General features: G+C 39.7%; 1 protein-coding gene across 6 annotated transcripts; it reads left to right on the top strand.

Annotated features, from left to right (window-relative positions):
* Positions 1 to 24,574: 24,574 nt before the first annotated feature.
* On the top strand, positions 24,575 to 57,178 carry UAP1 (UDP-N-acetylglucosamine pyrophosphorylase 1). 6 transcript variants are annotated; one of them, XM_069547280.1, is made up of 11 exons: positions 24,575 to 25,191; positions 29,946 to 30,282; positions 38,883 to 39,087; positions 41,291 to 41,466; positions 42,764 to 42,936; positions 48,317 to 48,510; positions 49,627 to 49,767; positions 50,425 to 50,613; positions 51,962 to 52,012; positions 55,505 to 55,571; positions 56,601 to 57,178. In XM_069547280.1, exons 2-11 carry the CDS (start codon positions 30,003 to 30,005, stop codon positions 56,691 to 56,693), a joined length of 1,569 nt encoding a protein of 522 aa, XP_069403381.1. In that variant the 5' UTR covers positions 24,575 to 25,191; positions 29,946 to 30,002; the 3' UTR covers positions 56,694 to 57,178. The 6 variants fall into 6 exon arrangements, with proteins under 6 accessions (XP_069403381.1, XP_069403410.1, XP_069403421.1 ...); XM_069547309.1 differs by having other exon boundaries at positions 51,965 to 52,012; XM_069547299.1 differs by lacking the exon at positions 24,575 to 25,191 and adding an exon at positions 29,031 to 29,146.
* Positions 57,179 to 60,948: the final 3,770 nt, after the last annotated feature.

A 60,948-nucleotide genomic window follows, 5' to 3' on the forward strand; every position in this document is an offset into this window, starting at 1 on the left:
GCAAACCGCTCCTGGGGCTGATGAATGCATGCATTTCCTTTGTTAGTTTTCCATATGGTGATAAGTAACTATTTATGACCCTCTTCCTTTTTGTGAACCATACGGTAAAAGTGATTATTTACAACCCTCTGTCTTTGATATGGATTGCCTTATGATAATTTGTTAGTCTGGACTTTTGATTTTTATCTTTGCTGAAAATAGCTACCTTGTAAGACAGTATATATACCCATACTATGTTGAATAAAACACCTTTCCTCCATCAGAGCTTGGGTCCCCGTGTCTGTCTGTCTTTCTCTTTCTCTCTCTCTCCCGGCTAATTCTTTGTAGCACAGAAGCCCACTGAGCTCACTTTCTTGCCCGGGCTTCTAAGACCCTCTTGAGAAGGCACGCTGTGCCTTCACTCCCTCGAGAGGGTGCCTGGTGCCTACGTGAAGCAGCACAAGCTCTGTGCCAAGAGTTTTATTGGTTTTCTGTGTAAACCAAGGAATATCAGCCTCTTTCTTTTACTTTCTTATCATCGACTCCAGACCACCAGGTTCTGGTCCATTAAAGGACCTCAACAAAGAAGGAACTTTTTCTTCTCTGACTCTTCCTCAGCATTTCAGGGAAATGCTCCCAGCTTTGGTTAAATGGTGATGATGACTCCTTCCCACTCAGACTGTGTCAGCTCCTCGGATAAGAGGAACCAGCTGTTCTTTCTGGACTGAGCATGAAGAGGATGCTCCAAATCCAATTGTTTCCCCATCAACGAGAGTAACCAATGATTTCCTATTGACTTCACCTGAAGAATGAGTAAGACTCAAACTAACCAAGACATTTATTTTTTCCCTTTAAGAAACATGATGAAACATTAAAGATGACTATTGATTTGGCTACTCCTTTCAACCAACATTGATCGCTGGGTCGGGAAGATCCCCTGGGGAAGGAAATGGCAACCCACTCCAGTACTCTTGCCTGGAGAATCCCATGGAGGGAGGAGCCTGGTAGGCTACAGTCCATGGGGTCGCAAAGAGTCGGACACGACTGAGCGACTTCACTCACTCACTTCAACCAACATCCCCTTAGTTATTGAAGATTTGCTTTTTCGTAGGCCTGGCTGTAAATACTTTTTTTTTCCCTATAAAAAGAGAGGGTGGCGCTGACTCAAGATTCTTTTCTTTCCTAGTCCAAGTTTTATCCTGATGGTAGTCCATCCTACTGGCAATGATAGTTTTTAAGAGCAAATAGGTCTCAGTCCATGTTATATTTTACAAGTTCTTAAAGGATAAAATATGCACCCACAAGGAAGAAAAGTTTTGCATATCAAGAGCAACATAATTTTTTTTTTTTTTTTTTGGAGCTAAACATCTGGTTTCTTCTTAAAGAACAGAATCTTTGTTGATCTTTGTATAACCAAAATGTATGTCTTAGGCACTCTTCAAGTTCAGAGGGCTATAGCTTTCTCTTCTACCCCAGTAGTTGGTATGAGAAAAAATTTTTTTTACAAATCTTAGAACCTTGGAAGAGGGCTATGATCTTCAGACCAATAGGAGATTTATTTCCACCTCCTGAAGCTAATGTTAATACACACACACACACACACACACACACACACACACACACACACACACACACAGTTTGAAAGGAGAGAAGGGGAGAGAGGATGATATTAAATATGTCTTTCTCTAAGTGGTATCATTATAAAATATTTCTGGAGAGAGGACTCTCTTCTGTATTGTTCAATTTTTCAAAAACAAGTGTATGTTGCATTTGCAATTACAAAAAGCCCACAATCATTATTTTGAAAAGAACTAGAGCATTAGAGACTGTATCACGCCAGTGGCCTGGTATATATGCTCAGTGAATGTGAGTCTCATCTCTGATGAAAAGGAACATACTGTACTTCTAGCAGAAAAAAGTTATAATGTGATATGCTAAAGCAATAAATTTCTATGATAGTATAGAAAATCGCCTCTACTGCCCTGAGCAGCCAAAATTATAAAGTGTTCTTAAGTCAGTGGCTGTTCTATGAGTTAATTCTATGAGAATATCTAATCTATATAAAACCAGAGAGCAGTATTTCTAGCAGAAAATGTTTTTAAGAAACAAGTGTAAAACTAGACAAATTTTTCAAAAAACAATTGTTTCAGGAGTCTGGGAAAAGACCAAAGACAACAAATAAGGAAGTATATACTTGTGAGAAACTGCTGAACTTCTGAACAAGCAGTGGGAGTCTGCGGTATTCTTGCTTGGGAATGTTTCCTCTTCCCCAAGCCCAAGCTTGATAGTACTACCAAGGTGGGGCTGGCTGTAAAAACCAGCAGCTTCACTGCTAGAAGGGGCTGGGTTGATTTGGATAGAAAGTGAGAAATCCATATTCACTGGCATTGTCAGTAAAAATAGCAAATTTTATGAGAAACAAATGAGTGAATTTCATGTTCTAGAAAACTATCCTTCAAAATGAGGGCAAGGGAAAATGAAGGCAAATTACAAATATTCCCAGATTTTAAAAAATGTTAGGAAATTTATTCCTAGTAGGTTTGCCTCTAAAAATGCTAAAGGATATACTGCAGGCTGAAAGGATATTGTGATGCCAGAAGGCAATTTGCATCCATGCAAAGAAATGAAGAGTATGAGAAATGGTAAATATATGTGTAAATATGATTTTAAAATAGACTGTAATATTTTCCTCTCTTAACTTTTTTAGAAAAGACCCAAGATTGTATTTGTTGTTCAGGCACTCAGTTGTGTCCAACTCTTTATGACCTCATGGGCTGCAGCACACCAATCTTCCCTGTCCATCACCATCTCCTGGAGTTTGCTCAAACTCTTGTCCATTGAGTTGGTGATGCCATCCAACCATCTCATCCTCTGTTGCCCTCTTCTCTTGCCCTCAATCTTTCCCAGCATTAGGGTCTTTTCCAATGAGTCAGATCTTCACATCAGGTGGCCAAATTGTTGGAGCTTCAGCTTCACATCAGTCCCTCCAATGAATATTCAGGACTGATTTCCTTTTGGATTGACTGGTTTGATCTCCATGCAGTCCAAGAGACTCTCAAGAGTCTCCTCCAATACCACAGTTCAAAAGCATCAATCTTCGGTGCTCAGCTTTCTTTATAGTCCAACTCACATCCATCCATGACTACTGGAAAAACCAGAGCTTTGGCTAAACAGACCTTTTCGGCAAAGTGATGTCTCTACTTTTTAATACACTGTCTAGGTATATCATAGCTTTTCTAAGGACCGAGCATTGCTTAATTTCAAGGCTGCAGTCACCATCTGCATATTGGAGCCCAAGAAAATGAAGTGTTATCACTGTTTCCATTTTTTCCCCATCATTTGACAAGGAGTGATGGGACCAGATGCCATGATCTTAGTTTTCTGAATGTTGAGTTTTAAGAGCTTTTTCACTCTCTTCTCTCACCTTCATCAAGAGCTCTTTAGTTCACTTTGTCATTAAAGAGGTATCATCTGCATATCTGAGGTTATTGATATTTCTTCCGGCAATTTTGATTCAAGCTTGTACTTCATCCAGATGGCATTTCACATGATGTTCAGTTCAGTTCAGTTCTGTCGCTCAGTTGTGTCCAAGTCTGTGATCCCATGGACTACAGCACTCCAGGCCTCCCTGTCCATCATCAACTGGAGCGTGCTCAGACTCATGTCCATCGAGTTGGTGATGCCATCCAACCATGTCATCCTCTGTTGTCCCCTTCTCCTCCTGCCTTCAATCTTTCCTATCCTAGCATCAGGGTCTTCTCAAATGAGTCAGTTCTTTGCATCAGGTAGCCTAAGTATTGGAGCTTCAGCTTTAACATCAGTCCTTCCAATGAATATTCAGGACTGATTTCCTTTAGGATTGACTGGTTGGATTTCCTTGCAGTCCAAGGGACTCTGAAGAGTCTTCTCCAACACCAGAGTTCAAAAGCATCAATTCTTCAGTGCTCAGCTTTCTTTATAGTCCAACTTTCAGATCCATACATAACTACTGGAAAAACCATAGCTTTGACTAGATGGACCTTTGTTGGCAAAGTAATGTCTCTGCTTTTTAATATGCTGTCTAGGTTTGTCATCGGAGAAGGCAATGGCACCCCACTCCATACTGGAAACTCTTGCCTGGAAAATCCCATGGACGGAGAAGCCTGGAAGGCTGCAGTCCATGGGGTCGCTGAGGGTCGGACACAACTGAGCAACTTCACTTTCATGCATTGGAGAAGGAAATGGCAACCCACTCCAGTGTTCTTGCCTGGAGAATCCCAGGGATGGGGGAGTCTAGTGGGCTGCCGTCTATGGGGTCATACAGAGTTGGACATGACTGAAGTAGTTTAGCAGCAGGTTTGTCATAGCTTTCCTTCCAAGGACCAAGCAGCTTTTAACTTCATGGCTGCAGTCACCATCTGCAGTGATTTTGGAGCCCAAGAAAATGAAGTCTGTTACTGTTTACATTGTCACTGGATAGATGGATTATTGTCACTGATTGATGGATGGATAATTTTCACTGTTCCATCCATCACATGGTATACTCTGTGTATAAATTAAATAAGCAGGTTGATAATACACAGCCTTGATGTACTCCTTTCCCAAATTTGAGCCACTCTGTCACTCCATGTCCAATTCTATTTACTGCTTCTTGATCTGTATACAGGTTTCTCAGGAGACAGGTAAGGTGTTCTAGTATTCCCATCTCTTTAAGAATTTCCCACAGTTTGTTGTGATCCACATAGTCAAAGGGTTTAGTGTAGTCAATGAAGCAGAAGGAGATGATTTTTGGAAGTCTCTTGCGTTTTCTATGATCCAACAGATGTTGCCAATTTGATCTCTGGTTTCTCTGCCTTTTCTAAATCCAGCTTTTACATCTGAAAGTTCTTGGTTCACATACTGTTCCAGCCTAGCTTGAAAGATTTTAAGCATTACCTTGCTAGCATGTAAAATGAGCTCGATTGTGTGGTAGTTTGAACTTTTTTTTTGCATTGCCCTTCTTTCGGATTGGAATGAAAACTGACCTTTTCCAGTTCTGTGGCCACTGCTGAGTTTTCCAAATTTGCTGACATATTGAGTGCAGCACTTTAACAGCATCATTTTTTAGAATTTGAAATATCTCAGCTGGAATTCCATCACCTCCACTATCTTTGTTCATAGTAACATTTCCTAAGGCCCACTTGACTTCACAGTCCAGGATGTCTGGTTCTAGGTGAGTGATCACACCATTGTGGTTATCCAAGTCATTAAGATCTGTTTTGTACAGTTCTTCTCTATATTCTCGCCATCTCTTCTTAGTATCTTCTGGTTCTGTTAGGTCCATACCACTTCTGTCCTTTATTGTGCCCATCTTTGCATGAAATGGTCCTTGGTATCTCTAATTTTCTTGAAGAGGTCTCTAGTCTTTCCCATTCTATTGTTTTCCTCTATTTCTTTGTATTTTTCACTTAAGTAGGCTTTCTTACTCTCTTTGCTATTTCTTGGAATTCTGCATTCAGATGGATATATCTTTCCTTTTCTTCCTTGCCTTTTACTTCTTTTCTCAGCTATTTGTAAGGCCTCCTCAGGCAACCATTTTGCCTGTTGCATTTCTTTTTCTTGGGGATGGTTTTTGTCACCACCTCCTGTACAAAAGAATAATTTTAACACTTTACTTTTGGATTTATAACATATCAATATGTAATATATATGAGAAAACGAGGCTATATTGGAGCAAAATTGCTTAACTTTGCCAGGATTGTTACTGTTAACCAGAAGTAGCTTGTAAAAACTTAGAAAGCATACTGTATTTCTTAAAGTAACCATAGGAATATAGCAGCAAACAATTATAGTCAAACCAGCAGAGGAATTAAAATGCTGCACAAAAAGTATTTAACATAGGGAGAGCAAGAAAGGAAGAACAGAAGTCAAAAAGACATGAGACATAAAACAAATAGCAAAATGCCAAGTATAAATCCAACCATATTAATAATTCCATTAAATGTAAATGGGCTAAACACTGATTAAGTGGCAGAGGTTGTCAGACTGGACAAAAGTCAAGACACAATTATATGTTGTCTATGAGAGATAAATTTCAGAATTAATGATACAGCTGGCTGAAAATAAAAAGATAAAAGAATAATATGCCAACTCAGTTCTTAAAAAATGCCCCAGACCTTATCACCTCACCAAAGAAGATATATAGATGGTTGGTGAATAAACATGAAAAAATGCTCCCCATTATATGTCATCAGAGAAATGCAAATTAAAACCATAAGATATCACTACACTACTGACTAGAGGTATACAGATACTTAATTAGTCACCATTGTCTTTTTTAGACAACACCATGCAATATTTGGGCTTCCCTGGTGGCTCAACTGGTAAAGAATCCACCTGCAATGCGGGAGACCTGAGTTTGGCCCCTGGGTTGGGAAGATCCCCAGAGAAGGGAAAGGCTACCCACTCCAGTATTCTGGCCTGGAGAATTCCATGAACTATATAGACCATGGGGTCACAAAGAATTGGACACAATTGAGTGACTTTCACCTCACTTCATGCAATATTTATCTAAATGGATGGTGAATGGTGAAAAGATTACTTACTATTTTGGAAATTAAAAGGTTGGAGATATATGGATTTATTGAAATGGTGATTAAGAACATGAAATTTTTAGTCAGACAAATATGTGTTCAAATTAAAAATCTCCCACTGGTATGAAACCTTGCAAAAGCCGCTGAACATTTCTAGTGAAAGTGAAATTGAAATTCCCTCAGTCATGTCCAATTCTTTGCATAGTTCATGGATACTTTTATTGGATCAATTGTGAAGAGAATAGGCAATTAAAAAATGACCAAAATAATTATTAGAAAATGTTCTTACATTTTTGTACATGTTTGGAAAGATTTCATGTTGTTTGTTAATTAAGTGTGTACTTTCCTTATTCTAAAAATAATCCAAGCTGACTATATAATCAGATGCTATAATCAATGAGTCACCAACTGCCATTTGGAAAGTTTCATTTATATTTTTAAACTTCTAAGTTACTTTTTATAAAATTATTATTTCTGTGTACTAAATTGTGACATAAAGCTGCATCTTTTATGGCTAACAATAAATATCAGTCTTTAAACAGTTATTTAAATGAAAATGATGATCTTTGAACAAAATATAATTTTTTAAATAGTTACGATAGAACCTAATAAAACCTAATACTAATAGGATAGTATGAAAAAGTGATAGTCAGTCAGTTTTGTCTGACTCTTTGTGACCATATGGACACTGCGAGGCTCCTCTGTGCATGGGATTTTCCAAGCAAGAATACTGGGATGGGTAGCCATGTCCTCCTCCAGGGGATCTTCCTGACCCATGGATTGAACTCTCGACTCTTATGTCTCCTGTATTTGTAGGCAGGTTCTTTAACATGAGTGCCACCTGGGAAGCCCATAGGATGGTATAGTACATATAGGATAGTATAGCCCATATAGGATAGTACAGTGACAAATAAATAAAAGGAAAAAATCAACTTTCAAAAAACACAGAGACCAGTAGAATTCTACCCTGATGTAATTTAATAGTATTTTGGTGAGAAGATGAGAGTTTGTATGTTCATTTCAATCAAGGGTATTCTGTTCTTGGGTGGCCCATTTATATTTTAATCATTCATTCATTATAACTGCTGAAAATATAGTACAACTAAATTTATCCTTTTTCTGTCAAGAGAAAAAACCCAGAATCTTTTTAAAAATCATCCTTATGGCCAAGACAAAACCTAGTCAGAAGTTACTTGAGTGAAATGTCAGAAAGGTCATGGACTCTTTTTTTCTTTTAAAAAAATTAATTAATTTATTTTAATTGTAGGCTAATTATTTTACAATAGTGTGATGGTTTTGCCATACATTGACATGAATCAGCCATGGGTGTACATGTGTCCCCATCCTGAACCTCCCTCCTGCTTCCCTCCCCATCCCATCCCTCTGGGTTGTCTCTGTTTCTTTGCATCGAACTTGGACTGATCATCTGTTTCACATATGATAATATACATGTTTCAGTGCTATTCTCTCAAGTCATCCTACCCTTGCCTTCTCCTACAGAGTCCAAAAATCCATTCTTTATATCTGTGTTTCTTTTGCTGTCTTGCATATAGGGTCATCGTTACCATCTTTCTAAATTTCATATATATGCATTAATATACTGTACTGGTGTTTTTTTTCCTGACTTACTTCACTCTGGATAATAGACTCCAGTCTCATCCACCTCATTAGAACTGATTCAGATGTGTTCTTTTCAATAGCTGAGTAATATTCTATTGTGTATATGTACCACAGCTTTCTTATCCATTCATCTGCTGATGGACATCTAGGTTGCTTCCATGTCCTGGCTATTGTAAACAGTGCTCTGATGAAGATGGGGGTACACGTGTCTCTTTCTATTCTGGTTTCCTTGGCATGTATGCCCAGCAGTTGGATTGCTGGGTCATATGGCAGTTCTATTTCCAGTTTTTTAAGGAATCTCCATACTGTTCTCCATAGTGGCTGTACTAGTTTGCATTCCTACCAACAGTGTAAGAGGGTTGCCTTTTCCCCACACCTTCTCCAGCATTTATTGTTTGTAGACTTTTTGATAGCCATTCTGACTGGTGTGAGATGGTACCTCATTGTGGTTTTGATTTGCATTTTCTGATAATGAGTGATGTTGGGCATCTTTTCATGTGTTTATTAGCCATCTATATGTCTTCTTTGGAGAAATGTCTGTTTAGTTCTTTAGCCCATTTTTTGATTGGGTCATTTATTTTTCTGGTATTGAACTGCATGAGCTGCTTTTATATTTTTGAGATTGATTCTTTGTCAGTTGCTTCATTTGCTATTATTTTCTCCCTTTCTGAAGGCTTTTTCACCTTACTTATAGTTTCCTTTGTTGTGCAAAAGCTTTTAAGTTTAATTAGGTCCCGTTTGTTTATTTTTGCTTTTATTTCCATTACTCTGGGAGGTGGGTCATAAAAGTTCTTGCTGTGATTTATGTCAGAGAGTGTTCTGCCTGTTTTCCTCTAGGAGTTTTATAGTTTCTGATTTTACATTTAGACCTTTAATCCATTTTGAGTTTATTTTTGTGTATGGTGTTAGAAAGTGTTCTACTTTCATTCTTTTACAGGTGGTTGACCAGTTATCCCAGCACTACTTGTTAAAGAGATTGTCTTTTCTCCATTGTATATTCTTGCCTCCTTTGTCAAAGATAAGGTGTCCAGAGGTGTGTAGATTTGTCTCTGGGCTTTCTATTTTGTTCCATTGATCTATATTTCTGTCTTTGTGCCAGTACCATACTGTCTTGATGACAGTAGCTTTGTAGTATAGTCTGAAGTCAGGTAGGTTGATTCCTCCAGTTCCACTCTTCTTTCTCAAGATTGCTTTGGCTATTTGAGGTTTTTTGTATTTCCATACAAACTGTGAAATTATTTGTTCTAGTTCTCTGAAAAATACCTTGGTAGCTCGATAGGAATTGCATGGAATCTATAGATTGCTTTGGATAGTATACTCATTTTCACTATGATTTTTCCAATTCATGAACATGGTATATTTCTCCATCTGTTTGTGTCATCTTTGATTTCTTTCATCAGTGTTTTATAGTTTCCTATATATAGGTCTTTTGTTTCTTTAGGTAGAGTTATTCTTATTTCATTGTTTTCATCACAATGGTGAGTGGGATTGTTTCTTTAATTTCTCTTTCTGTTTTCTCATTGTTAGTGTATAGGAATGCAAGGGATTTCTCTATTTCTGTATTAATTTTATATCCTGCAACTTTACTATATTCATTGATTAGCCCTAGTAATTTTCTAGTGGTGTCTTTAAGGTTTTCTATGTAGAGGATCATGTCATCTGCAAATAGTGAGAGTTTTACTTCTTTTCCAATCCGGATTCCTTTTATTTCTTTTTCTTCTCTGATTGCTGTGGCTGAAACTTCCAAAACTATGTTGAATAGTAGTGGTAAGAGTGGGCACCCTTGTCTTGTTCCTGACTTTAGGGGAAATGCTTTTGATTTTTCACCATTGAGGATGTTTACTGTGGATTTATCATATATGGCTTTTCTTATGTTGAGGTATGTTCCTTCTATGCCTGTTTTCTAGAGAGTTTTTATCATAAATGGTTGTTGAATTTTGTCAAAAGTTTTCTCTGCATCTATTGAGATAATCATATCAGATAAAACAGACTTTGAAATAAAGACTGCAAAAAGAGACAAATAAGGACACTACATAATAATGAAAGGGTCGATCCAAGAAGAAGATATAACAATTATAAATATATATGCACCCAACATAGGAGCACCTCAATACATACAGGAAATGCTAACAAGTATGAAAGGGGAAATTAACAGTAACACAATAATAGTGGGAGACTTTACTACCCCACTCACACCTATGGTTAGATCAACCAAATAGAGAATTAACAAGGAAGCACAAGCTTTACTTGATACAATAGACCAGTTAGACCTAACTGTTGTCTACATCTTTTCTGATCACAATGCAGGAAGATTAGATATCAACTACAGGGGAAAAAAAAACTATTAAAAATACAAACATTTGGGGGCTAAACAACACGTTTTTGAATAGCCAACAAATCATGGAAAAAAATCAAAATATGCATAGAAGCAAATGAAAAAGATCATACATCATGACCAAGTGGGCTTTATCCCAGGGATGCATAGATCCTTCAATATTCACAAATCAATCAGTGTGATACACTACGTTAACAAATTGAAAGATAAAAAGGTCATGGACTCTTAAACCCCAGTCAGTCTTTTCCAAAACTTGCGCATGAGAAGTGAGCTCAACTAGGGCAGGGTGTGGCATCCTAAATGAAGTCAGGACTTTAGAGGAGAAGGCACTGTCCCTCTCACTTTCCTGGGGAGAATAACCTGGGTGGTGGCTTAAAAAATACTTTAACATAATTACTAATAGGACTTGTTCTGCGTGGCAGGCTCTTAGGATGATTTTCTTTCCCTTTCCTCTTTCTATCTCTGTCTTTTCTTTCCCTTCCTCCCTCCCTCCCTTCATTTCTTGCTTTTCTTCCTTTCTATCACTTTTTCTTTTCCCCCTTTTCTCCTCCTTCCCTCTCTCCTTGCTTCCTTTCTCCCTCCTTCCTTCCATATCTCTTTTGTATGTTCCAAATTTTAATATTTATGATACTCATATAATACAAAAAAATTAAGAAAAAACTTTTAAAAACACCGAAAATTTCAGTCTTTAAATTTTCTGCTTTTAATCTTTGTTTCGGACAAAAAGGAAAATTAAAAAATGAATCTCAAGCCCCACAAAGGGATCCTTTTATTTCCTTGCTGGGAGCAATAAGGCCCATTACAACAACTTCATAATAGTGCAGTCTGTGATATTAATGTCTATCATTTGCCCTATGTTATAGGCAGAGAAGATAGAAAAATGGGCTTATAAAACATGTCAGGGGCTTCCCAATGCCCTCAGGACAAATTCTAAGCTGCAGTGTGGCTGGAGTCCGGTGAACTAGGGCAGAGTATGGAGAACATAAATGGGGGAAGGGAGGAAGTTAGAGAAGGATTGTATGCAGGGGCCAAGGTTGGGTAGCTGAGACCTTGTATAACTTTGTGGGTCTTTTGATGATTTTGCCTTTTATTCCCAGTGAGATAAAAAGCTGTTAGAGGGTTTCATGCAGAAGAGTGATGTAATTCCAGAGATCATTCTGGCTGCTATAATTAAGAGTAGCCTGTATAGGGGCAAGGGTGGTAGCAAGGAGATCTATTGGGGGCTATGGCTCTATATAATTCAAGTAAGAGATGATACTGAGTTAGACAAGGATGGAAACAAGTGATAGTGAAAACTAGTAGGATTCTGGATACATTTTGATAAGGAGCCCATGGGATTTACTGTAGATTGGATTTAGGACTAGAGAAAGTGACAAGTATGCTGGTTCTGAGATATCTATGAGGAATTCATGATATCTTTAAGAAGGTACAAGGGGATGGGCCCAGCTCATGGGTGGAGGGATTGGATCATGATAGTTTATTTATGCACTTTGAAATAAGATAAAAAATATGGGTACAGATATGCTAGATGGGAGCTTGTGGAGCTCTTTTCTGATTGTTTCTGTTTTCTCAGTGAAGAGAGAAGCAGGATTATGTGCTGAAAGCATGGAGGAGGTTATACAGACTTTTTTTGCTCTGAGAGAGAAAAAAAAAAAGATGTGAAATAGTTCAGTCAGTGTCTGACTCTTTGCAACACAATGGACTGCAGCAGACCAGGCTTCCCTGTCGGTCACCAACGCCCAGAGCTTGCTCAAGCTCATGTCCATCAAGTCAGTGATGCCATCCAACCATCTCATCCTCTGTCACCTCCTTCTCCTCCTGCCTTCAGTCTTTCCCAGCATCAGGGTCTTTTCCAATGAGTCAGATCTTCACATTAGGTGGCCAAAGAATTGGAGCTTCAGCTTCAGCATCAGTCCTTCCCATAAATATTCAGGACTGATTTCCTGTAGGATTGACTGATTTGATCTCCTTGAGAGTCCAAGGGACTCTCAAGAGCCTTCTTCAACACCACAGTTTAAAAGCATCAATTCTTCAGCACTCAGGTTTCTTTATAGTCCAACTCTCACATCCATACATGACTACTGGGAAAACTATAGGTTTGACTAGATGGACCTTTGTTGGCAAAGTAATGCCTCTGCTTTTTAATGCACTGTATAGATTGGTCATAGCTTTTCTTCTAAGGACCAAGCATTTTTTTAATTTCATGGCTGCAGTCACCAATAAAGTGATTTTGGTGCCAAAGGAAATAAACTCTGTCACTGTTTCCATTGTTTCCCCATCTATTTGCCATGAAGTGATGGGACCAGATGCCATGATCTTTGTTTTCTGAATGTTGAGCTTTAAGCCAACTTTGTCACTGTCCTCTTTCATTTTCATCAAGAGGTTCTTTAGTTCATCTTTGCTTTCTGCCATAAGGATGGTGTCATCTACATATCTGAAGTTATTGGTATTTCTCCCAGCAATCTTGATTTCAGCTTCTGCTTCATCCAGCCCAGCATTTTGCATGATGTACTTGGCATATTAGTTAAATAGAGAGGCTGACAATATACAGCCTTACCATACTCCTTTCCCAATTTTGAACCAGTCTGTTGTTCCATGTTCGGTTCTAACTGTTGATTTTTGACCTGAATACAGATTTCTCAGGAGGCAGGTAAGGTGGTCTGGTATTCCCATCTCTTTCAGAATTTTCCACATTTTGTTGTGATCCACAGAGTCAAAGGCTTTGGTGTAGTCAATAAAGCAGAAGTAGATGTTTTTCTTTGCTGTTTCTATGATGCAGTGGATGTTGGCAATTTGATCTCTGGTTCCTCTGCCTTTTCTGAATCCAGCTTTTACATCTGAAAGTTCTTGGTTCATGTACTGTTGAAGCCTCGTTTGGAGAATTTTGAGCATTACTTTGCTAATGTGTGAGATGAGTGCAGTTGGTGGTAGTTTGAACATTCTTTGGCCTTGCCTTTCTTTGGGATTGGGATGAAAACTGACCTTTTTTCTAGTCCTGTGGCCAGCGCTGAGTTTTCCAAATTTGCTGGAATATTGAGTGCAGCACTTTCACAGCATCATCTTTTAGGATTTGGAATAGTTCAGCTGGAATTCCATCATCTTCCCTAGCTTTGTTCATAGTGATTAAGGCCTACTTTACTTTGCACTCCAGGATGTCTGGCTCTAGGTGAATGATCACACTATCGTAATTATCTGCATCATGAAGATCTTTTTTGTATAGTTCTTCTGTATGTTCTTGCCACCTCTTCTTAATATGGGCTCCCCTGGTGGCTCAGACAGTAAAAAATCTGCCTGTGATGCAGGACACCTGGGTTCGATACCAGGGTCAGGATGCTCCCCTGAAGAATGGAATAGCAAACCACTCCAGTATTCTTACCTGGAAAATTACATGGACAGAGCAGCCTGGTGGGCTACAATCCATGGTATTGCGAAGAGTCAGACATGACTTTCACTCACTTCTTTATTTCATCTGCTTCTCTTAGGTCCATACCATTTCTGTCCTTTATTGTGCCCATCTTTGCATGAAATGTTCCCTTAGTATCTCTAATTTTCTTGAAGAGATCTCTAGTCTTTCCCATTCTATTATTTTTCTCTATATTTTTGCATTGACCACTGAGGAAGGCTTTCTTATCTCTCCTTGCTATTCTTTGGAACTCTGCATTCAGATGGGTATATCTTTCCTTTTCTCCTTTGCCTTTAGCTTCTCTTCTTTTCTCCGATATTTGTGAGGGCTCCTCAGACAACCATTTTTCCTTTTTCATTTCTTTTTCTTGGTAATGGTCTTGGTCACTGCCTCCTGTACCATGTCATGAACCTCTGCCCATAGTTCTTTAGGCACTCTGTTTCTCAGGTCTAATACCTTGAATCTATTTGTCACTTCCACTGTGTAATCGTAAGGGATTTGATTTAGGTCATACCTGAATGGTCTAGTGATTTTCCCTATATTCTTCAATTTACATCCAAATTTTGAAACAAGGAGTTCACGATCTGAGCCATAGTCTGTTCCCAGTCTTGTTTTTGCTGACTGTAGAGAGCTTCTCCATCTTTGGCTGCAAAGAATATAATCAATCTGATTTTGATATTGACCATCTGGTGATGTCCATGTGTAGAGCTGTCTCTTGTGTTGGAAGAGGGTGTTTGCTATGACCAATGCATTGCTTCATTTTGTACTCCAAGACCAAATTTGCCTGTTACTCTAGGTATCTCTTGACTTTCTACTTTTGCATTCCAATCCCTATGAAGAAATTTTTGGTGTTAGTTTTAGAAGTTGTTGTAGGTCTTCAAAGAACCATTCAACTTCAGCTTCTTTGGAATTAATGGTTATCAAGAAGAACTGCAAAGTGAAACAGTTATCTGGAAGAATTGCAAAGACTAAAGAAGTATAGTGTATGGTGTTTGCATGGTTGGGCTTCCCCGGTGGCTTAGTGGTAAAGAATCTGCTGCAGTATAGGACACGTAGGCTTGATCCCTGGGTCACGAAGATCCCCTGGATTAGGAAAGAATATGCTGCAGTATAGGACATGTAGGCTTGATCCCTGGGTCATGAAGATCCCCTGGATTAGGAAATGGCCACCAGCTCCAGTATTCTTGCCTGGAGAATTCCATGAACAGGGAAGCCTGGCAGTCTATGGTCTATGGGGTCGCAGAGAGTCGGACATTACTAAGTGACTTTCACTATGAATTTAAAGTGACTCCAGTCAGAATGGTTGTGTGTTTTTCTCCAACTTGTTCAGCTCCTTGGGGCATCTGGTTCAGGGTCTCTCAAAAGGCTGTGATGTTGGCCAAGGGTTATCTTTATGCTTCAGGGTTTCACTGGACTGCAATCAAGGTGTCAGATGGGCTGCATTCTGGATGCTCAATTGGAGTAGAGTCCACTTCCAAGCTGTCAATTTTTAGCAGAATTTATTTCCTTATGGCTGTAGGACTGCACATTTCTGGATTTTTGTTTGTATCTTTGCTGGCTGGAGGCCGCTCCCAGGTCCAAGAACATGTGTGACGCTTCCTGCCATGTAGGCAGCTGTCAACATAGTTTGTTTCTTCAAGGCCAGTAGGAAAGTGAAAGTACGTCTGCTAGCAAAACACCTTAAATAGTACAGCCTCATAATTGGTGTGACATCCGAACACTTTGGTCATATTGCATAGTGTATTCATGGGAATGATCATCTCATCACCTTTTCCATATTCTGTTAGAAGTGAGTCACAGGTTCCGCCCACCCTGAAGGGGAGGGGATTACACATCCCAGAGGCAGGGGTCACAGAGTCACTTTAGAGTCTGCCCGCTGCAGCATTCTTGTCCTAATACTCAGTACGCAGTAAGCCACCCTGAGTAAATATTTTTTAAACAAAACTTACCGAGCTCTTATTCTGAGTCAGAAACTGCTCTAAGCACTTAAAAAATATTAATCCCCATAGCAACCCTAGTAGGTAGGTGTTAACATTATCCCCATTTTACAGATTGGGGGGTAAGGGACAGAGACATCAACTAACTCAGTTCAAGGTCATTTAATTAACTAAACAGGACTCAAACTCATGCTCATTGGCTTCAGAGTCCGTATTCTTACCTATTATGCTAAGTGACCAAAAACAAAGTGAATGAATAAATGAATGCTATTGAGAAATACAAGAAATAGTTACCCAGCAGCTCTGAGAACCAAATAAGTTTTGACACTGCATTTTGTAGTTTAATTTTGATGCCGTGCCAGTTGATACTATCAGAGAGTTTTATGATTTTAGGTCTTTTTTTCTATTAAGGAACACAAGTAGAGATGTGAAACCTGGAACAAAAAAAATGTGAGGAACTTCTACTGTGCCTGAGATTTCCTGGAGGTGACATGCCATTTTTATCTTTTCCTTAAAGAAATTACCTGGAAGATATAAGGTAAATTTCAGCTATAGTAGGTTCATAAGGAAAGAACAGGTGACTAGGAGATACCTCCTACAAGAATAATACTGTCCCTTGTGTTTGTCATTTACATTGAGTTGAGACACATAAGAAAACAATGACCAGATAGGTGGTGGGACAGGTTTAGAACAAAATATGTTACAGTTCTGGTTTTGGTGCTGGCCAGATGCCATTCTAGGCTAAGTTTCTGTGGAATTTCCCCTGGGGACAGCCCCGCTGTGCATTAGAAATATCAGTCAAGTGGCCTTCCAAGAGTGGGCATTAAATTGACCACTCAGAATGGTAGGGAGCCATTTGGCTTGAAGAGATACTCCAAACATTTATTAGGGTGATTGATGTTTTTAGTGACTGGATTATTTTTCCATTCATTAAATCCAGAAAACCCCTGTTATACAGTGATAGGATTCCGGTTCTTAACTCTAGGGGGGATTTATTCATTCATTCATTCATTTTTTTGGCTGTGCTGCATGGCACGCAGTGTCTTAGTTCCCTGACCAGGGATTGAAACTGTGCCCCTTGTAGTGGAAGCATGGAGTCTTCCACTGGACTGCCAGGGAGGTCTCATTTTTTCCTTTTCTATGAATTAAGGGAGATAGACCAGACAATCTCTGGCTAACAGCACTGAAAGGGAATTTAAACTCCGTTCTCCCACACCATAACAGCCTAGTCAATTTGGAGTCCTGAGGCTGTGTATCTCTGTAAGTATTACACACCAACACTCTCATCTACTCTCTCCAGGTTCATTTCTTTCTATTATTTATTCCTAGATTATAGTCAGTTTAGAGGGGCTATACTTTGAGTAAAAAAAACCAACAACCAAAAACGTTTAACAGGGTGTATTTGTTATTTCACAATATTTCAAAACACACCCTGAACTACAGAAAATTTAGAGAGTGGGAGGAGTGATGAGCTAAGTCAGGATGATTCCAAGTGAGAATGAAGTGTTCAAGTGCTAGGAAACTGTCAACAGGAAAGTTAGAGTCCTAACTCCTCCACTGATCATTTGTTTGTCTCTTGGAAATAGTGATCTAATGATATGCTCAGGCTTGTCTTCAAACTGAGCCTTGAGCTAAGCGAGAGGCTCCTAGTGCTGATAAACTGCTGGGAAATAACCTTGGTCCTTTTAGTTGTTCAGCAGCCTTGCTGAGGCCATCACGTTCAGGACAGTGAAGGGAGGATTCTGGTGTTTGCTCACTAATACCAGCCTACTGTCTGAAAAGTCTGTGTGGGTCCTCACTCACTGTACAACAATAGGAAGTATGGACAGGCTGGCACATATCTGACGCGACTGCAGGGAAAGACAAGCAAGCAAATAGCCTCTTTAGTTATTAAGTAACATATCTGCTTTTCTAAAATTAAAAATATATATTCTCTTAAATGTCAAACAATTTTCACTTTAGTAAATTGAGAAAAAAACACCCCATAGTCACCAAAATCCCATTGTCCCTGAAAGGCAAAACATAAGACCTTTTGACTTCTGAATTTTTGAATGTGAGTGATAATAGCCCTCTTGCAACACCTACCATCTTACTTGGGTTTCTCTTACCTTGGACGTGGGGTATCTCTTCATGGCTTCTCCCGCAAAGCGCAGCCGCTGCTCCTTACCTTGGACGAGGGGTATCTCCTCAATGCTGCCCCTCCCGACCTTGAAAGTGGCATAGCTCCTCCAGGCCCTCCAGCACCCACGCAGCCACCGCTTCTTGGGCGTAGGGTCACTCCTCCTGGCCGCTGCCCCTGACCTCGGACGCGGCGTAGGTCCTCTAGACTGCCTCCCCTGACCTCAGATGCAGAGTTGCTCCTCTCGGCTGCCGCCCCTGACCTCGGACGCAGGGTGGCTCCTCTAGGTTGCCTCCCCTGACCTCGGACGTGGGATAACTCCTTTCGGCTGCCACCCCTGACCCTGGACTTGGGGTAGCTCCTCTCGTCACAGGCATACCCTGTGGGGCCAAGATGGGCAGGCATGGCGGAGAGGTCTGACACAATGTGGTCCATTGGAGAAGGGAATGGCAAACCACTTCAGTATTCTTGCCTTGAGAACCCCATGAACAGTATGAAAAGGCAAAATGATAGGATACTAAAAGAGGAACTCCCCAGGTCAGTAGGTGCCCAATATGCTCCTGGAGATCAGTGGAGAAATAACTCCAGAAAGAATGTAGGGATGGAGCCAAAGCAAAAACAATACGCAGTTATGGATGTGACTGGTGATAGATGCAAGATCCAATTCTGTAAAGAGCAATATTGCATAGGAACCTGGAATGTCAGGTCCATGAATCAAGGCAAACTGGAAGTGGTCAGACAGGAGATGGCAAGAGTGAACATCCACATTCTAGGAATCAGCAAACTAAAATGGACTGGAATGGGTGAATTTAACTTGGATGACCATTGTATCTACTACTGTGGGCAGGAATCCCTTAGAAGAAATGGAGTAGCCATCATGGTCAACAAAAGAGTCCGAAATGCAGTACTTGGATGCAATCTCAAAAACGACAGAATGATCTCTGTTTGTCTCCAAGGCAAACCATTCAATATCACGGTAATCCAAGTCTATGCCCCAACCAGTAACGCTGAAGAAGCTGAAGTTGAACGGTTCTATGAAGACCTACAAGACGTTTTAGAACTAACACCCAAAAAAAGATGTCCTTTCCATTATAGGGGACTGGAATGCAAAAGTAGGAAGTCAAGAAACACCTGGAGTAACAGACAAATTTGGCCTTGGAATATGGAATGAAGCAGGGCAAAGACTAATAGAGTTTTGCCAAGAAAATGCACTGGTCATAGCAAACACCCTCTTCCAACAACACAAGAGAAGACTCTACACATGGACATCACCAGATGGTCAACACCGAAATCAGATTGATTATATTCTTTGCAGCCAAAGATGGAGAAGCTTTATACAGTCAACTGACCAGGAGCTGACTGTGGCTCAGTCAGCTGAACTCCTTATTGCCAAATTCAGACTTAAATTGAAGAAAGTAGGGAAAACCACTAGACCATTCAGGTATGACCTAAATCAAATCCCTTATGATTATACAATGGAAGTGAGAAATAGATTTAAGGGACTAGATCTCATAAATAGAGTGCTTGATGAACTATGGAATGAGTTTCGTGACATTGTACAGGAGACAGGAATCAAGACTATCGCCAAGGAAAAGAAATGCAAAAAAGTAAAATGGCTGTCTGAGGAAGCCTTACAAATAGCTGTAAAAGAAGAGAAGTGAAAAGGAGAAAAGGAAAGATACAAGCATCTCAATGCAGAGTTCCAAAGAATAGCAAGAAGAGATAAGAAAGCCTTCTTCAGCAATCAATGCAAAGAAATAGAGGAAAACAACAGGATGGGAAAGACTAGGATCTCTTCAAGAAAATTAGAGATACCAAGGGAACATTTCATGCAAAGATGGGCTCGATAAAGGACAGAAATGGTATGGACCTAAAAGAAGCAGAGGATATTAAGAAGAGGTGGCAAGAATACACAGAAGAACTATACAAAAAAGATCTTCACGACCAAGATAATCATGATAGTGTGATCACTCACCTAGAGCCGGACATCCTGGAATGTGAAGTCAAGTGGGCCTTAGAAAACATCACTATGAACAAAGCTAGTGGAGGTGATGGAACTCCAGTTGAGTCCAATTTCAAATCCTGAAAGATGATGTTGTGAAAGTGCTGCACTCAATATGCCAGCAAATTTGGACAACTCATCAGTGGCCACAGGACTGGGAAATGTCAGTTTTCATTCCAATTCCAAAGAAAGGCAATGCCAAAGAATGCTCAAACTCCTGCTCAGTTGCACTCATCTCACATGCTAGTAAAGTAATGCTCAAAATTCTCCAAGCCAGGCTTCAGCAATATGTGAACCGTGAACTTCCTGATGTTCAAGCTGGTTTTAGAAAAGGCAGAGGAACCAGAGATCAAATTGCCAACATCTGCTGGATCATGGAAAAAGCAAGAGAGTTCCAGAAAACCATCTATTTCTGCTTTATTGCCTATGCCAAAGCCTTTGACTGTGTGGATCATAAGAAACTGTGGAGAATTCTGAAAGAAATGGGAATACCAGACCACCTAACCTGCCTCTTGAGAAATCTGTATGCAGGTCAGGAAGCAACAGTTAGAACTGGACATAGAACAACAGACTTGTTTCAAATAGGAAAAGGAATACGTCAAGGCTGTATATTGTCACCCTGCTTATTTAATTTATATGCAGAATACATCATGAGAAATGCTGGACTGGAAGAAGCACAAGCTGGAATCAAGATTGCTGGGAGAAATATCAATAACCTCAGATATGCAGATGACACTACCCTTATGGCAGAAAGTGAAGAGGAACTAAAAAGCCTCTTGATGAAAGTGAAAGTGGAGAGTGACAAAGTTGGCTTAAAGCTCAACATTCAGAAAACGAAGATCATGACATCTGGTCCCATCACTTCATGGGAAATAGATGGGGAAACCGTAGAAACAGTGTCAGACTTTATTTTGGGGGGCTCCAAAATCACTGCAGATGGTGACTTCAGCCAGGAGATTAAAAGACACTTACTCCTTGGAAGAAAAGTTATGACCAACCTAGATAGCATATTCAAAAGCAGAGACATTACTTTGCCAACAAAGGTCCATCTCGTCAAGCTATGGTTTTTCCTGTGGTCATGTATGGATGTGAGAGTTGGACTGTGAAGAAAGCTGAGCGCCAAAGAATTGATGCTTTTGAACTATGGTGTTGTAGAAGAATCTTGAGAGTCCCTTGGACTGCAAGGAGATCCAACCAGTCCATTCTGAGGGAGATCAGCCCTGGGATTTCTTTGGAGGAAATGATGCTAAAGCTGAAACTCCAGTACTTTGGCCACCTCATGCAAAGAGTTGACTCATTGGAAAAGACTCTGATGCTGGGAGGGATTGGGGGCAGGAGGAGAAGAGCGCAACCGAGGATGAGATGGCTGGATGGCATCACTGACTCAATGGACGTGAGTCTGAGTGAACTCCGAGAGTTGGTGATAGACAGGGAGGCCTGGCGTGCTGCGATTTATGGGGTCGCAAAGAGTTGGACACGACTGAGTGACTGAACTGAACTGATAATAGCCCATATAAAACACCTCTCTTCTGATTTCACGGTTTATTTAGTACCATTTTCTATGTAGATCTCTTGCCTGCTAAGTTCTCTGAGTACAAATTCCTTGGTTTCTTCTGCTGAGGGGGCATCAGGTGTTGCCAGTATGAACACAAATAACCATCTCATCTTCAGCCCAGGCTGAAAACCTAGGGGTAGCCTTTGTGGAGAGTGAGGCTTCTCACCTCCTGCTGCTGCTGCTGCTGCTAAGTTGCTTCAGTCGTGTCCAACTCTGTGCTACCCCATAGACGGCAGCCCACCAGGCTCTGCTATCCCTGGGATTCTCCAGGAAAGAACACTGGAGTGGGTTGCCATTTCCTTCTCCAATGCATGAAAGTGAAAAGTGAAAGTGAAGTCACTCAGTTGTGTCCAACTCTTCGAGACCCCATGGACTGCAGCCTATCAGGCTCCTCCGTCCATGGGATTTTCCAAGCAAGAATATTGGAGTGGGTTGCCATTGCCTTCTCTGTCTCACCTCCTAGCTCTCTCTCAAACTCTACTGAATGCATGTCCTTTTAAGAAATGTCTTTGTTTCTTTATTCTCTCCCTCCTCTGAGCTCTGAAATCCTTCACGTTTGCATTCACCATGGCACTTACAGCCTCTGGCCTGGAAAGGCACCTCTCCCCCACATTTACTTTTGCAGTATATATTCCCTGGAGACCCAGACACCCTAGCTTTTGATTCCCCATGGTTTCCATCACAAGGACCGCACAGAACTACTTAATAAACATATTCTGAATAAGCACCTGTTCGTTCTTGATTGAATGCTGAAAAAAATGTGTCAGTTTGTTCTTAAGAGAATAGTTCAACCTCAGGTTCAGGCATATAAATATCCAGAGGTTCCAGGCCATTCCCCACTCTGCACAACAGGTTCCCACACCCCTCATCTAAGCCTCACTGTTTTCAACTGGAAGGTTGAGTGTTAGAGAAAAACACTTTCCTAGCATTATTCCTGTCCCAGGGGAGCACAACTGCCAACCAAAACAGCACTGGGTGGTATTTACAGCTTCCCAAGTGATGTGGCTTTCTAACCTGGTGGAGGAGGGCTTGTGATAGAGTCTTTCATCCTCGGTCCTTTCTTCCTGGGTTGAGTGCTCCACGGGATAAAGATTTTCTTTTGGACTGACAATGACGACCCAGCATTAGTTGTATTTCAATTTTTTGAACTTTAAAATTTGTATGTAATTTCAGCCTTATGGAGAAATTGTTGAGCAGTATAAAGTTTCATATACCTGTTACCCAAATTCATTAACTGATAGTTCACCCCCCACCCCAAATATTCAGTACTACGACATATGCACATGTATCTATGCCAATTCTGTATTTGGATGAATAATCATGAATTCATGCTAACTTCAATTCCAATCTTAAGAGGTTATTCTAGTCTCACTCCCTTTCCATATTTGTAATTAGCTCACATGATTATGGTAAAAATGAAAAGATAAAGACTTTATAGGGCTATTTGGTGATTCAGTGGTTAAGGATCCACCTTCCAATGCAGGGGATGTGGGTTTGATACCTGGTTGGGGAACTCAGATCTTACGTGCTGCGGGACAACTAGAGAGAAACCTGCATGCCTCAAGTAGTGAGCCCTCAAACTCTAGAGCCTCTGTTCTAAGAAGCCTGCATGAACCAATGAAGACGCCTCGCACCACAACGAAGACCCAGCAAAGCCAAAATTTTTCAAAAAGATGCCGTGTGCTGCAATGAAAGATTCTGCATGCCCAACCAGGACCGAGGGCAGCCAAACAAATAAATAAATAAAAATAAATAACTTTTTTAAAAGAAAAATATCTTTAAATAAGACTCTATAGTAGTGTCTGGAGTATTATAGGCATTCTATTAATTTTAGATGAATGAATGAATAAAGAGGAAAATCATTAGTAAAGAGTTCATTTATTTTTTTAAAAAAAAGGTAGAATTAGTCCCAACACAAGTGTTTCAAATGAACTGTTATAAACATTAATGGGAGCAATGTTGTTCTTAGTTATGAAAAGTTTAAGAGAAATGTTCTTTGTAGTATCAGGGACCAAACAATGGAAGGTTTTCCAAATGATGAGAAGTATATCAAGGTTTCCGGGACCTGACAGCATGCACACTCATATAAAAACAATTACAATTTATTTAGTGTTTACTCTGTTCTACATTCTGTTTTTGTATTGACTTATTTCTCACAACAACCTTAAGGTGCATTTTTATTATTTTCTATATTTTATAGATAAGAAAACTGATGAGCAAGAGTTAATCAACTTGCCAAAGATTCCAAGCAATAAAGAAGTTGGAATTCTGTCTGTAGATGTCATGTTGGTAACCACTATACTATAAATCTTTCAAACAAATGGATGACATTCTGGGATGATGAAAGATAGAATATTCAACCTCCTGAATGTATTACTACCAGGAGTACTTACCTGGTGTAAATTTTTCTGTTACTTAATGCAGTGGATAATTTTGAAATTGATAAAGAAAATTAAAAGGCATTTTCACTCAAGAAAGCAGAAGGCACCTAAGTAGCTGAATTTCTGTCAGGTGTTTTGTTAAATCTAGATGTTTTGATATTTCAACATATTGAACTTCTTGCAAAAGCTGTGCTACAGGTAAACACAGCTTTTATATGTCAAGCATATAATCTGCAGGGCACATCCACACAAAGATACATGGTACACACCCAGTTATAAACAGTTACACTGCCTTGGAGGGCCTTGGAGGTCAGCCAGCCCAAAGACCATTTTCCTGTCATATATGGAGGCCCAGGGAGGTTAAGACCACAGTCACACAAAGCTGATGTGCGGGCTCAGTCTCAATGGCGCTCTTTTCATTTCCTCGGGCTAATACATTTGCTTGCATTTCCTATTTGTGTGTGTGTGTGTGTGTGTGTGTGTGCGTGTGCGTGTGTGTGTGTGTGCTTATTTATGCAAAAGTAAATGGGCCTGCTTCACGTGCTTGGGACGTAAACCACGATAAAACAGAAAAGACGGTCAGGGCCCTGCCTATCTGGCCAACTCAAGACGAAACAGCAGCCCCAGGTCAGAGGGCACGCCCTGGTGTTCCGCGCCAAGACGTTGGCCGACGCGCTTTCGCAATCCTCCGTGTGGGCGGTCGGAAATCCGCCACCCGATGACACAGCTCCCCGACTAACTCTGCGGTCCATTTCGGGAAAGGGGGGGAACGCCCCGAGCCGCGGGGCCACTGGGCTGACTAGGAGCCACGGGAGGGACCCTCGAGGGACAACGCGGTGAAATCAGGGCGCTTAGAACCTGGTCGCTATACCATCGCGGGCCTCGGGCCTCGCCCCCTCCATCGGACGCAAAAGACACCCCTCCTGGCCTCAGGGCCCTGGGGGGCGGGGCCGCTTGCTGACAGGACCCCCCGAGCCGTCCCCATTGGGCCGGAGGATGAGTGACGCGAGGCCCCGCCCCGCCCCGCCTCTCCCGGCGCTCCTCCCCGCGTCCGCCGAGTCGCTAGCGCTCAGGGAGCTGACGTGTCGGGGAGGCTGGTGGCGGCTCCTCCCCGCGCGGCAGCCACTCGTTGCAGAGACGGAGGGGCGGGGTGGCCGGGGCCGGCGCTCCCCCTGGCCCCAGCTCCCGGCCCGCCCCGCCGCCCCGGCCCCCCGGATGAAGGTATATATCAGGAGCTGGTGCTGGTCGCAGATGAGTGGCCGCGCCGAAGGAGTCGGAGCCGGGAGGAGCTGCGGTCGCGCCGAGAAAGGTGAGGGGCGCCCAACGCAGTCGCTGTCTCCTCCCGCCATCCTGGAGTAGACGGCGGGATTCGGGAGCTGGGGCGGTGGGGGGCCGGTGCCGCCACGCACACGCTTCCGAGGCCTCGCGCGCGACGTGGACACGCGGTGCACGTACGTGCACAGAGCCGGCGTCTGGGCACACGCGGAAGAGCCCGCCTCACACCCACACCGCCTCCTGTGCCCTGCGGCGCCTCTCAGCCTCGGCTACCTGGCCGGGAGCGCTGGCGTGAGGGGGCCCCAGAAGGGCAGGGTCTGCTTGTCGTGCGCTTGGGAGTGGAGCCTCACCTGGACCTGGACGGGGGCCTTGAGGTTCTCAGGCAGGGGACTTAGGCCAAGCTTGGGGTGGGATCCTACAGTGGGGAGAAGTCGTTGCAACTGTCCCATGGGAGCGAGTTGGGGTGTCTTGAATATATGAGAGAAAGACTCTGGAAGCGTTGACAGTACAGTAAGGATTCGAGTTACCTGTGGAGGACTTGAGTGAGAGTGGAACAAAACCTTGCTTGCCGCTTTTGTTTTAATACTGGTAATGGGAGAGGGTTGAAATGTCTGGCTTTCCCCTGGCTTGGCCAAGCAGAAAGATGAGATTGGAGGGTTTAGAGCACACATGTGCTGAACATATGGTTTCCTGAAGATTTTATTAAGTTTGGCCCGACCCTATGTTATATTTATTTGTACGTGGCTTATGATATCTGAAACCAGGTAATAGTGATTATGATACTATATGTATGTTATTACGTAGTGCCTTTAGTTTAAGGTCTTTGTGGTGAAATTAGGAAAATGAAGGCAGTTTCTATTCCTTCACTGTTGCTGAGCTGGCTCCCTTAGCTAAGGCTAAAAAAGATTTAATATACTATGCTGTGAAGTATTTATAGGATTCGATGGTTATGGCCCCTGTGTTTTTCTAAAGGTTTGAGAGGTTTACTTACCAATTTGGGAGGCATAAGGAAAGCAGAAAAGGAGCGTGAAGTACTAGATATCTTTTATTCCTGTCTGCATGTGTTCAGTCTGTCAGACTCTTTGGGACCCCAGGGACTGTAGCCCACCAGGCTCTTCTGTCCATGGAATTTTCCAGGCAAAAATACTGGAGTGGGTTGCCATTTCCTACTCCAGGGATTCTTCCCAACCCAGGGATTGAACCTGTGCCTCCTTTTTCACCCCTGAGCCACCTGGGAAGGCCAGATATCTTTTATGCTAGGGTTTAAATTCCAATAAAGGTATATTTACTTCCCTTATAACTCAGTTGGTAAATCATCTGCCTGCACTGCAGGAGACCCAGGTTCGATTCCTGGGTCGGGAAGATCCCCTGGAGAAGGAAGTGGCAACCTACTCCACTATGCTTGCCTGGAGAATCCCATGGACAGAGGAGCCTGGCGGGCTACAGTCCATGGGGTTGCAAGAATCTGACACAACTTGGTGACTAAACCCCCACCAAACCACCACCACCAAAGGTATATTTGATAATGGTGGACTACTACAAATATGTCATTGTTGTTGATGCAGGTGCATTGGGGTGGGCATATCAGAAATTTTGTCATAATTTATAGATCTCCAACTTTTTCAGACTTTGGCTGTCAAAATAAAAATCCTAACCTAGTCTCTTATTCACTACTGTTACCATTACACACACGCACACACCTCTTATCAGAATCAATGGAGGAAGTGCTGTTCTTTTTGTGGGATAGAGGTAGTTATATCTGGTTCATCCTGTGAAGTTCCTCTCCCGCTGTCCTGCACATTTCCTTCCTTTTCCATGATGGCATATGAAATCAGTTTTGCACAGTGAGTCAGGTATAAGAACATCAAATGTGTCTATATTTCTGAATAAAGAAAGTCCAAATTCTTTTTCTTGATGTCTCTCTGTTACACACACACACACACACACACACACGCATAGACATCTACATGAAGATAACAGAGTCACACACACACACACACACACACACGCACGCATAGACATCTACACGAAGATAACAGAGTCCTTTTTTCTCCTGAGAGGCAATACAGCATGATGGTTAAGAGCATGCAGTTAGGAGTCAGGCTGTCCGGATTTGAATCCTAACTCTATCACCCTCCTGGTTTTGGACTGTCGGCAAGTTATCTCTGTGGCTCAGTTTCTTCCTCTGTAAAGTAACCGCAATAACAGGACCTAAGGGTTGTTTTGAGGATTAAGTAACAGCTGTCTATAAAGCAGTTAGAACTGTGTTTCTGTATATCTTAGTGTTTGTTGTTATTGCCCCTTCAGGGGACACCCAGATGTAGGTTTTCTTAACCTGAGTTCGTAAATGGTGTTTGATGCTTAATAGTCTTCATCAGGTAGCGAGGATTATTAATCCCACTTTACCAGCAAAAGGAAACAGGGAAAATAAGCAATTTAACTGAGCTGCAGAATTTTGCTCTGAACTACCTTTTACTATTCTTAGAGAAGAGGTTGGGTTTTTCTTTGATAACTACTTTTCCTCCGTCTTTTATATCTCAGTTATGATTCTTTACAGTATGTCTCAAATTATCCTTCTCACTTTTATTTCCTCTGCAACTAATCTGGTTCCTCTTTGGTTTTTCATACCTGCAGATGTGTTTTAACTCGTTTTCCTGCTTCTAGTTGTCTCTCCGTACAGTCTCTTTTGTGCGATGCTCTTTTCTCTCATGTCTCTAAAGCATGGTGGCCCAGCCCTGTTAATAAGCCGTGTTGGCTTCCTGTTACATACTTGGTTAGATCTAAATTCCTTTGCTTAGTTTTCAGGGCTCGCTGTTCACACATTAGCCCTACCTTAAATCATTTCCCATCATTCTACATAAAACTTTAACTTTCTTGCCGCTCTCTGTCCTGTTCATGTGTACTTCTCGTGGACAACAGGCTCTGCTTATTTCTGTTGTTGTTTTTAGTCACTAAGTCTTGTCCAACTTTTTTGGACCCTGGGTACTGTAAGCCCGCCAGGCTTTTCTATCCATGGGATTTCCTACGTAGAATACTGGAGTGGGTTGCCATTTCCTTCTCTAGGGAATCTTCCCGGCCTAGGTTTTGAACCCATGTCTCCTGCTTGGCAGATGGATTTTTACCACTGAGCCACTTGAGAAGCCCACTTATTTCCTTAACTTATCTATATAATGTGCTCAACCCTTGAGGCACAGCTAGATCATGCTTCCTTTGTGAACCCTTTCTGGACAATGCCTGTCTTTTGCATTTTCTGTATTAGGTAAGTAGACTAAATATTTCCTCAGTCTCTTTTTATTGTATGCAACTTAACATTTTGCTGGATTATCATGGAATACGCTTAAAAAGCATTGTCTTATCCCTGGATTGTTTTGTGTAGATTGCTTATCCTTTAGGGTTTAATTCTTAGTAAAGATGGTGGACTTATTTTATTCCTTCTTTGCAGGAGTTGCCTTTGAGATAAAACCATATTTTTTATGACTGTAGGTGTTTCTGTCTCCTTGATATTGTTGTATTCTGAATTCTCTATTTCTATTCTTAGAGATAAAAGGAGAAAGGTTGAAAATATTAAGCAGTTAGTTATTCTTTCAGTAGTAGTTTAGTGGAGTGTAAAGAGGCAGCTAGAGCCTGGGAATCAGACTGCCTATATTCATACCCCAGCTGCATGAGTCAGCTGGGTTGCTTTGCTTCTCTGTGCCTTGGTCTTCTCACCTGTAAAGTAATGATAATAGTAGTATTTCTGTCATGTGTGTGTGCTCAGTTGCTCAGTCACGTCCGACTCTTTTGCTACCCCATGGACTGTTGCCTGCCACACTCCTCTGTCCATGCTGTTTTCCAGGCAAGAATACTGGAGTGGGTTGCCGTTTCCTATTCCAGTAAACAGGGTAAAACACTTCATTGCTGCTGCTGCTAAGTCGCTTCAGTCGTGTCCAACTCTGTGCGACCCCAGAGACGGCAGCCCACCAGGCTCCTCTGTCCATGGGATTTGCCAGGCAAGAGTACTGGAGTGGGTTGCCATTGCCTTCTCTGAAACACTTCATTAGGTTTGCATAAAATTTAAGTTATGTCTTTCTTTGGTTTATGTCTTGTTTTCTACCCCAGTAAATGTTTATGTTCAGTTTTCAAGTTGGCCAAGGCCCTAGGATAGCCAAGAATAAATTGCTATATAGCAGGCAAAGATAAAGGGCCATGTGTGCTGTGCTTAGTTGCTCAGTCATGTCTGACTTTTTGCAACCCCATGGACTGAAGCCCACCAGGCTCCTTTGTCCATGGGATTTTCCAGGCAAGAATCCTGGAGTGGGTTGCCATTTTCTTCTGCAGGGGATCTTCCTGACACAGGGATCGAACCTGTGTCTCTTGCATCTTCTGCATCACCAGGTGGATCCTTTAATACTGCACCACCTAGGAATAGAGTTGTTGAAAATAAAATGAGACCATGTAAGCAAAGTACCTGGTGCAGTACTGGTATATAAGAATAATTAACATTGTCTTACAAGTTTGGTCTGAGTATAATCATGATGGAAAAGCAATATTTCTTTAACATCAAGTGTTTAATTATTATTTATTTTAATTTTACTAAAAAAATATTTTTTGGCTGTGTTGTGCTGCTTGTGGGATCTTACTTCCCCAAGTAGGGATTGAACCTGAGCCCTAGCAGTGAAGCACTGAGTTGTAACCACCAGGGAACTCTGAAGGTGTTTTTCTTTTTAATGTACTCATTTTTAGCAGGAAAAATTTCTTTAGGTTTCAGTGTTGGACTTTGACCTGCTGTTGATTCCTTTTCTCTTTCAGGTGTACAGGTGCAGAGATTACACCTCCGTTATCACAAAACTTGGCTATTAGAGCATTATGAATGTTAATGACCTCAAACTCAGGTTGTCCAAAGCTGGGCAGGAACACCTGCTGGACTTCTGGAATGAGTTGGAGGAGGCCCAACAGGTAGAACTTTATGCGGAGCTCCAGGCCATGAACTTCCAGGAGCTGAACTTGTTTTTCCAAAAGGCCATTGAAGGATTTAACCATTCCTCCCAACCAGAGAAAGTAGATGCACGGATGGAACCTGTCCCTCGAGAGGTGCTGGGCAGTGCTACCAGGGATCAAGATCAGCTGCAGGCCTGGGAAAGTGAAGGTACTGAGCTTGGAAAGATTTGGTGTAAGGTTTTTTATGAGATATACCATTTAATGGATTTAAATCCACTGAAGTAACTTGAGTCACATCATTAATATTTTGACTTCCCTAAGACCTTAAACCAGGTGACTGATCCAGAAGTGACAGATTGTGTGGCCAGGACACTGTGGTAGCTCCTGTTGCCAGTCCCTCCATTCTCTTTTCGTTTCTGGTGCCTCAGTTCAGTCGCTCAGTCGTGTCCGACTCTTTGCGACCCTGTGAACCATAGCATGCCAGGCCTCCCTGTCCATCACCAACTCCTGGAGTTTACCCAGACTCATGTGCCTAGTTCATGGCTTTTCTCCTTCAAGTCCAAAATTAACTCCAGTCTCTTTCCTTTCTCATTATCTGTACTGCTATTAGATTTCCCTTCCTGGAGCACAAGCTAAATGTTTCAGTTCATGCTGGCTTACTCCAAAAACCTTCCCTAACCCAGCCCTAGCTTGCGTATCTAGTCTTGTCTTTTGTGTTTCTCTCCGATTCTACTGCCCCACACATCTCAGCTGGAACCCATAATTCATCTTTGTCTGAACATTCTGTTAACGCCTTTCCTGCCTTTGCTGGTGCTTGTCCTTAGCTGCGTCTGGCCTTTGCACCTTCTCTATGTGACTGGATCTCCTTGTGAGGCTGCCGTTTCCTGGAGCTGTGTAGTGCAGTGGTTCATTCTCCATGGTTCATCACCTCTTTTTCAGTGTCCCAGGCTGGAGTTATTTGTGCACGCTTTTCTTTCATTCTTTCTTATAATAAGGGTTGTTTATGTCTATCTTCATTGTCACAATGTAAACTTTTAAAGAGCAGCCCATGTCCTAGTTTCTATGTATATCCATAGTATTTAGAACAGTATTTTGCAGTTATAAGTTGATTGATAAATGTTTCCTGAATTACTCCAGTGCTTTCTCCTCTAAAGCATATCATAAAATCTAACTAACCCCATAATGAGTACTAATGAATGCTTTTGAAAATGGTAAAATAACTAAAATTTAGTTTTTCTTTTGGTGGGGTTAAGAACTGTGGTTTTTATAATCTACTCTTCTGTGGTTTTTATAATCTGCTATTCTGTAAGTACAAGTGACTAAATATTGCAGCTCAGGCCCTTGAGTATTTGTCCATGTTTCTTGGCAAATCTGGACCTTATTTCCTCAGCTGTAGAAAGAACAGGCTGGACTAATACTTTTCTTTCCTTTTTAAAAAAACATTACTTTATGGCAAAAGAATATTAATAATATCAAAGTAACAGAAATAACTGTAGAGAAGTTGCTGATAACCTTATCATATCTGTGTTTTCATTTGCCCACATTGCCACCTAGTAGTTGGTAATATACATATTTACTTTTATGGATATGATTTATAGCCTGTGTTCACACTACACTGTGGCTATTTTTATTTTGTCTTTTGCTCTTTGGCACTCTCTGCATCTTCCCAGAAAAGAAACGTAACTACCATTATCAACCTTCTTCTGTACCATTATCTTCATGTCTTTCTCTGGGCTTACAGATTTACTCTTTTTCAAACTGTATTCCAAAGACCTCTAGGGTTTTGACTGCTGGTGAGACTGTTTCATGTGGGAAGGGCAGGAACAGATGCTAAACAGTAGGTCTCCAACCCCTTCACGTCCCCACTCCAGGAGCAGTTCTACTTTGACTTATTTTGATACATGCATAAAGCTTGATACTGAAGTTTTTTTTAAAAGGGCATGGAAATTAAAAACATTGAAATAATTGGATGATCTTCAGGGAGGGCCCTTTCAGATTTTAAAATGTTTGTTAGTGTCTAATGTAACTTCTCACTTAGAACAGGGCGCTGGCACTAAGATGTGAGAGGGACTTGCAGGCAGATCCTTCTGAATGGAGGACTCTGGTGACACTCTGACCCTCACTAACTTTGGATTCATTAATCCTTCTCTCCCTCCCTGGGTTTCAGAAAGGCTTCTACTTCAGACCAAAAGCCACACAAGGCCTTTCTTATCCTCTGGTATGCCAACTGCCTATATTTATCCTTGTGGTTCTATGGGGATAAAGTCTTAGAATTAACTCTTTGGAAAGATAAAACTTTGACCTTGTATAATGGGGACCATGAGCAGCAATGAAGACTTCTTATACATGGAATCTATGTATAATTCAATTCTTCTTACGTTGGAATCTATGGAACTAGCCCAGTGACCTTTCATTTAAATTAAAATCCAGAACGGTTACAAGCAAGTCTAGTATAAGAAAGTACAAAGCAAACTTCCTTTTGGCTTACGGTCAAGGGAGCAATAGCCAATTGTGGCTTTAGCAGTAGGGGTGGAGAAGGAGACTTTGGAACAGACTTTACATCCTTTTCGCTTAGAAACTACCATATGTGTGCAAAGTTTGTAACAAAATGAAGTTTCTTCAGTAAGTTATCTAAGAAAAGAGAGTTCCATTGCAAAGATTAGGATGCGTTATTTCAGACAATAGGAGATTGCTGATAATTGTATCAAAGACAACCGGGCCCCAGCCCCCGCACCCTTGCTGCCCCTGCCCCATCCCAGTGCCCCAGGAGAGGGAAAGTGAAAGCATTCTACAGTAATTTTAGAGTGTCTGGTGACTATTGACACCAGACATTTTAATACCTAGGGTGGAAAATTATTGCTGAAGGGTGAATACGTAAGTGGCCACTGTGGTCCTTCCTGAAGAGAGTTCTTGTTTTAATCTAATTCTTGAAGCACAGCAGAAAAGGTAGAGGAGTCTGAAAAATCTCTATCTTATAAAACTCAGATCTTGAAAGAAGTAATTTAGAAGCTTCGATGAGAATCTTATTTTAGAAGGGATACTTACTCTGGAAAAATATATTTGCTTAAAAAATTCCATTCTTTATAAAAGCAACCCATGCTTGAACTGAACACAAAACAATCTTTTAACTTTATGTTATAATAAATTAGTAGTCAGTGTTAGCCTTTTTTTTTTTTTTTGCCTATGAGACATTGAAAAAATTAATTTATATAGCATTATGGTAGAAAAGTAAATGGATTGTTTAGAAAAAATGTATTAATAACATTATTTCCTCTACATTTTCTGAAATCTAGTGCTCTGATATTTCTAATAGATTTGTTTTATTTTAAAAGTCACACATATTTTGGAGAGGTTGGAAAATACTAAGAGTTACAAGAGAAAAAAGATAAATCTCTGCTGTCTCACAATCCAGAGATACTCACTAGTAATATTTTATAGTATTTTCTTATATATACACACATACATTAGGTTCATAGTTTATGTATAGTCATGTAGCCTGCCTAAGAATTGTTATTAGGAAGAAATTTCAAGCTTATTTCGAAACAGATATTTGGGACAAAAAATAGTATAATGAAATTCCACATATATATCACCTTAATTACATAATTTTCAAAATTGTGCTTCATATATCCCTCTTATTTTGCTCTGCTATAGTATTTTAAGGCAAATTGCAAACATTATGTTATTTTTATCCTCATAAAGTTAGTATGCATCTCTTAAGTACAAGGACATTTTCTTCCCCTAATTACAGTGCCATCATTATACTTAATGAAATTTATAATAATCTCCCAGTATCTGAAACCATTCCAAATAGAGATTTCCTTTATTAGTCTACTTTTCATTCTTAATATTTTGGGGAAGTAGTTAATCTATAAAATAATGGTTTAATCTGTGAAATGTGATTAAAAATTAAACTCTTAGAATACCTCTTCTTTCTTGTATAGTCTTCTTTGTTTGCACCGGTTGATTAGCCTATTTACCCCACTGCTTGTCCAGTAGTGCCGACAGTTTAGACAGAAAATTCTGACGATGCTGTATTTCAAAAGCACCTCTGCTAGCCTCTTTGTTTTAGGCACATGCCCAAATCAAAAGAGTATGTTTGAGAGGAACTAGTCTAAGCAGGAAGTTATCCAGGAAGCAGTTGACCTGGGAGAGGCTACTGTAAACTCCTCTCTGTTTTCTGTAAGTGTTACTAGGAAAACTGTTCAGACTCTGTTGGGCCCACATGCCTGACTCTGGGGAGAGAGCTCTACCTGTGTCCTGGAAATTGCTCACTCTGGCTTGATTTCTCTTCTCTCTTTTTTTTTTAAACCTGTGATTTGATGTGTGTTAGGTCCTGACCCCTGTGGGAAGGTAATTAACTCTCGTGTCATATAATGAAAAGATGGGAAGGATGATATAGTACTAAACTTTTCAAGTTTTTTTCCCCTTATTTTTGTGGAAGTTTTGAAATAAAAGTTCATAATTTCCTAAGTGTCACATAGGTTAAGTACGTTTTAAGCCTGTTTATAGAAACAGTCAACATTTTTTAGATAGGTGCAGTGCTGCCTGTGTAGAATTAAACAGTTTGAAATCATGTGTATTGCCATGTAACTATGAGGCTTACAGAATTTTATTGGCCTACTTAATTTCAAGAAATATTTGGTCTGTCATAAAGCAGATACTAATTTATGCATTACACACTTTCGATAAACAATGCAGTTTTATTGCGGTAACATGGATCAAGTAGATGAATACTTCAGCTCGGCAGGATTTGATATTGTTAACAACAGCTATAGCTGCACTTAGTTCTTGAATTGCAGCTGGCTTTAATACTCTAGGGACTGCTTTCTTTCCTTTTGTTTTTCTCTGTCTGCTCATGAGTCAGATGTATAAGCAGGAAGAAGTTAATGCAGACACCTTTTTATCACAAATATTTATGAATTGTGTTATAATTCATTATAGTAGTTGTGGCTAGCTGGAGATGAGTTGTAAATGTAGATCTGCCTGTAAATGTACACCTGGCAAGCATGGCATCAGTGCTATTTTTAAGACATAGTGATTATATGTGTTATCAGGTCCACAGGTGGAAAGAAGAATTGGAGAAAGTATGGAGAAAGAATTGGGAGATGTAAAGCAATTATCCTTCAATAAAAGATTACTTAATTAAAAAAAATAAATAGATGAAAAAATTAGGAAAAAAAAAAGAATTGGAGAAAGTGTGGCATTGGAGGGCTTAGGAAACAAGCACATGCCATTTATTTGAATGAAGGAAGAGGCCACTACCAGCTGTTGGTTTGCAAAGCTTTAAAGCAGAACCATTTGGAAACCATTTGGAATGAAGCAGTGGTTTAGGGAACTGATCCAAGGAAGAGAAAAGGTTATACAGTGATAATTCTGATAACTCGTTAGAACCTAGGGAAAGTGCCGATTGATGTTGGGTGGCCATGAGGCGAGCCAGAGCTGAGACATGGAAGTGACTCTGGAAGTGTGGGTCTTAAAGGGAGCTGAGAGAAATAATGTAACTTTGGACTGAAGGTAAAAGTGAAAAATCAGGAAGGATGACTAGAACCACATTAACGGTTCGTTGTTTAGTTGCTAAGTCATGTCCATTTCTTTTGTGACACCATGGACTGTAGCTCATATAGACAGGCTCCTCTGTCTATATGGATTCTCCAGGCAAGAATACTGGAGTGGGTTACCATTTCCTTCTCCAGGGGATCTTCCTGACCCAGGGATCAAACCTGTGTCTCCTACCTTGGCAAGCAGATTCTTTACCACTGAGCCACCAGGAAAGCCATATTAATAGTACAACAACTTAAAACACATGTGCTCTATAAAGAAAATAAATAGTACAAAAAGAACAAAGATCTTTGTGTCCAGAATATTTATCTGGGACTTTTGGGGAACACATTTAGAAATATTTTTGATTCCAGCACCTTTGGTGGTATATGAGGGTTGAGCAAGTAGTAGTAGCAGTAGTGTTAGTCACTGAGTTATGTCTGATTCTTTGCAGCCGCATGGACTGTAGCCCTCCAGGCTCCTCTGTCCACAGGATTCTCCAGGCAAGAATACTGGGGTGGGTAGCCATTTCCATCTCCAGGGGATCTTTCCGACCCTGGGATGAAACCCGGGTCTCCTGCATTGCAGGCAGATTCTTTATCTAATGAGCGACCAGGGAAGCCTGAGATAGTATTGAAAAGCTTTTTTTTTTGTCTCACTTAATGTGATTAGAAGGAACTGTCTCAGATCTGCTGGGTTAAAATATGAACATATTGTATATGTACTATATCTGTTTTCTAAATTTTGAAGAGTTCTGCATTCTGAAGTAAGCTTCTGAAATAAATCTAGTTTAGGTAAGGGTTTGTGGACCTGTAATTTTAAATAATGCTTTTTGGGTCAGCGATAGCAGAGTTAAATTTATTTCCTAGAAACCATGGTTTCTTTGGTAACTGAAGACATAACCAAATGGAAAATGGTTTTCAGAGCTGCTTTATATGGTTCCCTGTTCCCTTCAGATTGCTTCATCTCAGCCAGTCTTTGTTACATGGTGGTTGTAGGGCCTGTTTTAAGGACAACACAGAGCTTGAATGCTGTTAGAAATTCAGTCTTTGACAAATTTTGGAGAATGTGGGCTCTTGGCCACCTCAGCAGCTTTTCCATGTAGGGTGATGGGTAAGATTTAAGTTTCTTAAATCTTACCAGGCAGCACAACTTCTCATTAATTCAATGGAAAAGAGAAGAAGGGTCAAGAAGGCAATAGGAATGACTGTTATGCAGCACCTTAAAGTTATGGTGCTGTATAATACATCTGTTAAACGTTTGGAGACACTGCTGGAGTCAGTGCAGTGTTGGTGAATAGGCCTCGGAGTCAAGTTCTAATCCTGATTTGCACTGTTTAGCTGTATGACCTTGGGCAAGATCCTTAACTCATATGAGCCTATTATGTCTAAAAAGGGGAAAATTATACTTACCTCTTAGATTATAGTTACTGTAATAATTGCTGGAGTCTAGCATTACTCTTGGTATTTTATTTTCAAACTTTAATAAGGTACAGTGAAATGCTGTGGAGAAAACAAGGACAGTCCCATCATAAGCAAGGAAGAAAGAGAGAAGATTAGTTCTCAGGTAGCTAAGCTCTCTGCTTCATATCAAAGGGGAAAACTATGGAAATATCTAATGTGTTTTTAAACTTTTTGATTGAAAAAATTGCCAGAAAGTTCCTGCATAATATCCTTGGCTATGCTTAGTTACTAGTGAAGACAGGTTGTAGAATCAGGATAGTTTTGCTTTTATATTAGGTTTATTAAGAATATTTTTCTGAGTTCACAATGTACTAGTATATTAGCTGTAGGAAAGCCTAGGGCTTCCCTGGTGGCTCAGGATGGTAAAGAATCTGTCTGCAGTGCAGGAGACTGGGATTTGATCCCTCTGTTGGGAAGATCCCCTGAAAGAAGGGAATGGCTACCCACTCTAGCATTCTTGCCTGGAAGATTCCATGGACTGAGAAGCCTGGTGGGCTACAGTCTATGGAGTTGCAAAGTGTCAGACATGACTGAGCAACTGACACAGACACACAGTGTATCAAAAACATGTAAGACCAAAAAACCCCCCCCACACACACATAAAGCGTAAAGCTGGTAATTTAGACAAAAAAAATTGATACTGGCCACCACTGCTCCCTCTGGCTTGATCTACAGTTATGGATAGTGACCTGCTTCATTCATAGAATTTCTGAGAAGTTTAATAAAAGTGTGAAATTCAGAAAAAAGAATAAAACCTATCAAGCATAGCTTTATCACATTTGACCTTTTACAGCTTTTCTAGCTTCTGAGAGATCCGCTCTGTATTTTACCTCTTCCCGCAGGTTATTCTACCTTCTGGTGCTGAAACTGTCCACCTAGAGAGATGAGGTAGTTCCTAGAAATGGTATATGGCAAGATTTTATTTTTGTTTTTTTTTTTCAAATCTAAACTGAGAGCCTCTATCTTTTAATACCATTTTTAGTTTTATTGTTTCACTTGCAGTTTCACAAGAACTCTGTGTTTCATATCCTTCTGAGCTGCAGTAGATGGCCCATTAAAAAAAAAAGGCATTTTAAACAATTTTATTGAAGTATAATTACATGCAATAAAATGCACTAGTTTTATGAGTTTTTAAAAAATTTATACATCCATAAAACTACCGCCCCAATCAAAATATAGAATATTTCCATCATCCCACAGAGTGTCCTAATGCCCTTTGGCAGGCATGTTTCCTAAGCTCATTCAGTTGAGTTTGGTTTCATACCCGGGTGTCCTGACATCAGAGCCTAGCTTCTTAACCATTGTTCTACACTGCTTCCCCAACTCAGGATTTCTTGTCTTTCCATTTACTGGATGGCAGTTTGTCTAGTATATTTACATGCCAATTGATTAATCAGTTATTATTGATTGATTTGTAGGCTGGAGGTAACTTAATAGCATCATCATTCATCCTGAAGTCTGGGGATCTTCTTCTATCCTTTTTCTTTACCTGCTGCAACTACTAAGTTGTCAGGTGCTTATAAAACATTTGCAGCGTCTCTTGGTCTTTGCCTTCCAACCTTATCAGAATAACAATTATTGGTTCATTACAGTATATTATTAATTATCTGGTGTTTGTTTGGATTATATAAACTTCATTTTTTAATAATAAAATGTTTTTATTAACAATGTAGTCATCCATGATTACTTGTGAATTCCTTGTTCTTTATGGCTTATGCAGTTAGGGTGACTGTTTGCAGCTACCTTTCTATGTGTAACCCTAAAGTGTTGAATTATAGAATGATACAAGTGTTTTCTTTTTTAGGACTTTTCCAGATTTCTCAGAACAAAGTGGCAGTTCTTCTTCTAGCTGGTGGGCAGGGGACAAGACTTGGTGTTGCATATCCCAAGGGGATGTATGATGTTGGTTTGCCATCCCATAAGACACTTTTTCAGATTCAAGCAGAGCGTATCCTGAAGCTTCAGCAGTTAGCTGAAAAATATCATGGCAACAAATGCATCATTCCATGGTAAGATATCTCTCATTATGGGAGAGTGTCTGAACATATATTGGCTTATAATATTCAAAATGCATATATACTTTATTCATAAGCAGAGGTATTTCCTGTTACTACAGGTTTTCTTGGGAGCTGTATTTTATATGTTAAAATCAATATGTATTATAGCTAGGTAGATAATCACTATAGCCTTAATGAGCAGTATATATTTATTTCCAACTTTAACCCCTACCTGAGTACCTTTGGATCTCAGAGGGTTCTCTCAGTCTGTAAACTTCATACTGATTGGTAGTTTGTCTGTGTACAGAGTTTGATTGAAAATCAGTGTCCCTCTGAAATTTGGAGGCATTGGTCTGTTGTTCCAGCGTTGCTTTTGAGAGATCTGTTGCCATTCTGATTCTCAGTCTTTTTTTCTCCCTTTTTCCTCTGAAAGCATTTGGAGTCTCTTCTTATCTTTAGTAACTGAAATTTCATGATGATGTATGGATCTGTTCCAGTCACTGCTGTGGGTACTCAGTGGGTTCTCTCACTCTAGAAACTCATGTCCTTAAATATTGGGTTATCTTGTCCTCCTGAAACCCCACCCTTTTGCCTACCCCCCCCCTCCCCGCCCCCCCCCCCCCAAAACCAAACCAAACCAAACCTGAAAGCCTCACTGATTTCTCTGCTGTGGGCCAAACTTGGATTCTGTCTCTGCTTGTATGCCAGCTCCCCAGGGCCTATCTCAGCCATTGTTCATCTGAACACCAGGAGATTATGGGAATTCTGCTCTGTTTTTTAAAAGGGTTTGATTTAGCTCTTGAATCTGTTTCTCAGAGCAGCTTTGGAAGTTGTCCTGTTTTGAGGGGGAAACCAGCTGTGTGTTTGGAATCCCTGAAGTCACTAATCTTGTTATTTTAGCCCCAGGAGACTAACAAAAGCTCTGCTGGTTTTTCTGTCCTGCCTGGTCCAAGCTCAGATTCTTTACCACTGGCCTTTGCCCCAGATCAGCAAACACCCCCAGGAAAAGGCAGCTGCATATCTGAAGGTCTCCTTTGAAAGATTCTCACTATCTTAAATTTTAAGTTCTAATCCATGTTGCTTTTGTAGCTCTCTGATGCCTTTAAAAATAGGCTTTTTATAATTGCCTCAGCTTTTCTAGTTCTTAAGAAGGATATTGGCCAGTTGTGAACTTTTTTGTGTGTGTTTTTTTTTTCATCTTGGTTCCCCTGGGGACTTTTGAGGGACATCTGTGTTTTCAGTGGCCAAAATTCTACTTACAAGCCTTAGTCTCCCAACTTTCATGTTGGATTTTCTTCTGTTTCTTTCTCCTCACAACTCAGAGTTTATTTTTTTTATGTGAAACAGTTTAGTCCCTTTTCATTTGAATCATGATGCCCAAAGTTTTTGTGCCCAGGGTTCAAATATCCAGGATAATTTGTTAATCAGGCAGATACTGACTGTCCTTGGAAATTTTACAGTTTTCTTCATTTTTGCGTTTAACAGGTATTAAGTGAGTACCTGCCTCTAGGTGCTGGGAATATATCAGTAACCAAAACAGATAAAAATCCCTACTTAAACATAGTTTACATTTAGCTATTGTAGTCAGTAATTACAATTTTAGATAGAATTTTTTTCTCTTTTACTACATTGGCATGGGTTGGATTTTTGTGACAACAGAGTGTATACTTATACTTTTATGATTGTAAATAAAGGGTGTGCAGAGCCCAGATGTCATTTCAAAATTTTAGTAAAAAGAACCATAAGAGGTAATTAGAATGTATTGCATTTATGCCTTTATCCCTTTTATTAGAATAGGAGAGATTTTGACTTAGACTATACTTTTCACAGAGTTCTGAAATGTTTTCTTGAGCCTCTCTGTTGCAGGTTCTCTGTTACAGATGTGTTTTAATATTGTAAAATAACAGAGTTATTTTACAGCTCAAGCAGCAGAACTTTATTAAAACAGGCAGCAGATAGTATACTCCGGAGACATGGGAACGGGCCAGCCCCCAAGGAGAGGCCACAGACTTATTTTATGCATAAGGATTAATGAAATTGCTAGAAGAAATTCCCATTGTGTAGCAACTAATGCTGCCTTATTCAGGAAAGGGATGAAGGAAGTGAAAACAATAAACAGTGCTCTCAAAAATTTTCTTTTTCTTAGGAAATAAACTTTATTTTCCCCTAATTCACATAGCATTATTGCTTAGAAGATCTGCTTTTCTCTTGCAAGGTATATAATGACCAGTGGCAGAACAATGGAATCTACAAAGGAGTTCTTCACAAAGCACAAGTACTTTGGTTTAAAGAAAGAGAATGTAATCTTTTTCCAGCAGGGAATGCTGCCTGCTATGAGTTTTGATGGGAAAATTATTTTGGAAGAGAAGAATAAGGTTTCTATGGCTCCAGGTTTGTAACTGTGCTTACTTAATTGTGAATAGAAATAGACTTAACACAATTCATTAACTTTTTTTGTTTTTGAAGTATGGTTGATTTACACAGTGTAGCTCATTAAGTTTTGATTTTTTTCACTATGGTGATTTTGATGTCAAAAATTAATATTTTGCTTAATATAATTAAATTTGTCAGTGATTTAAAAAAACAGAAATGCCCATGGGTGAAGTGAATATGCATTTATACTTCCTGTGCTCTTGACAGCAATTTGAGCATCATTCAGAGTATTTATTCTCTTTACTCAGTGTTTTATATACAGTATTGGTCATAGCCTCATTGCTTATTGTAGTGAAAAATTGGAAAGCATCTGCTGTTTAAAAAATGAGGCTAGATTATAGTTTATCTGTAGCATTCATTCTTAAACAGTATTAAAATAATCCTTTGTAGATATCAAAAGACAAAGTGAAATAGTTTCAGTAGGTTCAGTAAGAGAATGGAAAATACAGAACTCACAGATTCTCATCTGTGTGACTCACTTCTTGGAGAAAAGGGTGAAAGGAAATAAAAAATAGTATTTACAGTGATGGTCTGCAGATGTAGACTTTTATTTCATCTCAACTGTTTTTTTTTTTTTACCCCTACTTAATTCTTTTTAATTAATGGAAGAGTTTACTATTTTTAGCTTAGTTTTGTGCAGTTGTCTAATTTTTTTTTTTGTCATCATTTAGGCTGTAACTGAGGCTGTTATGGAAGAAGTATATTAAAGCAGCACTAAAAGTAGATGGAGAAAGAAGAGGCTTTGACCTGTATTTAATTTAAATCACCATAGACCTTCATATTAATCTGCTTTCTTAACAAATCATTTGGTATAGATGGTCATATATTTTTATTATTGAAGTGGATGAAATTGGCAGTGTTGGGGCTGTAAATACAGAGCTAATTTGAATCATGCAAATAAAACTTGAAATGTTACAAAATAATCATTGCCTGGTAAAGAATTTTATGTTTCACTGTGTATTATGGGACAGATTGTTAAAAGGACTGAATTAGAAGTATGTTCTTAAGGATTGCCTAGTCTTATATTAATAATGTTATTCTCTGTATTCTTATGGTAAATTATCTCAAAATCACATAGTATAACTTTTGACCGCTGAATCCTTACTTATGGATACTCAGTTTTTGTTGGCCCTGTCATGTAAAACTGGTTTTTAGAGAGCTTCTGCCCTGTTTAGAAACATTGGGCTATCTTTGAGTTACCTTCATAGTGAGTTTTGGTTTGCTACTAACAGGCAATTTTTTTTTTTTTTCCCAGATGGGAATGGTGGTCTTTATCGGGCTCTTGCAGCCCAGAATATTGTGGAGGATATGGAACGAAGAGGCATTTGGAGCATTCATGTCTATTGTGTTGATAACATATTAGTAAAAGTGGCAGACCCACGGTTTATTGGATTTTGCATTCAGAAAGGAGCAGACTGTGGAGCAAAGGTAATGCCTTTCTCAACTGTAATGAGGCTTTTTATGGTCTTTCTCTTGTCAGTATATATGTTCCAGGAGTCAAGCTGGACTTTTTAGGGTGATGTGGATATTTTAGGACCATTCATCTTCTAAAGTAGCTGAAATGTCCCATACCTGCTTTTTCTTTAATTTGCAGCATTTGATTCTATAAATAATGGTGTATGCTTAGTTTATCACAAGTAAGAGTTTACAGTATGTGAGGATGATTTGTAAGTACCTGGGAAAGTGAATGGTCATCACTGGGTCTGGGATGGACTTAATAATATCAAGTTGTTGGATTCATTAATATCAAGTTTCTTCCTATGGCAAAGTTACTGGAGTAGTAAGTAAAAGAAATATGGTAGAAATAGCACCTGAAGACTTCAGCAAGGCATTTGACAAGGTAACTCATGATAGTCTTGCGCATAAAGATGGAAATATGCAGATTGGGGGGAAGGGAAGTTGCAGAGATTAAAGAACTGCTTGAGTGACCACAAACATACTGATACTGAAATAGAGGGAGGTTTGTAATGCCATATAACAAGACTGTCCTTGCCATAGTAATTTTTAGCATTTTTTTCTCAGTTGCATAGATGATAATATAAGAGACTTGACTTTGTGACATGAAAGGCCTTAATAATACTTTTGGAAGATTTTAAAATGCTAATGTAAATATTACTTTCCTGGAAATCTGTAAAGGTATCAGGTCTCACTGAATTAAAGTATAACACAATTCTGATCAAAGTCCCAATGAGACTATTCTGGGGACATTTGAAAAAATTGTTGTAAAGTTTAGAAGAAACATATAAAGACGACCAGGAAAATGTTGAAAAAATGATAATTAGGAAGGAAGAGTGTTAACAATCTATCAGCTATTAAAATGGGTTGTAAATAAAAAGTAACTACGAGTATAGTACTGAAACTAGAATAGAATGACAGAATAATGGAACAGATAATCAGAAACAAACTCACATATATAAGAATGTACTGTATACAAAGATGGCATTTCAAATCGTTGCAGGGAGATTAATGGGAAACTGGCTTAAAATAAACTAAGATGTCTCCCTGAGAGCTCATATCAAAATAGATTCCAAATGGGTTACAAAATGAAAAAACATAAAACAAAGTGAAAAAACATAGAAGAAAGTTAAAAATAATTTTATTTATTTATTTACTGCAGTTAGTTGATTTATAGTATTGTTGGAATAATTTTATAATCAACATGAAGGGGGAACCTTTCTGCCAAAAGCAAAAGCCATGTATAGGTTTCTGACAAAAGCAAGTTAAGTTACATATAAATTTTAAATATATGAATTGAAAAAGAAGTGCTGCCCTGTTGGTGGGAATATAAATTGATACAACCACTATGGAAGACGGTATGGAGATTTCTTAAAAAACTAGGAATAAAACCACCATATGACCCAGCAGTCCCATTCCTAGGCATATACCCTGATGAAACCAAAATTGAAAAAGACACATGTATCCCATTGTTTTTACAATAGCTAGAACATGGAAGCAACGTAGATGTCCATCAACAGATGAATGGATAAAGAAATTGTGGTACATATACACAGTGGAGTATTACTCAGCCATAAAAAGGAACACCTTTGAGTCAGTTTTAGTGAGATGGATGAACCTAGAACTCATTACACAGAGTGAAGTAGGTCAGAATGCGAAAGATAAATATCGTATTCTAACACATATATACGGAATTTAGAAAAATGGTGCTGAAGAATTTACTTACAGGGCAGCAGTGGAGAAACAGACATAGATGATAGACTTATGGACATGAGGAGAGGGGAGGAGAGGGTGAGATGTATGGAGAGAGTAACATGGAATCTTAAATTACCATATGTAAGATAGATAGCCAATGGGAATTTGCTGTATGGCTCAGGAAAGTCAGACAGGGGCTCTGTATCAACCTAGAGGGGTGGGATGGCGCAGGAGATGGGAGGGAGGTTCAAAAGGGAGGGGATATATGTATACCTATGGCTGATTCATGTTGAGGTTTGACAGAAAACAGCAAAATTCTGTAAAGCAATTATCCTTCAATAAAAAATAAATAAAAGAGAAAAAAAGAAGTGCTGCCATAAGAGATGTATCTTTGTTTGGAGATTTTCTGTTATAAAGATGCCATTTCAAAATTAATCTACAAATCAATGCAAAGTCATAGAAGCTAAAGTCTTAAATTTACCAGTATAAGTTTTGAGAGATTAAGCTGAGAGGCCTAATAAGACTCCTCCTGACTCTGAAAATAAAGGGCTTAGTTCACTGATTGAAGATCTCTGTCCCTTTCAGTACTCTATGAGTATCTGTGCCCTACTGTAAATAGCTATTCAACTATAATAGTGCATTGGATTGTACTCGCTGAGGTTTGCTCCACCTTGGAAGACTCTAGGTTTGGCTTTCAGTCCTCCTGCCTGGTCTGGGGTGGGGCTCAGATCTGAGTGGTTTCAGGGAGCCCTCCACTTTGGAGAGGAGAATGGGGAAGATCAGAAACTGTACTCAGCTGTGCCCTGGCAGGGGCGCCCGCTGGTGACCAACAGCAGCCCACAGTTCCTTCAGAACCGCCCTCCCCTCCCCTAACAGGAATAGTAGATTAACTTTTTAAAGCTACTCAGCTTTGAAAAGCAAAACAAAACTGTATTTCTGACTTTGTTCCACTTGGTGTCACTCTTCTTTCTAAGATAGAAGCTTAAAATTTTACTGCGCTGAGCTTCGGCATGTGCGTGCTCAGTCGCTCAGGCGTGTCTGACTCTTTGTGACCCCATGGTCTGTAGCCTGCCAGTCTCCTCTGTCCATGGAATTTTCCGGGCAAGAGTACTGGAGTGGGTTGCCATTTCCTTCTCCAACTCAGCTTCAGAATCAATTTAAATTCTAAATGATTAGAGAATGCTGAACCTGGGAGGGACCTCAGAGATCATCTGGTCAACCCCTTTGATCTAGAAATGAGTTCCAGTACTAAATAAGTTCCAGGCTCTAGGTCCATCATCACATTAGCAGAGGCAGAATTAGAAATGTTTCCCAACTCTTAGTTTTAGTATTATATCACTTTAATAAAGCAGTTCTTTAATTATGTTTTTGCTGGCAGCTCAAAAACCTTTGAATTGGTCTGCTAACTTTTTTGAGTATTCTAATCATACAGGGATGTAAATATAACCATTCTCTCTTTACTGCCAGTGGGTCCTCTAGGACAAATCCGTTCTCAGTCTTCCTGCTTGTTCTGTGTCTAGTATATAATCTAGTGGTCTCTCAATGAATGAATAAATAAATATTCGGATGCAACTGAAATATTAAGAGATTGGTATATGTTAAAAAAATTTAGAGATGTTAGAAACCATTTATTTAATCTGTCTTCCCACCCTTTTAATTTAAAAATCATAGATGTTAAAATATACTTTAAAAAACACCTAAATTAGGGAGTGATTCATAGAGGGTAGTAGAATTCTTTGCAGAGAATTCTTTTTAGTTCTTATTTAACAGTCTCCTGCCTTGGGGAATGAAGTATTTTTAATGAAGTGAGAGCCTTGAGAAAAGACTTAGTGGAGTGGTTTACAAAAGTCCACAGCTGAGAGAGTAGGAATGATTGTTAATTAAAGATAATTTTGTAAAACACTTATAGTAACTTTGAGGTTACAGTTATTTTGAGCTCAGCTTTTCAGGATTTAACTTGTAGGAAATCAAGAGACCTCTTAATTCGATGCTGCATATCTTTTCTGTAGAATATAAACTGACTTCCAACTTCATGTATTTTACAAATGCTTTCTTTTGTAATCTAGACTTTTACAGTATTTGGAGGTTCATGTTGTTATAAAAGCAAACCTTTCACTGGCAGATTAACACTTGGAAAGTAAAGCATGAATATGCTTATTTTTATTTTCCATGGCTGGTCAGGAGTACGGTTATATAGAAGTGATTGGAAAACTAACCTCATGTGTGTGTGTGTGTGTGTGTTTATGTGGATAGGAGGAATCTGTTCTAGATGCCCTGTCTACTGAGATACCCACTGGATAGAATGTGAAGTGAGAGGTGGTGATGGCTTGATAGACTGGAATTGGAAGTGGGCTCATGATTGGTTTAAATCCTTTTGCTGTATGTTTCTCTCAGTTTTATCCACTTCGGTAGTAGAAGGATCCTTTTCATTGAATACTGTACTCCTTTCAGGGTGGCAAACAGTGAAACTGCACAGCAGACCTGCGTATGCAGTAGCCCAGCCTCACTGAGCTACACTCAGTGCCTGTGTCTCTAATTGCAGTGTAAACAAAGCACTCAGTAGTGACTTCAGTTGTCTGCAAGGGCCTGACTGGCTGTATTTATTTTATGAAATCAGTTGCTGAAGAAAAGCTTTAATTTCGTTGGAATAATTTCATGTATACTCTGGATAGACTTTTCAAGCTGGGGACAGTTTTTCAAAATATTCTGGAGTATACTGAATTGTTAATAGAACAAAGCAAAACAAATATTTTCAAATCTTTTAATTGTTTGATTCTTCTGCTGGATATTCATCTTGTCTGAGGCTTGAGTCTTCTATTAGTGCATTACATGGGGTTCCTTTATAATTGTATTCTAAACACCTAATTTAGGTCAGTGATACGTAAATAGGGTGGTGGGGTGTCAGAATCACCTGTGAGGTTTTTTTTTAAAAAAAATTACATACTCTTATGTTTTCCCTCTGATTTTGACTAAACACTTTTCTCTCAGCTCCCTCACCATCCTAGAACCTTTGCTAGATTATCAAATCACTGGTTTTCAGACTTTAAAAAAGCATAGACTCTCTTACTTCAAATAAAACCAAACCTGCAAGACATAAATGTGAGTGGGCTTTTCTGGTTTAAGTTGGAGTGGGAGCCCTGTGACCTGCCTGCTCTAACCCTGCTACCAGCTAGCCAAGTGCCTGAAAAATAAGGAATTTGCTATATTCATGAATGAAAATGAAAGGAACACCATTTTCAAATGAAATAATGACTTGTGCAATATAAAATGAGAGGCAAAATGCCTTACTTCTTTTGTCTTGTGAATCTCAGATAGATTTTGTTTCATTTATTCTCAAAGTAGTTGAGTCTGACTGAGGATCAATTCAATAGTGAAAATATATTAGATGGGGGATGTAGTTATTCACACTCCAGTGTGATTTCTTCTGGGCCCTATGTGTGTGATGGAATTTCTACTCTGCAGTTTAGTTAGTTGATAAATAGGAGGGAGATAATTTACCTCTTTCTGAAAAGTAGTCTATCAAATGTAAAGAGATGATTATCTAAAGATTCCTCTTGATTTTATACCTTAGAGTAAGCAGATCTTGGAAAAAGACAAATCTCCAGCATAGCACCTGATCAGATTTCTTTCCCTACTGTTTTCTTCCTTTGGTGGGTAGGTGGTGGAGAAAACAAACCCTACAGAACCAGTTGGAGTGGTTTGCAGAGTGGATGGAGTATACCAGGTGGTGGAATATAGTGAGATTTCTCTGGCAACAGCTCAGAAGCGAAGCTCAGATGGACGACTGCTGTTCAACGCTGGGAACATTGCCAACCATTTCTTCACTGTGCCATTTCTGAGAGATGTTGTCAAGTATGGGCAAGATGGGGGCTTTTAAAAACTTTATTTATTGTTAATCAGAAGCTAAGTCACCTGAGAAGTTGGAAGAAACTTCAAATCCATAATTCATCTTCCTTCCTGAGGATCTCCTTTATCAGATAGAAGTTTACTTGACATTGTGGTGGTTTTTAGTAAGCTATTATCACCAGGTGCAAATTTGTAGCAGCCCTGAGATACCCACTGTATAGAATGTGAAGTGCATTAACTGTGCATTAACTGGAGTCCAAAGCACCTCCCTTTTCTTCTCCTTCCCTCTAACTGTGCTCAGTTCTAGTGAAGTAACGAGTAAGAAAGGCAATACCCCCTCTTTCTACCACAACTGGAAACCTCAAAAGATACACATATCTGCCCTACATCTATGGAATCAGAATTTCTGAAGGTCGATGTAGACATCTGTAATTTTTAAAAAGCTGCCCATGCAATTTAATTTAACTGGTTCTCTCACTAGCATTTAGCAACTAGTAGATTGGAAAGTAAAGGAAAAAGATCTTGAGACCAAGCATGGAAATCAACATAGTGGTGTCAGCTAGTAATAAAGAGTTGTTTTATCCCTCCAGATTTTTAAATGAAGGACATTCTCAATATCTGATTCTTCACTTGATTGCTTTTTGGGCATTCAAGATGACTGCCTACTGTTTAAAAAGTTACTAAGCTTTACCTTACAATTTCAGCTCCAGTTCCACAATATTTCCTGCTGTGCTTTTTGTAGCTGTGTTACTAATTCACCCGTAGTAACTATAAATACTCATCTTTTCATCTAACACTTCACAGGATCCCAATTGGGAAAATTGACACTGAGAGTGGAACATTTTTATATAAGACATGGAAATTATGGGAGAGATGTTGTTACGAGCTCTGTGTGTGTGTATTTTTTTTTTTTGTAGAGATCATTTGATTTTTAAAAAAAATGTATAGGGAAATCTGTATATTTAATATTTAAATATGAACTGAAATTTAATGAATGCCCTTCCCTTTGAAAGTCTTAGTACTTACTGATGCATTAGCTCCTGAGTGTGATTATCAGATTCTCTGGCATTTTAAATTTGGAAAGTGATTGTCTTTTTTTTTTTTCTTTTTTTTCCTCCATAGTATTTATGAACCTCAGTTGCAGCACCATGTGGCTCAAAAGAAGATTCCATTTGTGGATTCCCAGGGACAGTTAATTAAGCCAGACAAACCAAATGGAATAAAGATGGAAAAATTTGTCTTTGATATCTTCCAGTTTGCAAAGTATGTTTCAAATAGCATCAGTAAGATTAAGTATGTCTTGAGATGTTGCTTTTTGCTCTTCTAGGCAGGACACTGTAGAAAACAGTTGACAGCAGGTATGACAGGCATGGTGTTTTGACTGTGAGTATGTAGTTTAAATTCATTATTATTCTCTAGTATGAAACCACCAATGCGAGAATATGGTTTGAGTTGCCTGTGAGTGCTTTTTAAAAATTTTCAATTATTATATTATCTGGCTCTCCTGAAAACTTGTTAAAGTCTCTTACTTTGGCTGAGAGACAAAAAAGGTTGAGATAGAAAATTGGCCCATTTTGTGGTTAGGAGGCCTTTACTGGACTATGAGTAAATGTTTCAGTGAGATTGTTTTTAACTTATATTGCTCTTTGTTCTCTTGATTAAAGATCACATTAACTTGAGTTGAGATTTGTGTTATATATATATTGTTGGGGAAGGAAATAATTTCTCATTTTGTGTGGAGAAGATAATTCCAAATTTATTTCATCCAAGGATGAACATTATTTCTTTCAGCATTCATTTGAAATTGCATTAAGAGAGACTGTAATTGAAGACCAAAGGCTTAGCTACGTGGAGAAAAGTCAGAAGCTGTGTATGCAGTTTGCTTCATAATAAAGCAGTGTTTGTATGGTTTCACTCTAGGAAGTTTGTGGTATATGAAGTATTACGGGAAGATGAGTTTTCCCCACTAAAGAATGCAGACAGTCAGAATGGGAAGGACAACCCTACTACTGCAAGGCATGCTTTGATGTCCCTCCATCATTGCTGGGTCCTCAATGCCGGGGGCCACTTCATAGATGAAAATGGCTCTCGCCTCCCAGCAATTCCCCGGTAGGTTGATATCTTTGCTTCTTTGTGTGGCTGCCTCCTGTGCTTGTCCTCTTATCTCTGATGTATTCCTAGAACTTTTAAAAGAGCTAAGTATTGTTGTGGCAGTTCATGATGTGAAGTAATGAAGGGTTGGCCCCTTTACATAGAGAGCAGTAGCTTTGCTGCTGCTGCTGCTGCTGCTGCTAAGTCGCTTCAGTCGTGTCCGACTGTGACCCCAGAGACGGCAGCCCACCAGGCTCCCCTGTCCCTGGGATTCTCCAGGCAAGAACACTGGAGTGGGTTGCCATTTCCTTCTCCAATGCATGAAAGTGAAAAGTGAAAGTGAAGTCGCTCAGTCGTGTCCGACTCTTAGCGACCCCATGGACTGCAGCCCACCAGGCTCCTCCATCCATGGGATTTTCCAGGCAAGAGTACTGGAGTGGGGTGCCATTGCCTTCTCCGTTTTTTGGATGCCCCTCTACCATATCAGTGAAATGACTCCTACTGAAGAATGGTCAGAAGGTAGTTCTTTTGCTATGCTACAGGATTAAAGACCATCAGCAGCCACTATGCCACAGGGAAAGATATTGATTATTAGTGCCCGTATATCTGTGGCCTCAAGTGTTATCTACAAACCCCCCACCCCAAAAAACCTGGCACCCACAGGCTGCCTCTGAGACATACGCATACTTCAGTTCTGCTTGTGGAACTTTCAGATCACAGAGGGAGGTGCCAGGAAGGGATGTGCATGCTACTTACAGTCACTGATACTCAAACTGTTGAAATGTTTAGGATTTTAGAAGTTTAAAAAAAAAAAAAGATCTTTGGAGCTATTCAAATATGAGATAAAGTGCTTTTCATCTGTCTTATATTTTATGATAAAACCTCCCTTGATACTTAGAATTCCCCCTTTCTAAATTATTTAATGTTTCTATACTTTTGTCAAAAACGTTTTGCCATAAAATTTATAATTCTTAAGGGATAAAAAGACTATGCACAAAGTGCTAGAATGCCTTGTTAAATGTTCGAACATTGGGTATTGGAGCTGGGGTTATAACTTTTTATTAAGAAGGAGCAGTGGTAGACTGTCTCAGTCCAAGGCCACTTTCAGGCTCTGTCTTGTCAACAAGCTAGCTCTGTGGCATGTCAGATGGTCCTCACGCTTCATCTTTCACCATTGATGTTTTTTTTTTTTTATTGTTGTGGTTTTTTTGTTTGTTTGTTTGTTTTTCCCCCTCAGATCTCCTTTGCCAAGTTTATAATTTACCGTGAATACATGCCTTTCAGTCAAGTATATTTTGCAGTTCCACTTCGTTTTTATTGTTTGGTTTGTTTCCATTCCCATTAATGCTTATTTATTCCTACATAGCAGTGCTACACATGGAAAGTCAGAGGCCATCACAGCTGATGTCAATCACAAGTAAATATACCAGCCTGCCTGCAGTGCATGGTGGTGGGGCTGTGCTTCCCTCCATACTAACTGGCATTGTAGTTTAGTGCTCTCTGCCTTTTGGTGGTCTGGGGGTGAAGGGTTGAAGCTGTGGTGGGGTTATTGCTTACTTGGTGGCAGGTCTCTGTCTGGATGGCACTAACTCAGAATCTCAGTGCATGCTGGAAAGGGGAGCATGCTTTTCTAAAGACTCTCACCATAGGTATTTGAGCCTGTACTGACAAGTTTACAAGTGAAAGATAAAATCTAGAGCAGGTCACAGGCCAAGCAGAGCAAATGTGAGTCCGAGTACCCTTTTTAGCATAAGCGTCAGCTGGATAAAAATGATATTCTATGGATGTGTCTTACTGAATTAGATATCTGCTCTCAGTACAAAGGCTAACTGCTCCTGACATACTGGATGGCTCTTAATGTGGAAAACCTATTCTTTTAATTTAGTTTCATAGTAACCGCTCCATTTCTGGTATCTTAACGGTTTTGTCTTAACGGTTGATAATTTTTAGCTAGCAGTAGCATATACCCTCTCTTATTTGGGTACTGATTAAGTTAGAAAAAGCCATTATCTTTATAGCCAAAGAGACAGCTTGATGTCCTTATCACACTTTGAAAGTTATTGGTTTAGTTTGAATTTAAAATTTTTAGGATAATTTAAGACATGTGTACAGAGCCAAGGATGATATTTATCTCAGAAGTAGAGTAGCAGGGATGTCCGTTTCATTGGTGTGTTTTTTCCTGCCTGAGCCCCTCATCCTGACCCTGCAGAGACAAGTCCCTGTGAGTATCAGGTGTTTCAGGGATGTGGCCCTGGACATAAGGAAGTAGACTCAAAGCTGGCTAGTTCTTAGAGCAGCCGTAGGTGACTGTTGCCCCTTGTGCCATGGCAGCTGGGACATAGAGCCTTTTGTCATTTTCTGTCCCATCCATCATTTTTAATATGTGGAAGCAAGCTGCTTTTACAATCTGACAAAATAAAGTTTTGATGCTGAATTTCCGTTTCGTTGAAACACAGCTTTCCGTATGTTAAGTGAGATAGCTTCTTAAGTATACAACTGAAAACAACACGGAGCATCTCAGCTAAGATACAAAGTGTTTTAAACGTTATTTAATTCTTGTTTGAGTTCTTTATTTCACACTCCCTCACCCTCATTTACTTCATTTGTAGTCATTTCTTGTATAGTTAAACTGAAATCAAAGTTTGGCCCCAAATGAGATCATGGACTTAGAAATAGGTCTTCCTAAATTCTTAGCACTAAAGGATACCCTCAGAGAATAGAAAAAGATTATTTAAAAATGAGAGATGAAAGGGAAGTATTTTTTATAAAAGTGGGAAGAAGCAGCTTGGAGGTATTCTGAAAGAAGGGAAGGCTGGATGCTAAATTTTGACAAAATGACAGTGTTTTTATTTTATACCTTACACCTGTTCAGCAGTGTTAGCTACCAAAAGGATGCTTGACTAAAGAATAAGGGACAATTAATTTGCCTATCCCCTGAGATTTTACATTTGGTAATGGTAGCTCCTATCTTTTCTCCTCTCTGGCACCCAGCTTGCTTAGTTTTGTGGGAGATACCTGTGGTATGGAAGGGAGGTTATATTCAAGTTGGTTATGTGTTCCTTGTTTTCAGAAACATCTTCAGTTAATTACTGGCACACCAAATCCTTTAGGGGCTATATACATCTTATCAATGGAATGGGCCCTCATTTTCCCATCTGGTTTTATGTGACTCCAAGCTGTCCCCAGAGGGTCTGGACCAGACCTCTTGAGCTCTTTTGATAAAATCTGACACATAGCTACATCTCAGGCTGTGGAGACAAGTGCTCCATTTCTTAATTCATCTTTTACTTGAATTAGTCTCCCATCTGTCTACCCTCATAGGTCATTCGTTCATTCAGCCAACAGGCATTTGCAGGCCTGCACACAGACCTTCAGGTACTGAAATCCCAGGGGCTGAAGAAGCGTACGTAAGAGAAATTAGTCATTTCTTACAACCTCCTGGGAGATTCAAGATGCACATACATTAAAATTAAGTAAATCATCAGACAGGGATGTTGTTTATGTGTTAAATGTGTGATATAAATAGTAATTGCCCTAGGAAGCATGTGACTTATCACATGTCTAATAAATTTATTTGTTTTTATAAGTAAATGAATGAGAACAATCACTGTACAATGCAGTGGTCAAAGGAAAGTTGGGGCTTAAATTAAGTCTTAGAGGGTGGATATGATTTAGATAGTTAAAGGGACCATAGTTTAGAATGACTTGCAATAATCTAAAGTGCCTGTATCTAGCCTGGTTTGACTGGGAAATAGCAGGCAAGTGAGTTGGAGTAGGGTATAGAGTGCCTGGAAGACTCACTAAATGGTTGTTTGGAGAAAGATTGGGTGTGGCTGACCTCAGAAGGTCTCTGATTTTATTGACCCCACCAAGGCCTCAGACTTACATATTTGGTAAAACAAAGGAGAGCTAACGGTTTGAGGCTGCAAAAGACTAGATTTTTTGTGTGCCCTGTATCTTACTGGCTAAATTCTCAAAATGGTGAAAAATCTCGAGGTTAGTGGCTTTAAACATACTAAAAGCACTCTTAATTGACTTTTGTGTTATGTAATTTAGGAACTCAGTATTGCAAGTGGATGTAAATGTTAAGAGTGTGATCTAGAGGAAGCAAGTGGTGACTTCAGCTTTGCTTTCACTAGGGTGCAGTGAAGGGACTTTGGTAAAAAAGTAACAGTGAAGCTCCTTGAAACATTGAATAAGTCAGCTCAGCTAATCTAGGAGATGTCTGCTATACTGGGAGATAATCTAACTGACCTTTTAGTCCAATTATAATTTTCTGCAGTGAAGGAAATGTTCTATATCTATGCTGTCCAGTTTGGTAGTTGCTTCCTGTTCATGGCTACTGAGCACTTGAAATGTGGTTATTATGAATGAGAGACTGAATTTTGAATTAATTTTTAAAATTTTAATTAATCCGAGTTTAAATAACAGTATGTGGCCAGTGGTCATTGTATTGGACAGGGTAGCTTTAGAATGCTGGTCAACATTAGCACCTAACATGCGAGGTTGTGACAAAGATTAAAATGAATTTTGAAGGATTCAAATTGTCTAGCTGTGACCCTGGAATGCAGTGTGTACTCAATAAATAGTCCTTTCTTTATGGAATTAAAATTTGGAAATGATAAAAAATAGTGTGTACATTAAGGGATAAGTATATCAAGGTTGGTGAAGTACTGTGAAGAGCTACTGGTGATTACTGGCATGTATCCCAAGTAGTGCCCTTTGAACCACAATGAGTTTCTGTTAACTTACTCCCCAGGAAATTTAGTGATCATGAGGGTAGGAGTTACTCTAATTGTTTAGGAAAATTTTGTTACCTGCAGGCTTCTCAGAGGGAAGTTACAATCTGTATTTTCACTCTGGCAAGCAACATGGGAAGCAAAATCTTCATGTCTGATTTTTTTCTTAGCTTGAAGGATGCCAATGATGTGCCAATCCAGTGTGAAATCTCTCCTCTTATCTCCTATGCTGGAGAAGTAAGTCTGCTTTATTCTTTTCCCTATTCTTTTAAAAGTAGAATTGTGATACTGTTTTATGTTGAAGTAGAGTTGTCCTTGGGCTTCCATGGTAGCTCAGCTGATAAAGAATCCACCTACAATGCAGTAGATCTGGGTTTGATCCCTGGGTTGGGAAGACCCCCTGGAGGAGGGCATGGCAACCCACTCAGGTATTCTTGCATGGAGAATGCCATGGACAGAGGAGCCTGGTGGGCTACAGTCCTTGGGGTCCCAAAGAGTTGGACATGACTGAGCAACTAAGCACAGCACAGCACAGAGTTGTCCTTGGAGAAGATACAGCATTTTCCAGTGGGCGTCCCCTGAGGAACTCATCCTGAGAATGAGAAACCTCTTGGAAAATTCCTGGTATGGCTTTGTATCAGTGCCTTAGTTGCCATGAACAGAATGTTTCATGTTTAGTTCATTTTACCTGTACATCGAAATGCAGTGGTCTTTTAAAAATAAGCCTTGCTTTTTAGGTAAATCTTCTGGCTTTTTTCAGTGCAATATAATTAAAAAAAATTTTTTTTTCAGTGGGTCTACTTTGTTCATATGCTTAGTACTTTCACTTTTAAGACCAGGGGATGTAGGAGTCCTTTTATTCTAATATGTACAGGGTTTTGTTTTTGTTTCTGGAGATCCTTGTCAGCTTGCTTAGTTCTAGCATCAGAAATAGCCACCTTGCTTAGAATGTTAACTGTTGGGTGATGGTTATAGGAAGAATGACTGTCATTTTATTAATTTTAAATATTATGTTATAATCAGAATACATAATCAGAACACTTTTCCCTCTTTTTGTTATTTGTTTTATGCTTCCATAAATAGGCCATTAAACCCAGTTTTAAAAGTAAACTAAATAGATCTTTTTATTGACTTTTAAATTTCTGTATCTCAATCCAACTTATAGCATTCATGCTTTATGTCATTATTACAGCCACTAAGTCCAGCACTGCATGACTTGTGTTGATCAGTGTTCTAACTATGTTTTTATTTCAACACTTCTTTTAGGGACTAGAAAGTTATGTGGCAGATAAAGAATTTCATGCACCTTTAATCATTGATGAGAATGGAGTCCATGAGCTGGTGAAGAATGGTATATGAACCAGATACTGAATAAGTTCCACCACAATAAGAATAGCTTTTATTTTTGATAGACTGACTGTGAACCTACAGGATCTCTCCTGGAATACTCATGTTTGAATATACACAGGCTTTCATTTTGCTTGTTGAACTCTTGTAACTACTACATATTTCATAAGATCCAGATGACTGAACTTCAGAAAGCATTTTTATGATTCACAGCTGATTGAAGGTCTTATTTATATTTTTCAATTGTATTTTTTTTCCAAGCTAAGGAAAACATTGGCCATCTTGGAAATTTCTTACAACTTAAGTATAGTCAGGGTGTTCAACATCACTTTACTTGGAGCTGGAAGCATTTGTTTTGAAGTTGTATATAGTAATAATATGTCATTGTACATGTCGAAAGGTTTCTATGGTACTAAAAGTTTGTTTTATTTTATCAAAAATTAAATTTTTTTAAGAAAATAATTGGACAGTAAAATAAACTTTTCTTCTTGTCTCAAGTGTCATTTGTACTGTGAAGAAATTATTCCATTGGGGAAATATGAAACTTTGGAGAAACTTTGAGATAATACAAGAAAAACCAAATTAATACTTCTATGACTGCAGTCTTCCAGATTTTTATTGAGTATCTAACTTTGGACTTTATCTTCCTATCACTTTACAATAGCAGCCCTTAGCCAAAGATGGCTTTGCCCTTCTCCAGGACATATTTGGCAGTGTCTTGAGACATTTTTTGTTATCATACTGAGAGGGTGAAATGGTAGTACTGGCATCTAATGAATAGAGATCAGGAATAATCCTACCCATCTTACAATGCACAGGACAACCCCCTATAAAGAAGAATTAATCTGGCTCAAACTGTAAAGGTTGAAAAACCGTGTTTCATATCACTGCTTTATTCTCTTTTGTTCAAATATTTGGTGACACTTGGAATTTCAAAAGATTGTAATTTTTGCATTTCCTCAGCAAGTTAATCACTAACATCCAGGTTTTTGGTTTGTTGGTTTGCTTTCAGCTAGAGGATTAAAGGGCTTCTGTGGTGGCTTAGCATCTGCCTGCAATGAGGGAGACCTCGGTTCAATCCTTGGATTGGGAAGATCCCCTGGAGGAGGGCATGGCAACCCACTCCAGTGTTCTTGCCAGGAGAATCCCCATGTGCAGAGGAGCCTGGTGGGCTCCATGGGGTTGCAAAGAGTCAGACATGACTGAGCTGTAGACTAGCACAGAGGATTAAAAAGAGAAAGGTGTTTCTCTAAATATAGGCCATAGGTCACTGGATATTAGTAAGGGTCCTCTGTGTCTAAAATGTAGTTTGCATAAAAATATTGAGCTTTATAAATGCATTTTATATAGCCTTTGACTATTGACCAAAAGCATAAAAATTGATATCTAGATAAATGAAAAAAATTTTTAAATTATGTCTAGAGAAGAGATTAATAAATTTCATTTTCTGTTGATATCACAAGATAGACTGTCATGGCTGATCCTCTGTTCTCTAGAAGTATGAAGTTTAAGGATCCCTTTTTTCCTTTGGTTCAGCTCAGTTCAGTCACCAAGTCGTGTCTGACTCTTTGCAACCCCATGTACTGCAGAGCACCAGGCCTCCCTGTCCATCACCAACTCCTGGAGCTTGTTCAAACTCATGTCCAATAAGTTGGTGATGCCATCTAACTATCTCATCTTCTGTTGTCCCCTTCTCTTCCCACCTTCAACCTTTCCCAGCATCAGGGTCTTTTCAAATGAGTCAGTTCTTTGCATCAGGTAGCCAAAGTATTGGAGTTCTAGCTTCAGGCATCAGTCCTTCCAATGAATATTCAGGACTGATCTCCTTTAGGATGGACTGGTTGGATCTCCTTGCAGTCCAAGGGACTTTTCAAGAGTCTTCTCCAACACCATAGTTGAAAAGCATCAATTCTTCGGTGCTCAGCTTTCTTTATGGTCCAACTCTCACATCTATACATGACTACTGGAAAAACCATAGCTTTGACTAGATGGACCTTTGGTTGGCAAAGTAACGTCTCAGCTTTTTAATATGCTGCCGTAACTTTTCTACCAAGGGATAAGCGTCTTTTAATTTCATGGCTGCAGTTACCATCTGCAGTGATTTTGGAGCCCCCAAAATTAAAGTCTGTCACTGTTTCCATTGTTTCCCTATCTATTTGCCATGAAGTGATGGGACCAGATGCCATGCTCTTAGTTTTCTGAATGTTGAGTTTTAAGCCAACTTTTTCACTCTCCTCTTTCACTTTCATCAAGAGACTCTTTAGTTCTTGGCTTTCTGCCATAAGGGTGGTGTCATCTGTATATCTGAGGTAATTTATTGGTATTTCTCCCAGCAATCTTGATTCCAGCTTGTGCATCATCCAGTCCAGCATTTCTTATGATGTACTCTGTATATAAGCTGAATAAGCAGGGTGACTATATATGGCCTTGATGTACTCCTTTCTTGCTTTGGAACCAGTCTGTTGTTCCATTTCCAGTTCTAACTGTTGCTTCTTGACCTACATACAGATTTCTCAGGAGGTAGGTCAAGTGGTCTGGTATTCCTATCTTGAAGAATTTTCCAGTTTGTTGTGATCCATACAGTCAAAGGCTTTGGCATAGTCAATAAAGCAGAAGTTTTTCTGGAACTCTCTTGCTTTTTTAATGATTCAACAGATGTTGGCAATTTGATCTCTGGTTCCTCTGCCTTTTCTAAATCCAGCTTGAACATCTGGAAGTTCACCGTTCATGTAAGGTTGAAGCCTGGCTTGGAAAATTTTGAGCATTACTTTGCTAGCACTTGAGATGAGTGCAACTGTGCGGTAGTTTGAGCATCTTTGGCATTGCCTTTCTTTGGGATTGAAATGAAAACTGACATTTTCCAGTCCTGTGGCCACTGCTGAGTTTTCCAAATATGCTGGCATATTGAGTGCAGCACTTTCACAGCATCATTTTTCAGGATTTGAAATAGCTCAACTGGAATTCCATCACCTCTACAAGCTTTATTCATAGGGCTGCTTCCTAAGGCCCACTTGACTTCACATTCCAGGATGTCTGGCTCTAGATTAGTGCTAACACCATCATGAGTATCTGGGTTGTGAAGATCTTTTTTGTATAGTTCTTCCATGTATTCTTGCCACCTCTTCTTAATATCTTCTGCTTCTGTTAGGTCCATACCATTTCTGTCCTTTATCAAGCCTATCTTTGCATGAAATGTTCCCTTGGTAGCTCTAATTTTCTTGAAGAGATCTCTAGTCTTTCCCATTCTGTCGTTTTCTTCTATTTCTTTGCATTGATCACTGAGGAAGGCTTTCTTATCTTTCCTTGCTATTCTTTGGAACTCTGCATTCTAATGAGTATGTCTTTCCTTTTCTCCTTTGCCTTTAACTTCTCTTTTCATAGCTGTTTGTAAGGTCTCCTCAGACAACCACTTTGACTTTTTGCGTTTCTTTTTCTTGGAGATGAATTTGATCACTGCCTCCTATACAGTGTCACACACCTCCGTCCATAGTTCTTCAGGCACTCTGTCTATCAGATCTAATCCCTTGAATCTATTTGTTAGTTCCACTGTATAGTTGTAAGGGATTTGATCTAGGTCATACCTGAAAGTTATGACCAACCTAGATAGCATATTGAAAAGCAGAGACATTACTTTGCTGATTAAGGTCTAGTCAAGGCTATAGTTTTTCCAGTGGCCATGTATGGATGCGAGAGTTGGACTGTGAAGAAAGCTGAGCGCCAAAGAATTGATGCTTTCGAACTGTGGTGTTGGAGAAGACTCTTGAGAGTCCCTTGGACTGCAAGGAGATCCAACCAGTCCATTCTGAAGGAGATCAGCCCTGGGATTTCTTTGGAAGGAATGATGCTGAAGCTGAAACTCCAGTACTTTGGCCACCTCATGCGAAGAGTTGACTCATTGGAATAGACTCTGATGCTGGGAGGGATTCGGGCAGGAGGAGAAGGGGACGACAGAGGATGAGATGGCTGGATGGCATCACTGATTCGACGGACGTGAGTCTGAATGAACTGCGGGAGATGGTGATGGACAGGGAGGCCTGGCGTGGTGCGATTCATGGGGTTGCAATGAGTGGACACGACTGAGCGACTGAACTGAACTGAATGGTCTAGTGGTTTTTCCTTTAAACTGTATTATATTTATATCTATTCATAGTGTTTGTGCTAAAGTTTAAATAGTGTGTCTAGCATATTTTGTTTTATTTCAAAATAATAGCTCAATTTTGCTGTTGTTATCCATTCCATTTCTCAAAAGGATGTAGGATTTGAATTC

Source organism: Ovis canadensis, chromosome 1 (assembly GCF_042477335.2).
Source record: "Ovis canadensis isolate MfBH-ARS-UI-01 breed Bighorn chromosome 1, ARS-UI_OviCan_v2, whole genome shotgun sequence".
NCBI classification, from domain to species: domain Eukaryota; kingdom Metazoa; phylum Chordata; class Mammalia; order Artiodactyla; family Bovidae; genus Ovis; species Ovis canadensis.

Excerpts from the sequence above, each read along its gene's own strand:
- UAP1 (XM_069547280.1), top strand. The coding sequence starts at position 30,003 with ATGAATGTTAATGACCTCAAACTCAGGTTGTCCAAAGCTGGGCAGGAA. Across the intron at positions 41,467-42,763 it reads TAAGGTTTCTATGGCTCCAG|ATGGGAATGGTGGTCTTTAT; the intron begins GTTTGTAACTGT and ends TTTTTTTCCCAG. Across the intron at positions 49,768-50,424 it reads GATATCTTCCAGTTTGCAAA|GAAGTTTGTGGTATATGAAG; the intron begins GTATGTTTCAAA and ends GTTTCACTCTAG.